A 63,536-nucleotide genomic window follows, 5' to 3' on the forward strand; every position below is an offset into this window, starting at 1 on the left:
CCTGTTGGTGTGTGGACGCTTTCCAGAACCAAGAGACAAGCAGATGATTGATGATGACATCTGGTCTGAGCCTGGCTTGTCAAACGGTAAGATGGCATTCATCACAACAAAGAAGATCAATTGTAATTTAAATCATACAAAACAAAGAAACGAGGAAAAAGTAACAACTGAGCCAAGTGGCATTACAAAAGATTGATAATGTGGATAATACAATCATTTTTCCTGATTTTCTAACCACACAGTAGCCTATAGAATGGTCGAATCTTACAGCTTAATACAAAGACAGCAGGGGTAAAGTTTAAGGTAATAATCTGACTCACTTCTATCGTTCTGCACAGAATGCTGCCTCCTGATTCGATCCCTCCTGAAGGATAGCCCAAGACAACGGATTTATTTGAGGAAAATCCTTCAACATGAATGGTTTAAGGTAATGAGCCAGCTATAAGATATATTCACTTTTCATTTTAAAGATTTGAAAAATGTTTCCTTCTAATTGTAATCTATGACTATAACCTTGTTTTTTTGTTTTGTTTGTTTATTTCAGGTCACAGACATTAAGAGGAACTAGTGCAAAGTGCCTGTGCAAAATCAGTTTCTGTGTGTTTTTAGTAATTGTTGGTTTGGTGTGTTTGAGTGCTCATTGTTACAATTAAACAGCAAAAGTTCAGTGACATTTTTATTTGTGCATGGTAGAAAGCAAATACTGATACTGACATAATGACATACAATAAATATGGAAAATTGAACTACACGATTGAGGGAGGAGCAGGCTACACAGTGAACTCCGAAAAAAAAACGCTACGCTTGAGCAAACAGTTAGTGAATAGACTACTACAAATGATGGCCGTGAATAAAATATAAAATTCAGAGTGTATATGTCAGATGTTTATTTTTAAACCACCACCTTCTAAGTGCTTCTTTTACTGATATATTTAACAATATCTTTTGCATTTCTAATCCAAACAACGTCAAACTTGGCACTGCACTTACTCGTGCCCGTAGCAAGACACCTGTGAAGTTTGAAATCCATCGGACTAACGGTTCGAGAGATATGCGAATAACAGACACACAGACAGACAGACGTTTCTGTAATTTATGTCAGAATTCCTCTCTTGTCCGCCCCAGATGTTCCTGTGAAAGCTGCTTCTGCCATGGCGCTCTCGAAAGGATCCTGCACTGGATGTCACAGAATTTCCAGTCTTTGACTGCTTCCTCCTTCTGTTTTGCATTGAAGGGGGTGGATTGGATCCACTGCTGCTTCAATGTATATGTAATGAGTGATTATAATCAAGGTATTAATCAATATTTTTCCTTCTAAATATCAAATGAGTTGAATGACTTCTCTGGAGATTTTACTTTGTTATAGAAGTTACCAGTGTGATTACTGAAATGTTCTTTTCATGTATTCATTAATGTCTGTATTTGATATCTAAATGCAGTAACAGGGCTTGCTTATTTAGCCCGGCTTCCAGAAATGAAATAGGGACATGTTTTGTGTTTGAGAAAGGTCTTCAACATGTTAAAACATATAGGGGTCATTGAAGCCAATAGTTTAAGGGACCATTTCTTTGTTAAAGCTTTACTTTCCAGTTAGACTAAAGTGTAGTTCTCCCTGAGAGAAAGAACGTATTATCTTGATGTTTTGAGAGGACTCTCCTGTTTATAGTTAGAGCCTGGCTAAATCCAACCTTGTGGAAGCTGTGTCAGTGTGTGTGTTAGTCTTCTTGGTTACAGGTTAAGGAACCACTGGCATTATTTGAGATGACTGAGTTGTTGTTTGGGACATGTTGGCGCCCAGAAACCCAAATCTGCGACCTGGAAGGCCACGACGTGCCTAACTTCAGGGTCCAAGTGTCAGCAGCATAATCGATGGAGATATGCTTCCGTCTATATTTATATGTGTGGAAAAATACTATGTTTATTTATTTCTTAGCCAATCAGAATCATTCAACCTGTAAGCAATGATGTAGCTTAGACCTTGGAAATGTTATAACTGCTGTGATCTTTGTAACTGTAAGAGGGGCGGCCTACAAACTCCTGTGTGAGTCTTGAAGCTGACTTCTGCTGATGAAACTGCAAACTATCTTCAGTAAAACTTTCCCTCAATTTATTATAATTCTGACTCCAGGTCTTCTTTCAAACATCTGGTCCTTGGGTCCTAAACTGTTACCCCCTAACAGCATCTAGCAGGCTGATATGAGTGGTCCCACAATGCTTTAGCTACTTTGTAGCCCTGGTAGCGTCTGGCTCCTTGTTTTGAGGAAGTAATATTTTAATCTTGCAGCATTTGGTGACCATACATGAAATGCAATGTAGATAGTGTAAATAATATTACAAATCTGTTATTTGTTTCTGATCAAATAGTTTTGACTGAGGGCAAAGTTAAGTTTTATAACTTTATATTTTTATTTAACCTTTGTACTTTGACTCAATTGTTGGCTTGTCTGTTTGCTATTCTACAAACTTTGTATTCTAGTATAATGGCTTATTGTTCATTAACTATTATTGTTAAATAAATAAACATTTTTATTAATATTTTTCCTGATCTTGAGAAATGGTCTGTGTGTTATTGGTGGAGATTTATCAGCAGCTTCGTTGCAGGTTACATTGAGGCATGGTTGAGCTTCCATTTACCATTACTAATGTGTGTGATGACTGTTTATATGTGAATAAAAGCCTAAATTCTGTCTGTTTGTCATATAAAGCGATCACATCTCTTCAGAAAATTTGGACTAAACTGCTCAATTCATATGGATTAGTTTTCAATCTCTTCACAAACTTTTTGAAGCATCAAAGTAGTTCTGTAGACCACCAATGGAGGGACCGAAATCTCTCAGATTTCATTCAAATTATCTTCATTTGTGTTCTAAAGATGAACGAAAGTCTTACGGGTTTGGAACGACATGAGGGTGAGTAAATGACAGAATAAAATCTTTTGGGTGAACTAACCCTTTAAGTTTTACTTTCGTTCTCAAGTAAATTTAAACTGCAAGTTACTTTAAATGTCAGACATAAATTGACATACTGAAATAATTGTCCTATAAAATAATTGTGAGATTTAGCCAGTCAGTTTAGGATTATGAAATTATAGTAAGAAGCCATATAGTTGTAGGAATAGGAGCAGTCCATTTAAGTGGCTTGCATGAGGTAGCAAAATGATTAAATCACTAATTTAAATATGAATTTAAATATGTCCTGCTTGACATACTCAATTTAGAACCATTTAAAGAGCAAGTTATTTTTATCCATACAATCTAACCTACATACAAGTTAACCATGTATAAAATCTTCTAATCTAAACTATTTAAACTTCTCAAAACCTTAAAAGAAAACAAAAATATGTTTTACAATCACAGAATTTATTGAACAAATGAAATGAACATTTGGAGTGCCTTCAGGTCAATCAATAACAATAGCCTTCAGACATATTCATGAAACGGTGGTTAAGCTTTTACAATAAAGACCTTTTCGTTTAAACAATTGTAAAGCTATATGGCTTATGACTTCTCTATTTAGAAAAAAAGTAGTTAAAAACATACCTGTATATACACAAACATACATATTTACATGTCTTTTTTTTTTTTTTTTTTTTATCTGTGAAGATCTGTGAAGTTTTCATTAAAATAGCAGTACAGGGAGAGTATGTTGTGCTGACAAACTTATCACAACATAAGTACACCTGAAGATGTTATCAACAACAAGGACTTGTAAGTAAAAAGCATAAAATATTCAGCAAGGAAAGTACAAAAGGGACTTTCAAACGCAACGTTCAAACCCATGCAAATTTAGAAAGAAACAAAAAGTGTGTCAGTTAACAGTCAAGATGAATGACATTCATGATGGGTTTTCAGATTCTGTAGACTTTGCCCTTGAGTTGTCAGATCTTTCTTTTCTTTCCTCTTTCTTTTCTCTGCTCCTGCTTCTGTCCCGTCTGTCTCTGTCTTTCTCCTTGCCTCTGTCTTTGTCCCGTTCTCTGTCCCGATCTCTTCTCTCACGGTCTTTTACACGTTCTCGATCCCGACTCCTTGAACGTTCTCTTCTCCTGTCTCTATCTCTGTCACGATCTCTATCTCTGTCTCTGTTCTTTGCTCGGTCTCGGTCATGGTCTTTTCGGTCTTGATCTCTCTCCCTTTCTCGGTCATGGTCTTTTCGGTCTTGATCTCTCTCCCGGTCTCGATCATGGTCTTTTCGGTCTTGATCTCTCTCCCTTTCTCGGTCATGGTCTTTTCGGGCTTGATCTCTCTCCCGGTCTCGGTCATGGTCTTTTCGGTCTTGATCTCTCTCCCTGTCTCGGTCATGGTCTTTTCGGTCTTCATCTCTCTCCCTGCCACGGTCTCTGTCTCGATCCCGGTCTCTCCTCTTGTCTCCATCTCCGTATCGGTCAGACTCTCTCCGATCCCTCTCCCTACTGTGTTCTCTTTCCCTTTCCCTACTGCGACCCCGCTCCCTTTCTCGTTCCCTGCTCCGGTCTCTTTCACGATCCCTTTCTCTGCCCCGTTCATGCTCATGTTCCCTGTTCCAGCCCCATGACCTTCCACCATGTCCACCTTCTCTGTCTCTGTCTCTCCTCCTATCCTCAGACAAGTCACGCTGCCTCTCTTCAGACATTCTTGAGGGGGCATCTCTGTCACGCGAACCACCATCAAATCTACTTGGACGGTTATGTGGCTCTGCACTGTCTCTGCTGGAACTGCTTCGCCTCCTCATTTCAGGTGAGTGACGTCTCCAGTGGTCATCGCGGTGGGTGTCTGGGCTGTGTCCACCTATACGACCCTGTATTGGGATGGGACCTTCAGGTGGTGTTGGAAGCAGAGGTCCACGAACAGGTCTAACATCTCTAACATCACTTGGGCTATCATCATTGTAGTTAAATCGTGCTGGCGGGCCAACAGCTTCCTTATCATAATGTCCTACTTGTGGACCTCTCGGGCCACCAAACTGCTGAACTGATGGTCCCCGGTGCCTTTCAAAGTCTTGAGATGAAGTTCCCCGTGGCTCCTCAAATGATCCCCTGTGTTGAGGTGAACCACGGAATTGGTTTTGAGGTGGAAATCGCTGTCCTGACATTTCACCTGCAGGACCAGGAGGTCCTCTTCGTCCATCAAAGTGGTTTGGAGGTGGTCCCCTAAAAGGAGGCCCATGTGAGGGTATCTGGGGCTTCTCTATTCCCTGATGATAAGAGTTGCCACCATCTTCAAAATGATCACCAGGTCCTCTTGACATGTTAGATGGAGGGCCATGATCCCCAATATTATGAAGCGGAGGTGGGCCTCTTGGCCCTGGGAAGTGGGATGGTGTTGGAGCTCTATTACCAAAAGGATTTGGAGGGGGACTGGGGAATGGTGGAGGTGGGCCCCTAGGTGCAGAGAAGCTAAAGGGGGGTGGAGGCCCATTAAACCTTTGTCCATCAAAGCTGGGAGGGGGTGGCCCGGGTAGTGGAGGCCCTGGATGTGGCCCTCTTGGTCCAATATGCTGAGGGGGCATTGAATTCATAGAATTATCAAAGATCTGAGGAGGAGGTCCTCTCTGACCAATTGGTTGGAATGGAGGTGGTCCTCTTGGGGTAAAATTTGGAGGTGGTGGACCTCTTGGAGCAGCATCAAACTGAGAACTGCTACCCCACTGATTCTGGAAAGGTGGATATGATGCAGGTAGTGGATACTGAGAATGATCATTATCCCCACGGGGAGGAGGTGGACCTTGCATTGAGGGGATCTGCATTGGCGGAGGGAGATGCATGGGTGGTGGAACAGGCATTGGTGGTGGGCCTTGCATTGGAGGTGGACCAAGAATAGGTGGAGGCCCAATTGGAGGAGGAAAAGACATAGGAGGTGGAATGTTAGCAGGGTTTGTTGTTGATATATGCTGTATATGGGAACTGTGAGAATCCATATAAGATGAGCTGTCATGGATGACATCTTGTGGCACTACTGAGTGTACAGATGTAGATAAAGTACTGATTGTTGAAATGTTATAATATGTGGTTGCAGTGGTCTCAATAGGCTGCCCAATGGATGAAACTTTGTCAGCTTTTAAAATAGACTGTCCAATGGATGAATCAGGTTTCAAAATACTGGCAGAATTAGGCCAAACCTCCTCAAAACTTTTAATCTCAGATTCAATAGGATCATCCTTCGTTTTGTGTTCCTCTTCAGGTTCGTTTTCCATGTAGCTTTCCACTAACTCTGGGTCAATCTTTTCTCCTAGTAACGGAATAGAAACTTCTGTGCTCTCTATATCAAGAAAAGGCACCACTTCACTCTTACTTGCTTCCTCCTTCTCAGTTTCTTCCTCAGACTTAGATGCTTCTGGGTGCAGGATGGCAGGCTGCACCGAATCCAAGGTGGCAGTAACTTGCAATAGGGGAATATCTGCGGTTGCATCCTCTACTGATGTATCTTCAGTAGAGTCCAGCTGTGCAGTTTGTGTGTCTGCAGCTGTGCAAGTTTGTGTTAGTGATGTCTCTATCACTGTAGCTTCTTGTGGAAATGTTTTATCTGTAGTAACAGGAGATTCCTCCTCTGTCTCTGTGGAATCAGAAGTCTGTCTTCTATTTGCAGCTGCCTGTCTAGGGTCTCTACTCTGCCTTGGGTCTCTTCTCTGGTTAATAACTGGAGCAGCTGAACTCTTTGCCACCAACTCTTCAACCTTTTTACCAAGCTGCAGCAATTGACTGTTAGCTAAAAGAGATGTAACAGGCTGAGAAATCAAAGTCTCTGGTATTTGCTGATGAGCTGCTTCCTCGTGCTTCTGTTCCTCAATTTGTTTGTCTTCAAGCACTTTGCTCTGATGCTCAGTTAATTTTTTAGCACCTGGATCAACCCCAGCATCATTAAAAAGAGAGTCATCCTCAGGGTCATAAGCGACATCATCTATCATAGAGGTGACCTCTGTTTTATTAATGACAGCAGATACTTTTGTTGTATTGTGGGTATTTTCTGCACCATAGCCAACAGCTGGGTCATATTCTTCTTCGGGATCATATGGTCTATCGTCCTGCACTTCTACTTCTCTACCCTTGGCTACTGCAAACTGTTGTACAATTGGATCCAGCATGGGCACAGAGACATCTACAGTACTTTGATCTGAAGGTGATAACGAGACATCAGAATCTTGCTTCTTCTTACCAAAAAGTGTTTTCAGGATAGTCTGAAGTGGAGTGGCTGTAGATGGTGCTGAGACATTGGAGGATGGAGAATTACTACCTGTGCTAGTGCTGACACCAGGTGCTTTCACAGAGGAGAGTATGGAAAACACAGAAGAGATAGAACTTAAAGACTCAGAGGCACTGAAGGGTGGAGGGGTGCCTGGGGGAGTTGTGCTTATGGCATCCAGACTAGATCGAAGAACTTTGTCCTGTTTTATTTCAGATTTAGCAATAATGGATGGTTTTGGAAGGCCTGTCTCATCATCTCTTAGAGTTTTAGAACGTTTCTCCTCATTCTCCAGAGGGGTCCCAGGACGCTTCTTGTCCTTCTGGCAAATCAACAACCCCAGGAGGAGATTGGGACGAGCTGGTTCCAGACCTGCAAAAAATGATGAAACATTATTTCATATAAATCTATGATTAAGGGATCTTTAGGATATAACACCTATATATATGTTAAAGAGGTAAGAAATGCACATTAAGAGAGCTTGTTCCACATACTACAAACTGGTAACATGAACTGTTAAAACTTACCTATTCCAAACTTATTCTTATGTTAGTTTTTTATTGTAACATCCAAATTATCCTTGTGATGCATTAAATTAGTAATTACCACACAAGCTTTGTTAATTTAGCATAAATATTTTCTTACACACCATAAAAGCTCTTAATTATATAAAATATATAGATAGAATAGCCTTTCATTATTAACAACACTGCTCATGTTTCTTCCTCTGGCAAACTTGTGCCAATAATGACAATTCTAATCAACAAAACTGTATGCAATTTGTCTCAGGATCATAATCACTCCTTGGGCAGGTTTATTTGTTTTCCTTATAAGACAGGATGATGTCCAGAATATAACTTACCATGGTTGCCATGATATTACAGCTAGTCCAACGGCAAACAGCATAAATGGCAGCACTTTCATTTTGAAGTGTAATTTTCAGTGAGATTGCATTAGTTATACGCCTTAAGTTATATATTACATTTATAGGTAGTCACTTTGAGCAACTCCATTATTAAACACTTGCTCTTAAAATGAAATATGAACCTGAAAAAATAAGGCTAAGACACAAATATCTAGGACATCGAACTTGGATTCATGATATATTTTATTAGAAAGTCATAAAATACATGACAACTTGCAGACAGAATTAAGAACACACCAAAATAAGCACACAAACAACTTTGTCTGGAAGAAACTCATTGTATGAGTTACATTTTGTAGCACGTTTGATATGGCCAAGAATTGTTTTCCATTTTGTAAATTGTGGAACAAGCTTCCCATTTACAGAATAAAGAGTTAAAATACAGACAGACTTTAATCATGCTTACCTTATGTTAACAAAAACAGTTTTTATTAAAAGTCTGGGGAAGACACTAAGATGATTCTTTAAAAAAAGAGATTTTATAGTATCCTTGTACATGCTTACCTGGTCCATCAAATGGCAGAAGCTTTGCAGGAAGTGGGTCTTTTGAGCTCAGAGGGATGAGGTAAAGGTCTTTAATGCGTTTGTTGCTGTTTGCCACTACTCCAAACCGCTTACGGCTACTGAAATAAGAAAACAGAGAAACATACGCCACCTCCTCCTCTTCAGTCGCTGGATGGAAACGAATGAGACTCAGTTCCTGAAAAAAGAAAACTCAGCATCACAAAACAGAAATCACAATGATGCACATGAATAAAGCTAAGTACCATATAAATTGGCTTGACTTTCTAAGTTCTGAATTTGATTCTAGTGCAACTGAAATTTGTTTTTTCTTTTCATACTTTTGACAGCGAAGTCTTCAACTTTCCCACATAATCCCAAACCGTATGTGGTGATATTCTACCGCCAATATGAATGGTGTCAGGCAAGTCCTGCAAATAAAATAAAAACAGTTGTTAAAATGAATCGATAACTCAACTTGAAACCAACAACCTACTATGAAGACCTTTAAGAAAATCTTTAGAAAACAAACCTCCTTAATATGCTCAAATGATCCTGAAACCATATAGGCTTTTGTGACAAACTTGGCAACAGAGTGCATGTTTATGAATCCTTTCCACATCATCTCTTGTCCAGACAAGAACAAAGCGGTTTCACCCTCAGGAGTGGGCTCTGACACACTGATGCAAATACAACAGATTTACAAATATTACTACTTACTAAAATGATAATGTAGAAAGAAAAGCATTTTACACTTAATGTCAAATATGCTGCACCTGGTAGTACTTGAGCCATAATTGCGCAGATCTTGTGAAGAGGCTGGTTTTGGCATCACAGTTCTGGCTAGAGATGCTGGGGCAGGAGGGGGCATAGGCAAAGGACCTTTTGCTTCTACAACCACAGGTTCAACAGAGATAGGAATATTTGCCGGCATAGCAGGAATATCAGGGACTATGTGAGGCACAGAAGACCGATGACCAGCAGTACGAGGATCCCTTCGAGTTATTGTAACGGAAGAGACTGCTGGTGCAGCAGCAGTGACTGGGGGCTGAACCACAGGAAATACGCCGCTTGAATCCTCCATCACAGATGTAGAATCAGGCAAAGGCATTTCAACACCAGAAAGAGAGGAAACTTGAGGGAGATCAGCAGGGGATTTGGATGGTCGTGGCTCTGGTTTAGACTTAAAAGATGGCTCTGGCTTTTTAGGCACAGACATCTTGTTTTTTTTAGATGGTGGTTCATCATCTGCAGACTTTTGGCCTGAAAAATTAGCAACATGTAATTTAATTATTAGCTGTTAGACAGATCATAGGTGTATATAATACAACCAGTAGTAGGCACTTTTCAAGAAATCTTAAGGGTATGTGACTTTTTATATTTGGTGATATAGTCCCACCTGTACAGATCTTGCAGTTCAGGTCAAAGAGATGAGCCCTGTGCTCTGCTGTAGTGTCTTTCAGCATAATACTGAAGATATCTGGCATTGAGCTGCCTTTACCAGCATTGACTGGTGCTTGCTGTGCAGAAGTAGGCCGTGTGTCCTCTTGGGAGTCCTGCACAAAACAAGGACAAACATAGAATGAAAGGGTCAATGAACAATTTTATACTTTAGGAAACTATTCTCATCCATGTGAAAGAAAAGACAAAATAAGATCAAGTTGACAGGTGTGAGAACAAATTATGCATTCAGGGAGTCACTTTAAGAAAATGAAATGAGAGCGGGATTCAGAGAGGTGTGTGGAAGAAAAGACAGAACAGGAAAGCAAGAAAGCCAGCACTTACAGCAGCAGAAGCCAAGTAGGGAGATTGGGAAGTGGCAGGCATACATACATCTCCATCAGACATAGGAGGAGGAGCTTCCTCCATGTCTACATCTGGGGCAGCACCCTCCTGTCTAGATCCACTTTTGGGCTGGGATCTCCCACTTAACTCCAGACTCTTTTGGAAAAAGAATTTAAGTTTAAGCAAAGAGCATGAAAATAGCATAATTCAATGGGAGTTCACCCAAACAAATTCTATCTTGTTTTACCTCAGAGATCTCAGATTTTCTCCAGTCTGACATCTCCTTGGAAAGAAGTTCTTCTGGACTCAGTCTCACCAGCCTAAAAGGACTGATCTCGCCACCAATCACACGATAGAACAGGCCCTGCCACACAGCCAAGTAAAAAAAAAAATACAACTCTCAGCATTGTTACATCTCACAAAGCTACTAAAAATGCATATTTACATTACAATTGATCATAATTGTCTCTAATAAACATACAAAAAAGTATCTCACCTTGTTTTTGGGGTCCTTTAGGTTAAACATAAGGGACCTGTACTTGTTCTTGTACTTGTTATCAGTGTTCAAATAAAGGTTAAACATCTCCTTCTCAATGCTGACGGCCAACTTTCCCACTTCGCTCTCAGACATGGAGAGATCATCACTGTCACTGACTCTGTGGCACAATAATGAATTTAAATATGCAAATTATTGGAATGACATTAAAAATCATTTTATATAAAATATTTAATCACTATTCAGGAGAACATTTAAAAGGCAAACATTTAAACCTACTAAAAAATGAGTGTAAATGTTCTTGTTGGAAAAGTACAATTTGTATAATGAGCGAATACATCATGAATACATTTTCCAAACTGTTTTTGTCTTATCCTGAATCACTATGGAATGCCTAAAATAAGTGTTTATATTCATACTATTTTAGGCAGAACAGGATGACAACCACACCAGAGTAACCCACACATAAACAGAGAGCATGCATTTTGTTAATTAACCACTAGGGCACTTAAGTTACATAGTGCACCTTTACTATTATTCAATTAGAAGTTCATCTAAATGATTTTACATTTTAATGTGTATTTATTTCTTATTTATGTTTACCATCAGGTTAGATATTAACAGATGCTACAATAGTTCATGAGATAAAAATGATGAGCACGAAGTAAACGTTCTACCTCTGAATCATCGCTCACCTTTTATACAGGATATCAGTCAGTGATCGTCTGATGTTGGATCTCATCTGGTTGTTGGGCGGTGGCTGTGGAGGAGCAGAAGTGGCAGCGGGCTGGGTTGGTTTAGGCAATGGGTGTTGGGTGGATGACACTGAGGAAGGTGGGGTTCTAGAGGTAGGAGAGGGACCAGGCTCTGCAGACTCCTTTGGCCCTGCCTGTGGCTGTTTTTTTGGGATAGTAAAGGTGCTTTTGCCAACACGAAGAGCTCCAGAGGCATGGTGGCGAGATCCGGGGGGGCCTGAAGGAGATAAAACCGGAATTGGTGGTGGGGGAGGTCCCGGCTTCTTCAATTTGCCCTGCGGTATTGGCTGTTTTCTTAACTCTCTGCCACTGCTCAAAGGTGCTGCATTTGTTTTGCCTTTGGGAAGAGGAGAGGTGGCAGCAGCAGCAGCCTTTGTCCCCTTGGAGCCAGGAGACTTCTTCCCACCTTTGGGAGCAACATTTGTAACAGGGGGTTTCTTGTCAGCGGATGCAGTCTCCTTCTCTGGTTTGACCTCTTCATTGCCCTCCTTTTCTTTGTCTTTTTGGGGAGCTGCAGGACAACAAAAAGAATAAAAGGATTCATGAATGCAGAAATGGCAAAATGACTCCAAATAGCTCTTCATTTGCGAAAAAAAAAAAAAAAAAAAAAAATTAGTGTGAAATGCACAATTGTAGTGCCTTGCCTTGAAACTGTAATAATTTTCTCAAGTTACTGAATATGAAGACCACCATTACCAGTTCAAGAATTGGATTAAAGACACAAACAACAAAATGTTGAACATGTAATCTTTATTTTAGAAAATATTTTACAATCATCTTTAAGCAAGTTTAAGGACTACCTGACCAGTCAGATGTATTTGTATATATTTAATTATATTCTTTAAACAATTTATTAATCATAATAATCAGCAAGTGACTGGGTAGCATAAATAATGTACCAACAAACTGGAGCACATAGCAGCTATTATTTGGTATGTAAATTTACATATTTTTTTAAATATGACAAATTTGAAGAAAAATACGAAGGGTTCATACCACATGAGCCAAATTAAGATTCACTGCTGCCTTGTTTTTAATAATTATCCATTATATCACTAACCAAAATAAATATTAAATCAATTATATGAATTAAAATGTTGAAAGCACTGTTAATGTGCAACAATACAGCACATTGAAGAATATAAATGGAAATCGTGATGTAATAATTCAAGGAAACATTACATAAGGACTTTATGGCCTGGTTTCACAGACAGGGTTTAGATTAAGCCAGGATTAGGCCTTAGTTAGGACACTTAAGTAGCTTTATAAACGTGCCATGGAAAAAATACATTACTGGTGTGCATCTTGAGAAAACAATAGCACTGACATTTTAAGAAATGTCAGTGCAAGACGCTTTCAGTTCAAACATGCATTTTAGTCTGAGACAAGGCTTAAGCCTTGTCTATAAAACCAGGGGTATAAAGGATTAATATTTTACCAGCTACATAACACAAGTCAATTTGATTAGAGATCTGAACATATAACCAGTGTTCAATAAACCACAGTGGACCTAAGCTCCCTTGTATTGCAGTAATGCATCCTTAAAAAGCACTTTCAAGTTAAGGTACACAATGTACTACAGAACATCAGAGTAATCCCATTCATGTGTTATTCTTATCAGACAAATTTCTCCATATCTTGATCAACACTAAAGACACAAACCATCCAAGGAAACCTTATGTAAACTAATTCATAATGTCATTCATCCATTTTAAAAAAGCTGCTGGGACAAAGACAAAAAAATGATTGGCATTATTTTTGATTTTCTAATTCATAATTTCAGGTATCAAGCAAACCTCACATTAAGCTTAAGGTGTCCTCCTTTGTTTTTGCATATGGAAAACTGAAAACTTGCCCTTTCCAGTAATCAATCATTCCTACTAGTGCAGAAAACAAAATTCAATCTGCATCAAATCAACTGCATTCAGCTTTCAACAAGTACACTAACCTCTCAATATGTAATTTGTTCATATTTAAATATGCAATTAAGACAAGAGTATCAGCATTGTTCTACATTCTGTGTATATGTATAAACAAAGCTAGACATATCCCTGTGTGCTGCAATAATGAGGCATGTGAATTCTGTCGTTGTCTGCTGTGGGGTGATAATGACGTCCTCAGCTGTTCTTCATTACGGTTCCTCATTACATCAGCTTACTCTCTGGGCTCTTGGACTTTTCTGAAACGCCACAGTTCTTCTCTCAGGCCGGCTCCAAGGACTGTAGGCTTCTTATTGCAAAACACACTGTGATATTTAGCGGAAGGCTGACAAAGGCCAAAAGCAGGCAGAGGCCATGACATCCCATGTTGTCATCCAATAAACAGACTTCTCTCACAATTGAAGCACAGGGGCAGCAGAGTATTATCCGCAATTTCACTTTATTTTGAATGCCACTTTGTCCACTCAAGATTTATAAATGCAGTGCATGCAAGTCAAAGGAAATATCAAACTAAAAGCTGTTAGTTAAAAAGTTACATGTCTTTGTTATTATGTAACAGGACTGTAGTCAAATGTCCATGTGATCAGAGACGTTCTATTCTTAGTCGGGGAGGAGGGCAGGAGAAAAAGACACCAAAACCTACCTGATCAGGTGTGCGGTCAGTACAGCGTTTCGGATGAAGTTATTGCCCCGATGACGGCAGAGATTGGAGATAAATGGCAATGGTATTCCACACATTGAGAAACTCAAATTCACATGCACATACATTGTAGATGTTTATCAGAAAGCTTTACAAAAGCATTTCACGGCAAGGCACTACAGTTTGGGCTCAGATCCATAGGATCTAAATTTTTAGATCACTTTTTTAGTGCCGGAGAAGGTTAGATAAAATAGATTAAGTAATTATAAATAGACTGTAAAATACAGTCTTTATGCGTTTTAGATCATAAATACTTACCATATTTATCTTATTTTAAACTTACCTGTTCTGGATCTCTGAATGACCTGATACAGGTATTTTTCAAATATTAGCATCTTGTAGTGTTACTTAAACACTGACAAAATATTTAAGATGTAGCAGAGTGTCCAGCTCAAAACCATAATTATAGCTGTGCTAAAATTCTGGCGCTAAAATCCTATAAAGGCACGTAATTTCAATTTCAGTCCAATTTACACCAGAAAAGAGCTGCTATTTTTAGATCTTTGAATCCCCTTAGGCTGCAACAATTTCAATCAGTTGTTCTTGACAGTTCAACACCCCCATCATTGGTAGAGACAGGTCAAAAAAATGTGGAAAACCCTCAGAGAGATACATACACGCTTTGTTTAACACAGATGCTGATATGGGTGTAGTCTTTTCTGGCGTTACTGCAATGTAATTATGGTCACTGGACCAGGATGACATGGCCGGAGGGGGCGGATGCTCCTCTGCATGCTTGTCTTCATCATCATCCTCTTCCTCAGTCCCAGATTCTGACTCCTCCTCCTCACCTTGGTTAGAGGACCTCCTTTCTGGTCCAGAACTCCTCTACAGACAAGAACAGAAAGCATTGTCAGCATTAAAAAACTATTAAAAAAATTAAATAAAAAAATAATATATATATACAGCACATTGAATATATAAAGCACAAAAATATATATTTTAAATATATATTTTTTATTAAATTGCTTTAAGACATTGAGGAAAAACATCAGCTATTTCACACTATTAAAAATGCAACAATAATTTTTACATTTAGAGCAAAATCTATTGAAAATAGAGAATTGAAGATTTAAATGACCTATAGCTTTATAGAAAAAGAGCAAATACAATACCTGTTTTCCTGATTTATCGTGCACCTGAATTAGCAACTACTGGATTAAAAACTTTTCAATTTACACCTAAACACTAATGTAAGTGTATCCTCACACAACAGTCATTCAGCCATAACTGGTGTAAAATAATTTCCTACCATTAAAGCCTTAATAAACTGAATATTGCATGATTATTATTAGGTGGCTATTAATAATACCTTCTGTGGTGATTTATTTGTGGTCTTTTTCTGCATTTTGGGTTTGCCCCTCTCTTTCTGTTTGGAGTCTTTTCCATCCGTGGTGATGATCTTCATGGCGGCAGCAGCATGTCTGAGTATGCAGTCGTTCCCACAGTAGACAGAGTCAGGGAGGGCATCTCTCTCACAGCCAGGGCCGATGCATTTTGGGAGGGAAGATTCCTCAACTGCAGTCACCTGCTAAAAACTCAGGGATGTCAAACCTCTGCGGCCACTACATTACAGCAGTAGATCTACACCGTTTGTAGCGTACTTTTTTTTTTTTTTAAGCAAGCTAAACAGTAGTATTTTTCCGCTATTAGTTTTAAAAATGGCACTTCATGTGGTCATGTGACAACAATACATTGCTATCTAGTTAAAAATGCTTACTTATAATTTTAAACTCAATTTTGTGTAAAAATGTCTGAACATTCTGTGTCCTGATCAAATGAGTCAAAGATGATTTTGGCTAATATTAACTCCAAGGTCATGCATGGCATTAGAAATAAAGTCAAGTCATTGCATTGCAGAATACAGTATCCAAAAGCAACAAGCTCAGTTGTATACTGCACATTTTGGCGACTCAAGTAGCTCATCTGGGTATTCAACAGATATTATATACCGCAGCAATACTAATAGTAGCATGCTAACCCACTTGTGAATATTTTGAATAATTTTTTTTGTTATACTTTTCAGCATTAAAAAAACCAAACAATTCAAACAAAAACCATAGAATTTTGCAACTGTTGTTAAAAGATATAGGAAATACATAAGATAGCAAAAAAGATGAGCAAATATTATGACATCAAATAATTTAGAATCAATTATTAGACTTTAATAGTATTTAGTCTTTGCATATTGTTGATTTCAAAATGTATTTAAGTGTGGCTCATTTAAAGACACCTTTTAGTTTTATTGTTAATGAGGCAATCTCTTTATTATTACATTCATAAAAAAAAGAAAACTTACCATATCTTGATATCATAATTAGATGCCTTTAGGAGGTGAAATTCAAGTGATTTGGTTGTTACAAACCCCCATTTATATTAGCAGGAAAGGTATTCAGTTGAGAAAACAACATGAAACCCAATAAAAACATTTTTCATGCTTTGCACTGGTGCTAAAAAGTGTGGTTCTCAAATGTTGTCGCTGCCATTTGATTTCCTTTTGATGTTTTCCCAACATTAGCTAAAAAATGTTGTGGTCAAACCTGGTAATCATGCTTATATTATACAATGAAACATTGAAAAAAATCACACAGATGATAGCTTTTAAATTAGCTAAACGCCAAATATTGACAAAGCAATTGTATGAATAATCTGAATCAGAAATTGATGTTGCAATTTTACATTAAATTAAAATTAAACTTTATCATTTAAAAAAATGTCACTGATAATTAACTGTTGAAATTCAAGCATGGAAGCACCAAGCATTGATAACTGTATCCAGAACCTGTATTCTTCAACACCATGAAATCAAATGTGTAAAAAAAAGAAACAACAGTGCAGTATTCAAACTCGTGTTTCATACGTAGACATACCGGCTGGAAAATCTTTATTTTCTTTTTCCCACTTGGATTGGTAGCCTTCTCGATCCTGCCCTTGATACCCAGGTCATCAGAAGCTTTCTCCTCTGTGGTGGCTGCAGAAGTGCTAGATGCTGTAGTGAGACCGGTCTCAGTTTTACGAAGGCCAGCTACTGGCCGTTTGCCATTCTCTGCAGCTGCTGTGGAGGAGCCGGACTTGGAAATCTGCCCCTTCTGTGTGTAGCAGTTTGGACAGACATAGTCCTCTCCATTTCTCTCCATCAGTCGGCCACGTGCCTCAGAGATCCCAACGCAGTCGCCATGAAACCACTCCTCGCAGCGATCGCAGCAGATCATGAACCTATGCAAACAATGATCAAACACCCTCAATAATCATTAAATCCACAAGAGACATAACCTCGGCTGACAAAAACAGAAAGGAAGCAAAGGACAATCTGCTTCAAACAAACACATGCCACTTTTTTTGCATCTTGCCTGATAAGGACAGTGTGTAACAATATTCAAGTGTTAAATGAACTACTAACAAAGAAATCGGATGGACCCATACAGAATTATGGAACCTGTATCAATCATTCTTGTCAGGATACTCATAATTTTGACCCTTTCAACTTGGGCTTAAAACACTTTCTGCAATCCGACAAACTCCTTACTGCTGATGATTTATGAAACACAATAATTATAGAAAACAGTAAAAACAACGCAACTTAAAAAGTATAGGTCATATATCATTGGAAATTAGGGTTGCGCTACATATGTTGCTTTTCCTTGCTAAAACTCAGTTATAACTAAATACACTGGGTGGCGCTGTGGAGCTGGTTATCAAGTTGATTGTATTGATCACAGAAAGTCGCCGTCTTCGATCAAAATAATTTTACTAAATGGCCTTACAAAATAGAATTACTTTTGATCAAATGGATCAACACGTCGTGTAGAAACATTGTCGTGTGGAAACATTGTGGGGTGAAACAGATTTATCATATCACCACCATGAAATCACATGAAATCCAAACACCAGTCGAACGAGGAAAGACATTCACAACTGCAGGTAAGCGCAGTTGTACCCAACGAGCCGTGAAGATAACTTATCTGATAGCAAAATGATCGAGACACATGCTTCCTTTAAGTTACGTCGAGGGAGACAGGTTTAAGAACAGAAAACACAAAGTGCTGTAAGAAACTTTGCTTAGCACTTTATCTGTGTCCCTGCAGAGTCTTTCGGCGGACCGCATTTTCTCTGCATCCAGCCTTATTGTTATCAGACTGAGGAGACAAGATCAGACTTTCACCTGAGCATGTGGATATTCGTTTTCCTCAACATGAACATGTAAAATAATTTAAACACAATAACCATGTGCTGACTCGATAACTGGCAGATAAATCTGCTTCGATCTATATATTCTTTTGTTTACACCCATCGTTTAATATTTTCAACTAAAAGAATACCTCAAGATGTAATGAAAGCTTGTTGTGTATTTGCTAATCATGAGCTTGTTCAGAAAAAAATCTGTACTGGAATGCAACACACGCACAGTGTGTCCCCCACATCAAACTATATCTGCTGTGTGAAAACACCCTCAGATGCACAAGTCAATCAAATACAGATATCATTTGTGTCAAACTCATACTTACTATGGGCAATGCCAATACAGTTTAGTTTTAAGATGTACATGACACCAATAACTTGCACAAGACCTAATAGTTTTAGCACACAAAACACTTACTAGCACTCATATTGATTCCTCCTTGGCCTGACTGCTTAGGCTTTCTGTGAAACTCATGATTTAGTTTTAAATACACTGGGCAATACATGTGCACAAACTTACAAGGTATAAAAACACTTGAGTTCTGTTCCTTTGTACTCTCAATCTTCTGCTGATCACACTCACATAAGAGCTCTTTTTACATTTAGTACGTACTTCACAGTGTTAACTTCCGTAAAATCTCTTTAATTTTATGCAAGTGATAAATACATTAACACAAAAGTGCATAATATTAAACAAACTACATATACTGTATATAATTAATATGTATACCAATATTATTAAAATAATTAAAACTAATTATTTCATTAATATTCTTAGTCATTTTATAATAACTTGGACATATAAAAATATATATCCATTTTATATACAAATATTATTACAATTATTTACATCTCAAAAACATTGTTTCTTAGTCTTTTTCTCCGCTAAATCTACATGCATCAGTTCAAATTTAATTCACCCAGAATCCAGCATATCAGCTAAAAAGTATCTCATGCACCTTTAACAAAGACACGTACCTTTTGTTGTGTTTCTGCCTGCAGATGCAGTAAAGTGCATTAGGGTCATAACCATCACTGTCGCAATCACTGGACGACGACTCATCATCATCATCGTCATCATCATCCTCCTCCTCCTCCTCATTCTCTTTCTTCTCTTTGCGGAGCTTCACTCCTACTTTGGGTTTAGTGTCTCTTTTAGAATCTTTACTGACTGCTCTGGTAGGACGTCTATTTATGGACTCATTTGAGGACTTCTCTTTGCTCTTATTACCCTCCTCCGCATCTTCCTCTTCTTTCATCTCAACATCCATCGCTTGTTCCTTTTTTGCTTCCACATCCTTTCCATCTTCAGCACTGGCCTCAGTCTCAACGTGTTCTTGAGTCTCTTTCGTTACTTCACTTTCAGCCTCATCTTCGTTTTCAGAGCTGCCATCATCACTCACCGAGTCTCCGGCTGCTTTAGGCGTCACTGCCCTCCTCCCCCTTCCCCGGCCCCTTTTCTCTGGTGAGGCCACTTTCTGTTCCTCTGATTTGGCTTCTGCATTTCCGTCAAAGCTGGCCTCGGAAGCAGTTTCAGCATCGGTTGGGGTCTGGGATGGAGGATCCCCTCCCTCAAGTCGTGAGGGACAACTTCTCCTGCCCGTTCCTCTTCCTCGCTTCACAGTGACCAGAAACTCTTCCAGTTTGTCCGTGCGCTTTGCCTGCCTGCCGCTACGACGCACTGGGGCGCCCTTGCCCTCTGGAGTCTCCGCTGCCATTTCTCCAGGGATTTCCCTCTTAGCAATGGTAGTCCGACGAAAGCCCCAAGTCTTCTTAAACTCGCGTAAGGGCTTTGTGGATTTGTCAGGGTCCTCTAATTTGTCTTCACTAACATCACCTTGGTCTTTTTGATCTTTGACTTGGTCTGAGACTGATGTTGGTTCTGTGTGTGAAATGTGCAAAATTAGTTCACAATAAATGTTTAAATGCTAGAGATATGCAATTTGATTAACAAAACTCTGATATATACATCCAAGCTGATAAATCAATCAAAATGCAGGTGGAATATCAGTAAAAACATGTTAATTGATATGGTGTGACGTCACACCACACATTGAAAAGAAGCTTTAAAAAAAGCTTTTATCCATTTAATGTTTTCCAGCGCATGCACAGAATAGATAGGAACTCTTAAATCTCAATGATTACATCCTTTCAATAATTTCCCAATTTGAAATCCTGATTGGAGTCAATGGTGGAGTGGGCCGTGGGTACCTTGTGAACTGGTATCCACAGGATCCTGGCTGGGCTCAGGCTCATGGGCTTGAGCCAGCTCAGGGCTCACACTCTCCTCCATAGCAGAGAGACACTATTTTTCAAACAGAATATCTATAATTAAGAAAGAACAAAGATTTAATGGAGATCACAACTCCCAAAGAGTATTACAAATTCCTAAGCGAATAGTCTTCTCAGCTGAAGCCTTGTGGAATCCTAGTAGAAGGTGCCAATGAGCCTTTCCTTTGGATGTGCCATGCATGCATTTAGTAAATTGTATTGAGGCCTATAAAAAGGATTTAACATGCTTGAGATGTCTAAAAGTGCTCCATCCTTGATCTATTGCATTCAGGGTGTAGTCAAATTAAAATACACTATATAGAAATTTAAGGATGTGTAAAAAATTCTCTAAACCATTTAGACAACAAGAACAAAACCATGACACTGATAGAAACTTTTTCTCTTCTTGTTCATACAGAGCACACTGGGCTTCTCTCAACTAAATCACATTAAATAAATATTTCTAAATATCTTAATATAATTAATATCTAGAACATGTTCAAACTGTATAATTCAGAGAATGACGCCCCCTGAATGCACAACTTTGCATATACAAATAATACTAATATTAACCATTTCCCACAAGTAAATTCCAAATTTTACTCACAGCATTGTCAATTATACAGTAAAACTAAATAGTTTATGAATTGTGTAAATGTTGCGTAAAATAGGTACACTGAACTGAACATATAAACACACACTAAAGTTCAAAAGTTTTTTTTTTATAAGATTTAAAAAAAGAAAATACTTTTATTCAGCAAGGAAACATTGAATTTATTAAAAAAAGAAAGAGGTTTTGCCATGGCAAGAATAAAAAAAACACATTATAATTTACATTAAAATAGAAACAATTATTTTAAATGTAATATTTCATAATATTACACTTTTAGCTATATTTTATTTTAACTACAATTGCAGCCTTGGTGAACAAGACTTCTTTCAAGTCTACACACACACACACCACAAGAATTAGAATCAAATAGAATATCACATCAGTGGAATAGTAGTCAAATATTCCATAAAATTATTTTATTCTTAAAAAATAAGCGCAGGATCAGTTGAAAACATACCTACTTAATTTATAGACAAAGGTTTCATCATAAAAAGTTTGTGCATTTTGAGTTTGAATATATTTTTCCTGAAACTTCTGAAAAGGACTAAAGACTAATCAATACACTCTTTCAAGTAGACATAAATAGACATGCATATATCAAGTTTGTATTACTACTGAAAACCTTAACCATTGAATTGTGTATTTTAAGTTTCATACAACAGTGTAATACATTTATTACATTGGGTATTATTCTAGTAGTCTAATTATAATGCACTTTTGAATTACACAGTCAATGCATTGAATTTTCATCATTCAGTTTAATTCATTTGACATGTTTACACACTAGGAATTAATTTCATAATACTATGCAAAAACTACTTTTGATTATTTTGAGTTTCATACAATTGCAATTGATGGACTTTTTTGTATGATGTGATAGTTATATCAAATATATCTGGCTTAAGGCTAACAGAACTCAGCATGATGCAGCATATCACAATGAAGATCATTTTATTTGACAAGAGCTGCATTAATAACGATTAGGCCTAGGCTAATAAAGGCTGTATACATCTTTAACACTGCAATCTAGCGAAAACCAGACCTGCTTTAAGAAGACACCTGCATTCTCTAACATGCCTTTGGGAATGGAGGTAAAGTCATATTTATAAGTTTCCAGGACACAATTACTGTCAACCATTCTCACTACGATAAACAGTAACAGTAGGACTTCAGTTGTCAAAAAACATGCAGTCTCTCATATTAACAGTAGTGAAATGCTGTACCTGTTTGCTATGATGACTGGAACTCTTCTATTTAAGATACTGATCTATAAACAGCGAAAAGAATAGTTAAAAATTAGCAATGAAAACTTGACCTCTCATTTTAAGGTGGTCAACTCAATGTGCTAGGTTGTCCTTTGAGCACAACATAACTCTTTTTCTGTATGTAATCTATGTTCCTATTCAGCCAGTTTAGACCAAGTTATACAAGAAAAATAAAAAATAAGCTCTCCAATTATGTACCAAACTGCTACACAAGATCAACTAAACAAAAATACGCAAGTTTATGTCACATAATGTTGCACACTGTTGGTAAAAAACATTGGATAGATGTCTAAGAGTGACATAAATTGCTAATTATTATGTCTATAAATCAATAAAATAAAATATAATTTTTTGCAAAAATAACCAGTTTACCTGAATAGAATAAACAAATGGACATTCTATTACAGAATTAAATATGCCATATACTTGAATCCTTACTAGCTCAAACACCAAAAATATTCATAAACTAGGCTACTGCAATAGACCCAACCGACTTAAGGTACTGAAAACACGTAATGCATTAACCACAAATATTGAGATATTACAAAACACAACAAATAAGAATGAAAAGAAAATTTACGTTTCAAATGTGCTTAAGGCCTAGTTATTAAAATTGTCCTGAGATCCATAAAATTACCCTTGTCTAGACAAGTGTAGACCTAATTTAAGGAAAGATGATGCATTTTCAGAAAGAGTGGTAAGTAATATTTATGAATACAGCATTCCTGCACACAACATTAGTGGTAATAAATAAGAAATGCAACTGTGTGCGCTGCAATGGCCGCCCATAGTAACAAGTAGCTACACGCCAACAAAACTGACACGAGCAACTCAGCAAAACTATAAGCCCTAACGTTACTTGCTGTAAAATACACATAAGCGTAGTAAAGAAAAGGCGGCAAAATGAGATAAAACAAAAGCTTCCAGGATTAAATAGAGATTTGTTACTTGCCCGTTAGCTTTAGCTAATAGCTAGCGCACGACCTCCATTTCACTGTCTCTTACATAAGAAATCATTTCACTCCTGCTATTTTGTTCCTTAGACTTATACATAAGAGTCTGTGTGTATATAGCGTTGAATATTACTAATATAGTTCTGACTGGACTGCATGCAGTACTGGAGCTAAATCTAACATTTCTGCGAATCGGTTCTTTCGAACAGCTCTTACTGCCGTTTTTCGTCATCGAGCAATGACGCCATCACGTGGTTCCAACGTCCCGGCGTTCCAATAAAACATTATTTACGTATATGTTGCTGATTATGATGTTATTGATAAGTATGCTTTTTATAGATGTATATTATTTAGTGTGCCACAGTGTCGCGAGGGAATCACTTTCGTGAACCGACTCGCCTGCATGTAGTAAGAGCACTGGTAGGTTTCGGTCACGGAGAGCTGCCACGTGAGAAGCGGTTATAGTCTACGCGTAATTTTTTTTTATCATTTAAATGACAAAATAATTGAGAGAGATTTCATAATCATGCATTACATGCTAAGGGTTTTAAATATTTAAACAAGTTTTCAAAAGTATGTCACACACATATAACTTATATATCCGTATCTGCAAGTGCTAGCTTTCCAATCCTTCCATTCATGCAGAAAAATACAAAAACAAACTTAACATTACGATAAATTAGACTTAAAAGCACAAAAACATTGTGCACCACATTAAACGTTACTGCAGAGAACCGCACACACCCACTTTGTCGACACAGTACAAATCAAAACTTCACTGCATAAAAATTCAATCACAGTTTTAAAAGACGTAAATAATGCAATCGGGTAACGTTAACGTTAACTGTTACATAGCAATATGTAAATGCTTAAGAAAATAACGTACAGTCAAATTGTAATAAAATAAGATTAACATACATAAAACAGGCATCACATTGCAACAGCTATTAACCAAAATACAGCTGTTTATTCTTCTATCCCAGGTCGGTTTTCTCCATCTGGAATAATCTTTTCTTATCGTATCAAAATAAATACGGAGGCTCGTGGCGCCATTACTGGAGCGCGAGTTTCACTGATGTAAATATGACAAACTGTGTCTGCATCTCTGCCTTTTATTAAGCACAAATGAACAGCGAAATAGCATGCACTAGTGCTCATTACAACTGGAAATGCATACTTACTTGTTATCATTAATGTCGTTTGGCGTACGGTCAATGCAACGGTATGACCTCCATTTTCTTTTCTTGTTGATGATGGCGGCGGATTTTTGCCCGTAGAGCTCCAGTCCAGATAGCGTGAGACGAAGCACATTCGAAGTTGAAGTTACAATGTAGGACAGCGACGTTGTGTCGTGGGGGTGAAATTGCATCATCCTCAGATATCTGACATGCAGAAGTGCGCCCTCTAGTTTTCAGAATCAGAATAGGCCTATATTGTCAATATGCTTACACTCATAATTTGTCTCGGTGACAGAAGCGCACATTCTGAATGACAACAATTAAGACAAGAGTAATAAGAATAAAATAAATGAATAAAAGAAAAATAAATATATAAACAGACAAAAAAGGCAATTGACAATGTAGGCCCTACCGATAAATAGGCTACAATTTTATAAGGGAATGTGATTAAGAGGTATGATATCCTAAACTGATAAAAGTATAAATAGAATTGGGTATTGCACGTGTTCTTATTGGAAACTGGGAGCATTCATGAGGTAGATGGCCTGAGGAAAGAAACTTTTCTTTTGTCTGGCTGTTCAGGTGCTCAGTGCTCTGTAGCGCCGCCCAGACGGCAGAGAGGAAGGGGCCGGGTTGTGAGGGGTCCAGAGGGTTTTTTCCAGCCCTTTTCCTCACTCTGGATGAGTACAGTTCTTGGAGTGTAAGAAGGGGTGTACCGATGATTCTCTCTGCAGTAGTCTTCTGAGGTCTGAATTGGTAGCTGAGCCAAACCAAAGTCCCTTTCAGGCAAATCATTTCACTCGGCAGCCATCTTTGAAACTCCTCTCTGGCAGCTGTTTCAGACAAGCAAGTACAGATCCTATTTCTTTCAATGGGGAAACATCAAATTCTCCAAAGCTGTTCACCAAGCTTATAAGATTACTTTTCGTATTTGAAATCACCATTGAAATCTGACAACAGCTGTATCATAAATTCTTATGCTTAAATAGCATTACATTTTCAGGCTGGAGCAGTCAATGCGCAGGAGCTAAAGCAGTCGATTGGCTCTTTCATTTAGAAAGTGGACTTATTCCACCATATTGTGCATTGCACTTTCTCCCATTCATAGTAATACCAGTGCACAATCTTTCTTCTTTCTATATATAAAGTCTTTGGACAAACCAGACAAGAAGTGCAGAGGACAGACCCTATGACTGGCAGGTTGAACTTTGTCTACTCAAGTCACCATGAAATCAAAATGGATCATTCTAATATTTTATGGAGTATTGGCAATTTTATTATAAATAATTTTTCCGTGCACATCCTTATTATTTTAACATTTTAATCTTTAATCAAAATAACATTAAGTGAGGTATTGCACTATGGGAGATGTCTCAGGCGTGACCAATCCTGGAATTACCAATTACACCACATCTGACCAATCACGACCGTGATGCAGGATTCCCGCCTCCCTAATATATATTGCTGCTAGCGGACTCCACTTCATTTCTCAGCATATCTCTGTGCAGCTGCAAGGAGGAATTCTTGAATAAAACAAAAACTAAAAAACACCTCATGATGAATGAGTGTTTTTTACACACGTATAGGATGGAATGAGCCAGTTATGGTTCTGTGACATCCAGTCTATAAAATTGGACAAAAGTGTGAGGTGAAGCCTAGCTTGTTGCTGCACATATGTCCTGAAAAGAAATGCCCTTAAATAGTGCCCATGAGGTAGCCATACATCTGGTAGACTGAGCCCTCGGCCATGAAACAAATAACTTAATTTGTTTCAATGTGTGCACCATCGCTCAAACACATTCCATTTCCGATCATATGCAGAGCACGTTGAAGCCGCTCTCGCATTCTGAATAGTCTTAATCACCCTTGAAGGCAAACCCGTAACACTCAAGTTTAACCTCTCACAAGCCAGACCCAAAGAGTCACTTTGTCCAGGGCTGGGTGAAAAAAAATCCCAGTGTAAGAGAGAGGAGGTGCAGCAGGAGAGGCCAGGGCTGGTCACACAGGAGCTGGATTATCTCCGTCAGCCACAATTTCCCGGGCCAGTTTGGGGCGATCAGTATGACTTAGTGACCGCATTCTCTTTCTTATTTTAGTGTTGGTACGATCAGACTGTTGGTACGTGGAGGAAACACATAAAGCAATGCGTTTGGCTGTAGTTACGCTAAACCCTCCACATCCATAGGTGCACCGTCTCTCGCCAGAGAGAAAAATAGAGGGCAATGAGTGTTTTTGTGAGAGGTAAAGGGATCTAAAGTAGCTTGGCAAAATCTTTTCCACAACTGGCTCACTACCTGAGGATGGAGAGTCCAGCGCCACTATCCAGTGCTGAAACTCTCTCACTCGTAACAGTCCCAGTGGAATAAATGAGAAGGTTCAGGCCATCAGTCTCAGAAGACGTAAACAGTCTGAATAGGACCTTCTTCCCCTTCTGAAAAAGGGATAAACAGCTGTGAATTGAGCTGATGCACTCAAACAGAAATGCTTGATCTAAGGTCTGACCTTATAGGTGTGAGTTTAATCTGAGACCTAGGTAGATTATATCTTGTATGAGCACCAAGCAGCTTTTAGTCTTGTAACTTTTGAAACCTAAGTTCTCTAAATGAGACATTAGTACTTTTTTATCTATCTCTGCCTGCTGCTGTGATGGAGCACAGAGGAGCAGATCGTCTAAATAACCTGACACTCTGAGACCCACTCTTCTCAGCGGTGTCAGAGTTGCTGGTGTCCGAGTTGCTTCAAAAAAATTCTGAATACTCTAGGGACTAATGAGAGACCGAAAGGAAAATTCATAGGCTGTGCCTAGATAGGAAATTTTCTGTGTGCCGGGTAGATGCTTCTGTGAAACTAAGCAAAATAAAGTGAGATAACACCCTTAATGTCAGCGTTTTGAACTTGTACTTGTACTGGCAACACTTCAACAAGAGAACCTCCTTCCTTTGAACATTTTGCTTGAATCACACTCCAACGCTTATTTACTATAGGGTGGGGTTGAGACTCCCAAGCTGTGACGAGTATGGTGAGTATGGTGGTCTTAGCACTTCCGAGTCTGGTGGTCCCAAGTCCGGTGGTCCTGGAGATTTTTCCACTGTCTGCCGCACTTCCTGTGATGGCAACCGCCATCTTGTGTGTTTGGGCCTCACACTCTTCCTCAGCTCCTCCAGAGGTGACGGCACCACTCTTGAACCCTCTTTCTGCCTAGTCACGGCCAAGGAGACTGTCTCTGAACCCTCTGCCTGTCCCGCCACGGCTAAGGAGGCCACCTCTGAACCCTCTGTGCTTCCAGTTATAACCGCGTAGGCCGCCATTGCTCCCTGTCGTCTCTAGACTCTCTGTGCTTTCTGTCACTGTTACGGAGGCCGTTTCTGAACTCTCTGTACCCACTGTCAGCTCTGTTGCTACCTCAGAGGCCACCATTGAACTCTTCCTGTCATGGCCACGGAGGCCGATTCTAAACTGTCTATGCTCCCTGCTTGCGTCAATAAACTTTCGGTGCTCTTTGTTGCAGTTTCAGCATGGTCTCCAGCTCCGCCTGCACCACTGTGGTTCCATACCCCGCCGTGGCCTCCAGCTCTGCCTTGGTGGTCTTCAGCTCCATCTGCTCTGCCTCAGTCTCCAGGCCCTTTACCAATCCACGGGCCTGGTCCTCCATCCTTCCCTTGGAATCCTTGGAGTCTAGAATCTGCTTGGTTATGATTCCTGTCTTGTTTCCCCTGCTTTTGTGTTTAGTTTATTCCTTATTCCCATAGTTCCAGTGTTTCACTTCCTGTGTTTAGTATTTGTTTGCTTTTGTTTCTATAGTTACCCTCATTAGTTTCTTAGAGATTCATTGTTTACACCTGTCCCTTGTCATGTTGTGTATCTAAACCCCCTTGTTTCCTGTGTTTTTTTGTCAAGTCTATCTGTTGGAGTGCTCAGTCTTGTTCCGTTTATCTGTTCCTTGAGCCTGTTACTTTGTTTATTTTGGTTCCTTTTACATTTGTTTCCTTTAATAAACCTTATTTGCATTTGGATCCAACCCTCCTTCTATTCTGAGTTCACCCCACATTACATTACATTCAGACTTGCCTTATCACCTTCCTTTAGATCCAGTCTTCAGATTGATACAAGATTTGACAGCAATAATAACAGAGTTCACAAAATATTATGCAACAAGTCACCACAAACATACTGCGGCACAACTTTTCACAGATTTTTTGTAATACTGTCATATTAAAACACATTTGATGGTTCAAATAAGGTGTATAGGTGTGAAGTCCACTTTTTTCTATTGCTAATGTCAATCACTCAAAGTATGACTCCAATGTGAAACATTTACATAGTTGTTCTCTTTAATTCACTTGCACCATACAAAAACTATTAATTACAATTTAGACCACCAGATCTTTATTTATATACAATATGTAAACATTTATCTGTTCTTCTTGACCGCTCTCCTTTTCTGTACATGTTTTGGAATAACATATTTATGCACTATTAATAGCATAACAGAGGAATGTTTGTGGTTCATTGACACAGTATCTTATGGGTTCATAAGAATTTGTTCTTAAAACATTGAGAATACAGCATCAAAATGAATGCTATATGCAAAATTATAACTAACAAAAAAAAGCATTAATCAAGTACTTTCTTAATCAACTGTGTTGGTGTGAAGTTACAGTCCAGTAAACAAGGATATTAAAAGTTAATTTAAACAAAACCAATAATAAAAGTTCTCCAATGTTTAAATACAAAGTAATCAGGTATTTTTGAAAGATCAAGAAGGAAGCATAAATTACTTGTCTAAAAGTATCTTAAAGGCAAATCCATTTTAAAGGCAAGTAATTTTTTGACACCAACAATATAGGCATGACAAAATCTGTCAATCATCACTGGCCTAACACTATCTTGCAACTGTTTAACGTAAACATACGTTTCAACTGTTAAAGGTTAACGTAAATAAAAAGAGAGCCAATGAGATCCTACAGAAACAAAATAACATCAACAGGATCAGGTGAATGGACTAAACAAAAAACTGAAGGCATTTAAGATATATTACAGGAAACCAAATGAACAGAACCTCACATGTATAATGCTCACTCGTGTCTATTGATAATACAGTTTTACCACATGTTTCAACCTTCTCCTTTTCATGGACACACAAAATCGAACAAAGATAAAGTAGTAATAATTTGTGAAACAGTGTTTAAACTCATCTTAGCGATGTATGGACAATATATAATGTAGTCTCTTAGGTTTTATATAACCAAATGTTCTTTTGATAAATTAGCATAAATAAGATATTCCAATAAATACAGCACAGACTTTTCTTAAAAATACAAAAAATAAAAAATAACCACATTTTGTACTATTTTTTGGACTTGGAAATAAAAAAAAAAAAACATGTCGCTGTAACCATTTTTTAAATGAATGATGTTACTCATTCTTTTAAGATTATACCTGCAAATCAGGTGTTCTGAAATATTATAAATATAATTTTGGCAACATTAAAAATATGAACTCAAGTTATCAGACCCCACATACCCACAAGATTTGAAAGAAAAAGAAATAAACTGGTCATTCTGTTACAATCAAACTCAACAGAGCAATCGGACAACCCTCTCAATCCTACAGCAGGAAATGCTTGGATGGTCTTTGTGTCTTAGTTTTGGAACATTCAGACATAGTCATAACAGAAAAAAAAACCCCACATAAGCACAATCAGGAAAGACAAACGTTAGTTGAAAGTTTTTGTAGTGAAGAATTTGACAACATCTATGTACAGTTGTACAAACGTAAGTGCTGTTGTAGTGTATGTTTTTTTTTTACATGTGAGCTAGGACATAGTGATAGTGACATTGTCCTTAGCTTTATCTGCTTCAATGTCTTTGTCTGCAGGTGTAGCAGATACAGTCTCTCTAGGTGAGTTGGGTCCATTGTTTGGCTGCCCAGGAGCTTTGGGAGTAACATCTGTGCTGCCTTCTGACTCTTGTTCTTGCTGTGATGATGTTGCTGGAATTCACATATTGACAAGTCATTGCAAATACTTATTAATAAGTCAAGTCATGTACACACATACATACACATACACACATACAGTGAGGAAAATAAGTATTTGAACACCCTGCTATTTTGCAAGTTCTCCCACTTGGAAATCATGGAGGGGTCTGAAATTGTCATCGTAGGTGCATGACCACTGTGAGAGACATAATCTAAAAAAAAAATCCAGAAATCACAATATATGATTTTTTAACTATTTATTTGTATGATACAGCTGCAAATAAGTATTTGAACACCTGTCTATCAGCTAGAATTCTGACCCTCAAAGACCTGTTAGTCTGCCTTTAAAATGTCCACCTCCTCTCCATTTATTATCCTAAATTAGATGCACCTGTTTGAGGTCGTTAGCTGCATAGACACCTGTCCACCCGATACAATCAGTAAGAATCCAACTACTAACATGGTCAAGACCAAAGAGCTGTCCAAAGACACTAGAGACAAAATTGTACACCTCCACAAGGCTGGAAAGGGCTACGGGGAAATTGCCAAGCAGCTTGGTGAAAAAAGGTCCACTGTTGGAGCAATCATTAGAAAATGGAAGAAGCTAAACATGACTGTCAATCTCCCTCGGACTGGGGCTCCATGCAAGATCTCACCTCGTGGGGTCTCAATAATCCTAAGAAAGGTGAGAAATCAGCCCAGAACTACACGGGAGGAGCTGGTCAATGACCTGAAAAGAGCTGGGACCACCGTTTCCAAGGTTACTGTTGGTAATACACTAAGACGTCATGGTTTGAAATCATGCATGGCACGGAAGGTTCCCCTGCTTAAACCAGCACATGTCAAGGCCCGTCTTAAGTTTGCCAATGACCATTTGGATGATCCAGAGGAGTCATGGGAGAAAGTCATGTGGTCAGATGAGACCAAAATAGAACTTTTTGGTCATAATTCCACTAAACGTGTTTGGAGGAAGAAGAATGATGAGTACCATCCCAAGAACACCATCCCTACTGTGAAGCATGGGGGTGGTAGCATCATGCTTTGGGGGTGTTTTTCTGCACATGGGACAGGGTGACTGCACTGTATTAAGGAGAGGATGACCGGGGCCATGAATTGCGAGATTTTGGGGAACAACCTCCTTCCCTCAGTTAGAGCATTGAAGATGGGTCGAGGCTGGGTCTTCCAACATGACAATGACCCGAAGCACACAGCCAGGATAACCAAGGAGTGGCTCTGTAAGAAGCATATCAAGGTTCTGGCGTGGCCTAGCCAGTCTCCAGACCTAAACCCAATAGAGAATCTTTGGAGGGAGCTCAAACTCCGTGTTTCTCAGCGACAGCCCAGAAACCTGACTGATCTAGAGAAGATCTGTGTGGAGGAGTGGGCCAAAATCCCTCCTGCAGTGTGTGCAAACCTGGTGAAAAACTACAGGAAACGTTTGACCTCTGTAATTGCAAACAAAGGCTACTGTACCAAATATTAACATTGATTTTCTCAGGTGTTCAAATACTTATTTGCAGCTGTATCATACAAATAAATAGTTAAAAAAAATCACAGTGGACATGCACCTACGATGACAATTTCAGACCCCTCCATGATTTCTAAGTGGGAGAACTTGCAAAATAGCAGGGTGTTCAAATGCTTATTTTCCTCACTGTATGTATATACACACACACACACACACACACACACACACACACACACACACACACACACACACACACACACAAACGTGTGTTTTGAATGCTTTAAATTGATCAAAAGTAACAGTAAAGACATTGTCACAATACATTTCTTTTTCAAATATATGCTACTATTTCACAAAAATACTGAGCAGCACATCTGTTTTCAACATTGATATTAAGTAATATTTCTTGAGCATATTAGAATGATTTCTGAAGGATCATGTGACACTGATCATGTTCCCATGCGACACTTGTTATATATTCCAAGTGTTCTGGGGGTATATGATAAGGTTTAGTAAAAAACAAAACGAAATTGAATGTATTTTTAATAAAAATTCTTGAACTTGGTTGGCAGTTGGTCTTCAGTTCACAGCTAGCCGACATTTGCAAGTTGTGCAGCTGTGTGTTGAATAATACATTAAAATTGTTACACTAAACCCTATCGTATACCCCAGAACACTTGGAATATATGGCACATCTCGCATGGGACCATTCTGTGATACTTTTGCGTCTTTTTTTAAAAAGGTTGATGCTGGTTGCTATTCACTGCCATTATATGGACAAGAGTGAGAGGGACTTTTTTTTTTTTAAATCTCCTTTTGTGGTCCATAAAAGAAAGAAGGGCATACGCATTAAAACAACACCAGGGTTAGTAAATGATGACTTAATTTTCATTTAAAGGTGACCTATCCCTTTAATGAGAGTTTATTAGGCTGCTGTCACTTTAAGAACTGACGCACATGAAGCGGATCTGACATGCTTCCGATATTCTCACAACTATTTACGTTTAATTTAAGACTTTTTAACTCATTGTGCTTACAATGTTGCCCGCCAATAATGGGCATTTTGACATAATTTTGTGTTTCTGTCCGTTCAAGTGTGAAAGACAACTCCATGCGGTACTGGTGCGCTGTCTGGAGCAGCTTTCTGTGTGCAGAACATCGTGTTTCACAGACATTGTGCCAGTACGGTGACCGGGAGGGGACATGTTCGGTTCACATAGTTTTGCCATGGCCACGACATGTTAACTTGTGGGAACGTGATAATATGTTGTGGCCACAAGATCATTTTGTCAAGGTAACGAGATAATTTTCTTGTGCCCACAACTTCTTATGTTGAGGGAACAACGTTTAATGCATAAACAAACCTACATGACCATATCAATCTGGGATTATCAGAAATTAAAGTATTAATAAATTAATGTTTTATTTTGAATTAAGGATGACAAAAAAGTGCAGACTTAAGAAATGATTAAATTAACTATACTACTATATTATATTATATTGTGCGTGATGTTGCCTATAGACAAAGATAATACGTTTATTTTCAATGAATGCTAAAAGATTATGTAAGAACATTAATTAATATAGGCCTACAAGAATTTTTTTATCCATCCTATCCCACAGCCTTTTAAATCCATTCACTGATCATGTCTTTTTTATTGAATATTTTTCGATTAATATTATTCTAGACACCTATAGTGAAATGAAATGAAATACCATATGATAAATTCCCGTAAAGTGGACTTCTTGTAAAATTCCCATATGTGCACCCACATAAATTAAGCATATGGAATTAAAGCTTTATTTACAGTATTTACAAAACATAAGCTATGTAAATAGGCCTATTAGATTAGCCTATGCAGAGCATTAACTGGGTAAAGAGATAATGAGATCAATCGGAAAATAAAATAAAGAGCCTATTTACAATTATTTAACAAAAGTGAGATAACCTACATATCAGTGAATGGATTTAAAATATGAATGAAAATTAATATTTGTTCTCCTTTTTTAATATCTTAAATATTCTTTTAACATCATTCGAATGCTGTCACGGGCACAAGCCTATACTACATTTGTAAATAAAAACAGGCGTATCACAAGCCTAAAAAATACAGTCATAAAGTCAAACCTTTATTGGCATGATTGGGTATTTACATTATTTACAAAACATAAGTAACATAATATACAGAATGTTAATTAGGTAAAGAGATACATGGAATTAAGGGGGGAAATAAAGCAAATACATAAAAAAAAAACAATAATAATAATATACAAATATTAAATAAAAAAGAAACGATCTGTGAATAGATTTAAAATGTTTTCTTGTAGGCCTATATTATTTTAAGTTCATATTTTTTTTTACATTTATTGATTATAACAAACTTCATTCAAATGCTGTCTATAGTCAACACTGCGCAAAATACCTATAATAGCCTGTAATAGTAGGTTAATATAATAATTTCTCATTTCTGCACTTTTCAATTTAAAATAAAACATAAATTTTAATAATAATATACATTTCTGATAATCCCAGGTTGCTATGGTCACGCAGGTTTGTTTACGCATAACTCGTGGCCACAAGAACATACATATTAGGACATTTATAATATATGAGCCGACAGACATAAACATATTTACACTAGTAAATTATGATATTTTGTAGTGTTTGTATAGTGTTTTAAACGCATTGTATTTATTTATTACCGTACCAATGAAAGTTCTGTTGGAGTTCTGAGCCTCATACTATGTCTTACCAGACTGTGTGCATGACTTCATGTGCTCAGGCCAGTGTGCTTGTTGGCAGGGATAGTCGCAGTAGCTGGTGTTCCAGCAACAGTAGAAAATGGCCTCCTTTCTGCAGTTTGCACACCACTGCTTCTTTTTTGTTTCATCCACAGCCTGCTGTTTCTCCACCTCCATCTGCTTCTTGACCTCCGTCACGATTCGCTCTCGCTCCTGCTCAAGACTCTGCCTCATCTCTGCCATGGTTAGCTCTGAGTACATTGGTACAATATTAATATTATTCATTTTCAATTTATCGCTAGGAAGACATTGAAAAATTATGTGAATACATAAACAAAATGCAAATCAGAAAATGAATATCTATTTGTCATACTGTAGGCTATAATGTAATGGCTAAATTCAATTTTGAATTCAGGTATCACAAATAATTGGCTTTAGATTTTGTTGTTTTATTTTTAAGTTATATATATATATAAACAGAATTTTATCAACCATTTACAGGTTTGAGACGATGACATAAAATGAATTATCAGCTTATCATTATAGGTCAGAATTTTATCATTGGTGCATCCCTAAGATAAATGAACTATTATTATAATTACATTTTTAAAAATAAAGGTTCTAAACTGGTTTTCGCAGCAATGCCATAGAAGAACAATTTTTGTTTCCTTAAAGAACATTTCAGTGAACAGTCATCTAAATAACATTTTTCCACTATAAATAACCCTTTGTTGAATAGAAAAGGTTCCATGGGTGGTAGAAGTTCTTCAGGAAACCATAGATGCCAATAAAGAACCATTATTTTTAAGAGTGTATGAGAAAATGACATACCTAAATTGTGTTTCATCTCTGATAACTCTTGTTGATGTAGCCACTGCAGTTTTTCAATTTCAATTCGCAACCGTCTAATCTGTAACAGGGTAGAAAGGTTGTTTCATTCATATCCTCAAGTTGTTAAATAATTCACCAATAGTGTTTTGCTCTTCTCCAGATTTACTTAACAAATACAAACCTCAGCTATTGTGTTTCCCGACGTACTCTTGGAAAGGTCATTATATATCTCAGTCATCGTACCTTTAATTGCATCCATGATCTATTAATAGTTCAAAAACATAAATAATATGTTATGCACATAAATAATTACATTATTAAAATGGTTTTTATCTAATGGTGTTGTTATCAACCCCCATTTCTATCAGCAATCTCACTTTGTTAGTGTACTTGGCTATGTCTGCCGCTACATCTGCAGATGTGGTGGGGATCTGGAAGTCTCCGGTTGTGGAAGTTGATGATGAAGAGGAAGAGCTGACAGTGGCTCCTGCCATCATGGTGGCCGATACCGGTGTGCTGGTCACCAGGGTGACTGCAGAGGTGGAGGTGGTGTTTGGGGTGTCTTTCTGCTGCACAGCTGGATTTAAACACACCAACAAATATAACACTTTTCATAATAATGCATTAACATTACGTGTGAACAGCGCAATAGCCAATCGAGACACTGCCTCCACTCAAATGACTTTTTCCCCATTCATTTTTCATTAATCCCCACCAAACCCACGGCATGCTTTAGGGGGTCTGTTAAAACTCAGTTGGCCCATGGGAGGCAAGAGAGATGCTGCTGGTGTTGCAGGTGGACAGTGTAACTTTATAAAAATGAGCAAATTGTACATGTTTAATGTCATATGTGGTGCAGATCACACCAAAAGCTGCTGCCGGCCAAAAGTTTGGAATAATACATTTTTTAACAAAATGTTTTTGAAAGAAGTCTCTTATGCTCACCTAGGCTGAATTTTATGGATCAAAAATAAAGTAAAAACATGCAAGATAGAGAGTTAAATGAACAGCAATTATTTGAAACTGAAACATTTTATTATTATTATTATTATTATTATTATCAATGTTGAAAATATTTGTGTACAATTTTTTTCAGGATTCTTTGATGAATAGGAAGTTCAAAAGAACAGCATTTATTTGAAATAGAAAGCTTTTGCAACATTATAAATGTCTTTACTGTCACTTTTGATCAATTTAATGCATCCTTGCTGAATAATAGAATTAAAGCTCCAGTATGCGACTTTTGTATTTGACCACAAGAGGGCGCAGTTTCAACAATAACAAAGGCGAAGCTTGATGACGCTATGAAGGAGGTGACGATGGGAGATGTCGTTTTTTTTAATGCGTTTTCACCATCTAGCGATATATCTACATGGAATTAATGAATCATGATCACGGATGAGGTAATTTATTCGTTTTTGTATTACCTGTATGTCTGATCGTATTATTTTATTTCATCATAATTAATGAACTGCAAGGAACGTGAAATGTTATGCTATATTATCCCGTTACAACATACAGCTATTTGTCAAATGATTTGTTTGGTTAATGTTGTGCAGTTTTACGTTTTTATGGTTAATGCCGTGTTGTGTAACGTGTTCAAACCAATATCTAAAAGTAAATTTGAACGAACATTTGCAAGTAATGACTAAATATATTTTTTTAACATCATATCCGATTGTATTTAATTGTACTGCCATAAGCTCGGTCACCACACGTGATAAAAAGCCTTACCAAAGTACAAAGAGCAATATAACTTTGTTTATAAGTGCTATTATTGACAGTTGCATGTCTTACCTGTCTATCAATACACTCGCGAGAGAGTCTCGGTCAAGTCCAAGATTGACGCGCAGCTCTCTCCATCTCGAAAACGCCTGGCCGATATTTATCTGGGTTTTATTCCTCCATTTGTCACACAGTCTGAATGTATCCGAATATGGACGCTTTCGTTTTGTTGGCACTTCCATACTCGCCAAAGAGTTCGTGATCCATAACAGCTATAACCATACAGTCTATGGCTATAACGCTTTAACCACCACTTCCGCATTTGACCATGCGATATTCCGGTGTGGTGGGTCATATTTTTTATTTTATTCTTTTTTTATTCTTTGTCAGATGTCTTTATTGTTTATTGTGATAAGAAAAAAAACCTCAATAAAGTTGTTGTAAAAAAAAAAAAAAAATCCGGTGTGGTGTAATATCCTATCACATGGTCCACACCGGAAAAAAGGGATATTGCGTCACTGAGGCGCGACATTTCTTTTCCGGGACGGCCAGTTATTTAAAATCGGAATTTCTCTGAAATAAAAAATCTTTGGAGACTTTTGAGATATTGTAAGTACACAACTGGAGGAAATATATCACACTGTGCAAGTTATTTTTGGAAATTTTATTACAAAATTCCTACATATTGGAGCTTTAACTTCTTTCCCAAAAAATAAAATTCGCACTGATCCCAAACTTTTGAACGGTAATTTATAATGTTAAAAACGTTTTCTGTTTGAGATACATGCTGTTCTTTTTAGCTTTCTATTCATCAAATCCTGAAAATAAAATGTGTACAAATATGTTTTCAGCATTTCAGCACAGATAATAATAATAATAATAATAAATGTTTCTTGAGCAGCAAATCAGCATATAAGAATGATTTCTGAAGGATCATGTGACACTGAAGACTGGAGTAATGATGCTGAAAATTCCCAAGAATAAATTGCATTTTAAAAAATATAATTAAATAGAAAAATCATTGTTAATTGTACAAATATTTCACAAAATTACTGTTTTTGCTGTATTTTGAATCAAATAAATGCATCCTTGGCGATCAGAATAGACTTTAAAAAAAAAGAATATATATATATATATATATATATATATATATATATATATATATATATATGACATTTATAGTATGTTAATTCTTTATTTAATCGTGTTGAACTGAATACCTTTCACAGCCTGTCGTGTTTGGTATCTGGTGCTGGATGAAGGCTGTTGTCCCGACGAGGATGAGGAGACCTGCGCTTGCTGCTGCGGCTGTTGGCTGTGTTGCACCTGTGTTAACACCTGAGCCTGCGTGGCCGGTTGCGCTTGGCCCTGCTGCTGCCTATGCACCTTCTGCATGTGCCACTTTTGAGAGGACGTCTGAAACTTGGTAGTGGGGTTCCAGACGACGGCCCGCTGAACCACAGGTACGGTCTCTCTGGGAAGTAAGGGCCGCTGTTTCTTTACTGTGCTGGCGGAGATGGGTGAGGAACTGTTGGCGGTGGAGGGAGTGGTGATGGGGAGGGTGGAGGAGGTCAGAGCAGTGCTGGTCGGAGCTGCTGTGAGGGGTATTATGTTAAGTGGAACTGACATAGGGGACTGAGATGGGTCTTTAATAGTTGGGGAGGAGGAAAGGACCGCTGAGTTCTGAGGCTGGGTGAGAGTACTTGAAATTGGAGTGGTTTTACCTGCAGTCAAAGAAAAACATGAGAGCATGAGACAGGGTTATTATAGTAAACTAAAACATTACCACTCATTAGGCTACTTAAAAATAAAAAAAAAATGTAAAAAAAAATGAAAAAATTAACATTAGTTATTTTCAGACAGTTTAGTTTCCAATGCAATATTTCTCATGGGAGAAATATATTTTGATGTCATAAAATAACTAAAAACACACAACAAAATTACTAAAACTAAAATAAAAATAAAATATAAAACTTGAAAATGGAAAATATAAAAACAAAATTATTAATATTAATAAAAACTATAACAGTATCTCAATCATTCTAAAAAAAAACCACTATAAACACGAATAAAACACTATTAAACTGTCAAGCAATATCACTTAATTTCTACTTTGTTAACAAGACATTTGCTGGTTTATTAATAGTTAATGTTTTTGTCCAGTTACAGTGGTTCAAATAGTTATCAATTACTTATTACACGGCTACTCAGTAAACATAAATACATGGACATGAAATATTGATTTGAGCTTAATTTTTTTTACAGTCGTGCCTGATAAATATCTTTAACGTCAGCAACGAAAACGTTTACTATAACGTACAACACAATCGGCTTAGCAAACAAACGAACACTACAACAATATTACAATAACATTAAAACTTAACCTCTCTGAGAGATTTTTTTTCTATCGGTATATTAATCTGTGACGCAAGATGGCGTCGCGCATCTGACTTCGTCGGCCTAATGGCGTGTTCACACCATAGACTGTAAAAAATAGGTTCACACCAAACGCGAATTTAATTATTTGCGCGAGTAGATTACATACAAAGTCAATGCAAAAACGCGAATGACGCGAATTGGGCGACGGGTTTGCGCGAAAGCGCGATAATCCCCTCAAACGCGTCTTCCGCGCAAGTTGAACATTTTCAACTCGAGCTGAAAATTCGCGTGAAGACGGTGAAATTCACCGAGTTGAGTGCGTCTCTGGATGGTGCTGTGAACCCAGACACGTCGGCGTCTGGCTTTCCTCCGTATTTGGGACTTCCACAACAAGTACAGAGCAGCAATATAATGTATTTCAGACATGACGGAAAAATGATGGCAGAAAGAAATTGTGTTGTTGTTGATGATGACGACAGTCCTTTTCGCGGGATTTTTTTATACGCGAGTGACGCGAAAAATAAGAAAAACATTCAGCGAGTAAACGAGCGAGTAAACACTTGCAATTGCATATTCGAATATACACTTCGCGTTTGGTGTGAACACACCATAACAAATATATGACTGACAGCGAAATGGCGCGATTGACCATCAAAATCAATTAAAAAAAAAGTTTTCGCTTACCGATGAGATTTTAATTTATTTTGTGAGAGAAAGTGTCTGATAATATTGTTACTGAGCAAAAACAAGTAGTGTTCGGCAGGTTGTGTGATCTCGATCACCACGAAGCAATGAACTGATTCAGTGTGAAAAGAAAAATTACTTGACGCCCGGAAACTTGGCAAATGGTAAGGTGTAATCATAGACTGTAAAAAATAGGTGTAATATAAGTTTCTAGAAGTTTCTAGAAGTCTAAATAAGCTGGGTTAATAGTAGGCTATTATTAACTGCTCTATTGGGTTGCTCTATCCAACAATCTTAGTTCTTTTCTTTATATGAAAATAAGTATAGACTTAAAGGGACACTTAAAGTACTCTACACAGTGTCATTTCAGTGTCTGCAGTTATATAAAATGAATGAAGTATAGCAAAAATGAATCTCAGACATGAACACATTTTTTTTGCTTCTAAGAAGATTAATATGTATATATAAATTATATATAATATATAAATCTTTTTAGAAGCAAAACAAATGTGTTCATGTCAACAACCGAATGTCTTTGAGACATCTGTCAATAAAGCATTTTTTAAACAATGGCATTTAAAAATTAGAACTAAAATGTTGCAACCATGTATGAATAAAAATGTCAGAGAACTTATTAGTAGGCCTATGGGCTGCCTATGAGACTTTTTTTGTGTGTGTATGGTAATTTTGTGTTTCTGTGAAACATTAATGAGGGCCAAGTTCAAAGTCACCATGAAATCAGAATTGACAATTATTTTATATATAGAATATATCAGTATTTATTATGAATGATTTATCCATGTACATCGAAATAAAAAATAAAAAATCATGTGTCCTCATAATCTTTAGCCTAATCATAATAAATTTGCCTCCCTCTTGAAGTGACATTTCTTCTTTGATGACGTGTTTATCGTCGCGAGGGAAGGACAACCTGTCACTCACATGACATCACAGCAATAGCAAACCACAGCGATCCAATGATCCATTCATTTCCCACTGGACAAAATCAAGACCTGCCCTACATTCCTTGCTGAAAAATCAAGCATAAACCAGCATGAATTCCATATTGGTCCAGGCTGGTTTATTCTGGCTATGGCTGGTATAGTGCTGATCTTGCTGGTTCACCAGTATACTCCCACATCCATTGGTTGGAACCAGCAGGTTTTTTTCTTGTTCGAGTCATGTCACTCCGATATACGTCACAATAGCGAAGAACAGACTATTACAATTTTCATGCTGACCTTAAAGCCTTCCATGAATGGACATTGATATACGTATGGTCTCTCATATTCAGGTTGGGCATTGGCAAAATCTCTTTTAAACTAGATGGTTATGCGGCCAATGCTTGCGTATACTCTAGCCTAGACCAAAGGTCTTCAACCCTGCTCCTCGGGATCCACTGGACCCACCGCAAAACAAGCTTTTCAGGATCGCTTGAAAATACACAGGCTGGTGAGCTGAAACAGGTTTGAAATAAACTTGGCAGGACAATGGGTCCCCAGGAGCAGGGGTGAAGACTTATGCCATAGGCTACACTACTACCTCTACCTATACCCCTGCCTCTTAAATACAAAACGATTCCGTATTAAATGGAACGGTTGGCAGTCCTATGCTTTATTGACACTGATTCATAAAAGGGAATCTGACCTTCAGTTTTGGAGGCTGTGGGCTCTTTGAGTGTGGTGACAGCAGCTGAATCTTTCCTGTTCCTCTTCCTCTCCTTCCCTGCCTGCTCTTCCCCCAAATCAATGACCAGCTCCCTCTCAGAATCTGAGTCCATGTCTACATCCACAGATGGCGGTTGCCCGGCCTCCTCAGAGCTGTTCTTGGGTTTCTCTCTGGAATCTGAGGATACTTGAGCTCCTTTCTGTTTCTCAGGAGGTTCTTCCTCTGAGTCCAAACCTGGTTTGTCTTTAGCTATAGGGTTCGAGGTGCTTTTTTGGCTGATTTCTCCTTTGGTTGCTGTACTGGCCGTAGCAGCAGACTCTGTGCTGCTGTCTTTGTCCTTACCAGCAGCTGCCGATGGTTTTGACTTTTTCTTGGGTGGCTCTTTCTCATTTTTATCATCAGCTGAGTTTTTGCAGTCTTGGCCACTCTTGGATTTTTGTTCATCGTCGCTGCCGTATTCACTGTCGCTAGAGTCAGACTTGTCGGATTCCTCTGAATCGCTGTGTTCTACATCCTCAGATATTTCATCTATACCTGTGAGACAGCAAATGTTTAACCTTCAGAATAGTAATAACACATTCACTATCAATTTCTTCATAAATAAAAAGGCATTGTAAAATTCCAAGAATCTTTGTGCCAATTTTTTTCGAAAACAGATTCATTATAAATGTATTTAAATATGTGACCCTGGATCACAAAACCAGTTTTAAGTCGCACGGGTATATTTGTGGCAATAGCCAACAAAACATTGTATAGGTCAAAATTATCGATTTTTCTTTTATGCCAAAAATCATCAGGGTATTAAGTAAAGATCATGATCCATGAAGATATTTTGTAAATTTCCCACCTTAAATATATAAAAAATTTATTTTTGTGAGTGGATGCAGCACTATCGCTAATAGAAATGGGCAACTTTAAAGGCGATTTTCTCAATATTTCGATTTTTCTGCACCCTCAGATTTTCAAATAGTTGTATCTAGGCCAAATATTGTCATATCCTAACAAACCATACATCAACGGAAAGATTATGTATTCAGCTTTCAGATGATGTATAAATGTCAATTTGAAAAAAATTACACATAAGACTGATTTTGTGGTCCAGGGTCACATATTATCTTGAGAAATCTAGTTCTATTGTAAAAACTATTCGATATTCCCAAAGGTGTATTGAGTTAATCAAAACCATATTCTAATTAACAGGGAATAAATAGACATAATTAGTCAATTTAATTTTTTCTAAATTTCTAATAAATTAACAGGGAATAAATAGACATAATTAGTCAATTTAATTTTTTCTAAATTTCTAATAAAATGTTTAACGGAATTTTGGTAACGGTGTGTGAATGGCACAAATGTGAATAAAACACTGAAAGCCGTTGCCACTGCAATTTTACATCAATTGAAAGTGTGAAAATGGCTTTTGTGTTTCTGAACTGACCCAGCTGTGCTTTGCAGCTCTCAATGGTCTTGTCCAGGTTGAGTTGGAAACGGCTTCTGATTTGTCTCTTTGGAGAGGTGAGGGAGGGCTGAGCCCCCTGCTGCTGTTGTTGCTGGACACTTTCACTCAGCTCCTTCAGGTCCATCTCTGCCTTACTACGATCTGAAAGAGATCACAAGGCATTATGAGCATATAAAAGCATATGGGCTGAATTAAAGAGTTTACCAACTCTTAATTCACAGTCTTTCTTGAGGTACGGAATATTTTGTATAAATAAGATCTAGGATGATTTAGAAAGACTATGGGCCAGATTTACTAACAGCTTGTACCAGCGCAAACCCTCTTTTGGAATGAAAAAACTACTGTCAGGATTTACTAAAGACACGGCATGAAAGATTAGCACTGAAAAGGCATGGACACAGTTATTTTTGCGGCTAATCTTATTGTATATGCATTTGTAGGAGTTTCTATTTCAGACTCAGAATTTATGGGAGGAGAGTATTTAAATGAATCATGAAAGGTGATTTACTAAGGTTTGCGCTAGTGAATTTACTGGTATTTGCGCCATTATTTACCACCCAAAATAAGCATGTGTTAAACCAGACACTATTTTGTGCTGCTCTTAGAAGGTAGCGTTTGCAGAACATGCCACTCCCATTGGTGCTTTTTTGGAATTGCGCTCTCACGTTAATTTGCCCTGTTTAGTAAATATGTTTTCCTTGGAATAACACTGAAGACTGGAGTTATGATGCTGAAACTTCAGTGTTACCATCACAGTGCATCTTGGTGAGCATAAGAAACTTAAAACTTAAACCCCACACTTTTAAATGGTGGTGTATATTCAGAAAATAAACTTGCGTATTTTTTTAAAAGAAAATAAATAAATCAACTGACGGAGGTTTACCAAGGTTGAGGTTGAGGATGCTGCCAGTGGTGGGGGTCTTCTCCTGTTTAACCAGGGTGCTGGGAGCTGGTGAGTGGAAGGGTTTAGGGCTTTCTAAGGTGTTGCCTGTGAGCCCTGTTTTAGGAGGGGTAGACGATCCTGCAAGAGTAGATCTGAGCTTTAATAAAACACACCGCTATGTTTAAATACTATTATAACACAATTAAATTAAAAAACTAATAGCTATAGCTATTATCTAATCTAATCTAAAACTATAGCATTACATATTTTTGGCAGGTTGCTTCTGATCTCTTCTATATCTTCAAAAGCCCTTTTCAATATATTTCACAAGTAGACCATACATATGCAAAGCAGCAGTATGCATGTTTTAAACTTATATATACCAGTGCAATCCAGTGACTCCTCTCCAGTGCTATAATGGGGCAGGGCCGCTCTAGCATGACCTTTCTCTGGAGTCTCCTGTTCTCCATCAGATCCCGTATGGGCAGAGGAGTTAGTGCTCATTGGTGAACGAGGCATATCCGTCAATGAGATTCGTCTTCCTGTCCCGCCCCCTACGCTCCCAGTGGACACCATGCTTTTGCCCACGAGCAACTTAGGAGATGCCGTCACATCAAAGCTGAACTTGATCTTCTCAAGTTTTTCAGGTTTGATGGAGCCAGCGCCAGGATTTCCCGGGTCCAGGAGCATCTGGAACTGGTTGTCTGGTGTGTATGGTGTGCGGAATGGGGCGTAATTAAAAACTCCAAATTTTTTGCGGATGTTTTCAACATACACTTCCATCTCCTGCATGGCACTGTTGAAGATGCTCTTGGTCTTTTTCACAGAGAAGGGAATCTCTTTGGACATGAGGTAGCAGTTGTTAATAGGAACCCAGGCCCTGTATATTAAAACAAATAAGTTAGAATAAATGTCTTCGCCTAAATTGAAATGCAGCACGATATCAACCATAGCCAATCAAAACATACGTATTTGTTTAATAAATAGATTTTCAGATTTTCTCAGAAGTGGATTTTTGGAGAAATGTAGGGGTGCAACAACTAATCTATAAAATTGCAACAAAAATCCACATTGAAAATTGAAAAGAAGCTTAGTGACATCTATTTCTATGGAAAAATTCATTTTTATGGAAAAAAAAAACATTTGGATGAGCTGTCAATGTGCAATTATGCAACACTGTTGACGCTCACTTCTGATTGGGACTAAAAACTCAGATTAAGATGAAGCAAATTAAGTTTTTTGATTGACATTTTGCAGCATAGTGGATGGTTAATATGTGGTTCAAAGGTTCCTCACCTGTCGTGCTGCCCAAAAAAACGCGCATCCACCTGTCCATCTTTGTCTCGAAGAGCTTTGGCAGGCCAAAATGGGAATCCCTTCAGCTTGGCCCAGACCAGAGGGTGGGGGTTGCTCTGATGCACACACATATTTCATGAACAGATGGGTAACTCACACTGGTTACTATGTGAAGAAGGAATTTCTTTTTTTTTTTTTTTAGTGTAAGACACTCACACATGGTTCACAAAACCAGTTGTCCCTTTTCTGGCATGCAGAGAGATAGCACTCTGGACAGACTTCGATCTCATTCATCTGAAAGATAATTGGTGTTTAAAAAACTGGGACTGAACAAATGATATGCTTGTTTTTGCTTAGAATTCTTATCATTTACAATACATACTTCATGCTCGCAGATTTTTACAATAACTTTAGCTGTTGCTGTAAGTTTATGGTTGCCTAAGAAAAAAACAGATGGAAACGGTTAGTTTTAACATAAACCCTCAGCAGAAACAAATGTGACAATACTGTGAAACTGTTAGCAACCAACCTCCATTATAAATTATACAATTGTGCAAAATCCACTTCACATCAGCAAGGAAAGCCTCAGTGGAGCCATACATTTTCTTTTTGATATTCTGAATAGGAGCAAAAAGAGAACACACTAATGAAAGCCTTTCATAACATGCCAGATATTATACATTCCTAAGATTTGACAATGTTGATTTTTCAGGATCAAATGCTTCACTTTCACCTTTTCTAAAGTGCAGAGATCCATGGGATGAAATATATACTCTGCATAATCAGGATGCTGTTCCAATGACACCGGCTTCTGAAATGGCTCCGTCTGGGGAAAAGAAGAGATACATTTTAGTATTTAAGTATAGTTCACCCCAAAATTTAAATAATTTATTCATCTTCAAATGTTTTGATAACTGAATGACTTTCTTTCTTCCATGTTCTTTATACAATGAAAGTCAATGGTGACCATGGATATCAGACATGTTTTTGTTTTTTAAAGATAAAAAATTTGGTCTATTTCTCACAAAAACCTATCATATGGTTTCAAAAGATGTAGTGTACGAATTCTTCGGACAACGTTTGCTTGATGCTTCTATGGTGCTTTTTTGGAGCTTAACAGCCTCTGGTCCCCATTCACTTTCACAGTACAGATATCTGTAGAGATAGAAGATCAGCATAAACATCTAATTTTGTGTTTCAGAAAGTAAGTCTGTTTTGAACAACATCAGGGTGAGTAAATGAACTGCCCCTTTAAGAAACATTTTGTCTAAAATGCAATAATGCCCACAGTGTCTTTGCATGACTGGTATTAAGCAGATCATCTTTCACTATACCACCTCCACCAACTTTGCCATTTAGACTACAGGCCAAGGTAGTGATACAATATGACTGATACTACATGAAGACTCCAAACATATTGGAGAAGTAGGGGACAAAAAAAGGTGGGGAATATAGCTAGGTGATTTCTGCAGGACATTTGTTTTCCCAATTAAAAGTCTTTCTCAGTTGAGAAGCTTGGAGAAGGGGAGAAGATAAATGAGCTTTGTTCTGTTTTGAAAGAAAATTGCTCCATGATCTGGGATGGCACTTTAAGGGTGTTTCACTGTTTTTTGTACACTGTAAAAATTATTGAAATAATAAATAAATAAATAAATAAATAACACGCAAAATGGTGCAGTTAAAATCTCTAAATTAGTTAACTAAGTTAACAATTGTAATTGGTTTAATATCGCAGTAATTTTACTTGAAAATACAGCAAAATGTATGGTTTTTGAAAGTAAAAACAGTACAGGGACATTCCCAGCAGTCCTTGCATGACATGATAGTTTGCATAAATCATTTTTGGGTTTCTTATTTTTGCTATTAGTAATCTACATTGGGGTGTTCTGTTACATTTTCTGTTATTTAGTGCATTTTTAAGTCATGTGTGTTATCCTGTTGGTGATTTGTCTTTGTGTGTATGACCCAGTTCACTGTCTATAGTGTATTGGCCATTTATGATGAACTCTGATTCATTTTATGGCTTTCTATTGTGTCACCTATGGTGGTTATCTGTACATTTTAAGGTAAAAAGCATATTGAGATTTTGATAGTTCAAGTAGCATGGTATATTAACATTATATCACTTAATGATGTAATGGATAGCCATTAAAGTTGTTCAGATCCAACATGTCTGACTGTTACCATTTTGTTTATGTAAATAGGAAATTATCTAATTTAACACCAGTAAAGTATGGACTGGAGTGCTGCAAGGGTCTGTTTTAGGCCCTCCGCTATTTTAAAACATGGGATTAGTTTTCATTGTTATGCTGATGATACTCAGTTATATATTTAACCAAGAGCAGATGAAATTTCTGAATTATCCAAGTTGACAGAGTGTGTTGAAGATAGAAAAGTTCGGATGACCAGTCATTTTCTATTATTAAATTTAGATAAGACAGATTTTACTTATTGGACCCAAAAACCTATACACAGAAGCCCTTAAAATACAATTTGCATCTAGAAGTATCTAGTGTTGCTTCATCCTAAAGATCTGGGTTTTATATTAGACAGCAACTTGTCTTTTGAAAATCATATTTTGCATGTTACAAAAACAGCCTTCTTCCATCCTCCATCAAAACATCGCCAAGCTACGGAACATGTTGTCTGTTTCTGATGCAGAAAAGCTAATTCATGCATTCCTGACCTTTAGACTGGATTACTGTAATGCATTCCTAGGTGACTGTCCTGCATCCTCAATAAACAAACTCCACTAAGTCCAAAATGCACTCGAGTTGTTACCAGATCGAGAAAATTTTATCATCTCTACACTGGTTACCTATTAAGTTTCATATTGATTACAACATATTGCTACAGACTTATAAGGCCCAATATGGTTTAGTTCCTGTGTATTTCACCAATCTTCTATCACCCTACAATCCATCCCACTCTTTAAGGACACAAAACTTTTAGTAGTATGTCACTAGTATGTATAGGATATCTAAGTCTACCAAAGGAGGGAGAGCATTTTCACATTTAGCTCCTATACTCTGGAATTGCCATCCTGATAATGTTCAGGGCTTAGACACACTCTCCTAATTTAAATCTAGATTAAAGACACATCTCTATAGCCAAGCATTCACATAATACATCGCATAACCTTGTATATATCTGATCAAAAGCATTATCTTTTGCTTGAAATGTTATAAACTGTAGCTGCGCAAATTTTTCTCCAGATTACACCAGATCCAGTTTGGATCCAGGTTCTTACGAAGATTTCAGAAGACCTAACACCTGTGAAGAGATGACGCCAACCATTGTGAGGACTTCAGAAGATGCCCATTCTGAATCAACATACAAAATTGCCAAATGTTCCATATATTGTAATCATTATCACAACATGTAACCATGCTTTACCGTACTCATTGTTTTTGCTTAAATTAATACATGATGTTAGCTAACTGCATGATCTGTATTGTCTTAGAACTGTAAACTTCTGCAATATGGACATTAGTTTGACACAGTCACCTGATAACAGATTGCTATTAATTGTAAAGTAGAAAATATGTATTGTGAAAAGCGCTATACAAATAAATGTGACTTAATGAAATATATGTTATAAATTATATGCCATTATACCAATATGTCATCCTGTAATAATGGAAACATTATCATTCATTTTTTTACAATGAATTTCACAGCTTCCATTTTTTTCCATAAATTTAACAAGATCTTTTTCAAAATCAAAACTATAGCATTTGTGTTGGCCTGCAGTGTAGAACAACTATTTTAACCCAAACAAACAAACCAAATTGTGATGTGAAAGCAACACTAAAGAGCACCATTGAGACGCTCATGAAGTGTTTCAGGTGTGCTAAATGCTCTATGCCTGTTCTATGTGGAAGGGGGCTTTCATTTGAGACTCTCATTTCATATGGCAGTATACAATGTTAAAAAAGTTGTTACTATTTTGCACCATTGCTTTGTTTTTGCACTAGATCTAGGCACAACACTCTAATGTTAACTAAATACTGGATTTGCTGAAGGAGGACCATCAAAAGTCATGAAACTTACACCTGGCTGCTTCATCTTTTGGAGAGCAAACTTCAGCAGGAAAGACAGCTGGTCCAATGTGAGCATCGTCATAGCTTTACTCTGGGTCTCTATGCACTCTGCAACTGTTATTTTCTGTAATGAAAAGAGAGAAATGCTTAAAGTCAACATGAAATCAAAATGGAGAATTCTAATTTTTTATGGAATATTGCAGGATTATTATAATAAATTATTTATCCGTGCACATTATAATATTTTAAAAATTCATGTGTCCTCATTGTAATCTTTAATCAAAATAACTTCCCCTCCCTCTTGCAGCACATCACTTTTCTCTCATGATGTGTCTTCTCTTTCATTCACATGAGATCACAACAATAGCAAACCACAACCATCCAATGATCCAATCAATTCCCGATGGACAAACTCAAATCTCAAACCCCGCCCTACATTTTTTCTTGTTCGAGAAGCCGTTTCACTTGGATATACGTCACAATAGAGAAGAAAATAGAGAAAAATTGCATCTTCAGTTTCATGCTTACTTTAAAGGTCCCATATAATGCCCCTTTTCACAAGATTAACAAAAATAAGTCTCTGATGTCCCCAGAGTGTGTATGTGAAGTTAAAGCTCAAAATACTCAACAGATCATTTTTTACAGCATGTTTAAATTGTCATTTTTGGGGGCTCAGAAAAACGCACTGTTTTAGTGTGTGCCCTTTAAATGCAAATTAACTGCTGCTGGACGACCCAGGGGGCGGAGCTTCATGAGCTCGCGCTCAGTCTGTCAGGACAATCTCATCTCACGGAATGATGACAATATCAGAAACTCTCAGTAACGGTGTTCATTTCGAGTCGGACAATAATGCCTACAGAGTCAGAGTGCTGTATAGAGATGGAACAGGTATAGTTTAGTAGTTTAATTACGGTTATTATAACGTATTTGTCATCTGCTTGTATGTATCCATTATTTATTAATAGCCTACAAGTCTGCTGTTTCGGACCAGGTCCGAATGATGATCAAACATATACTGATGAGTTTAATAAAGTTTATTGTACATCACACAAAAGATGAAGCGTCAGTTTTACTTCAGAAAATCACCGTAAGAGCTGAGTAAACACAATAAGTTATAAGAAGTGCGCAAGTACATAAACGAATTTCGGTAGAGTTGAGGGAGCATTCCTGTGGGCGGAGGTTAGTCAAAAAACTGTTCTACTGACGTCATTAAAGAAGGAAGTAGAGGGATGTAGTCCAAACGGGCCGTTCGATGTAGGCGACTTCTGTTAAATAAAATATCTCGCTTGGCATTGAACTTTGAGCTTTATAATTTTACAGATATTATTTATGCTCTAACAGCAACATTACACACTAACTAAAGTTTGAAACATGGGATCACGAAGAACGGGACCTTTAAAGCTTTCTTTAAAGTCCCCCCGTAGTCAATCATTTTATCCCTTTGATCACCAAAATTACATATTTAAATGTTTTTTCCTTTAATTTTTTTTCTGCCATGCTTTAAAATAGCTTGAATGTAACTCTACACCCTTGCCTCATTTAGTGTACGCGGTTCTATGAATATGCAAATTGGCCCCGCCTCCACTCACTCACACCAGCTCAGAGATCCACTCGTTGATGATCACACATTGACCTGATTGGTTACAAGGTAGTTTGTGTGACGTCAGAAACACCAGTGATTTCAAACCGTGTTTTTGAGACTGCCTTTGGTTCACTGCAGTTTTAAGAAAAAAACTCAGCAATGGTGTTGACATGAATTTGCACATAGTTTGTATTAAAGCATATTAAAAACACCACGTAGACATATAAGCAACATCAAAAGCTTGATTTTCACCACAGGGGGACTTTAAATGCCAATATTAAAGAGATGTTTCTATATCACGAAAAACAAAAAAATTCTATTTCTTTTGAATCCGTTTTAAAAAATGTACTGAAACTACGCAACAAAAATGGGTCATTCAGAAACCATCATCATGGTACTGTATATGACTGCCCCCATTTACGCTTCAGAAACATTTCACATGCAAAAAGGTTAGCCAATCAAAAAGAGGTCATTTATATACACTACAGATGTCTTAAAGTTACAGTAGCAAAATCATGTTTACTTCAAAAGGGTGGAAAATTGCCAGGCAATTACAAATTGTGACTTTTTATATTATAATTGGCCTTTGGAAAAAATTAAAAAAAATATTTATAAATGACAAAAAATTTGCATTGTTAAGTTGATTTGTTTTAGACAAAGTGAAGCCACGTGAGCCAGTACCTCACATTCAGGGCAGAACCAGTCTCCTTCAGGCTCTGCAGCCAGTTTGAGGCACTTAGCGTGGTAGACGCGCGGGCAGAGCTCACAGCAGAGCACCTGACCCTCGCGGTGGCACACCCAGCAGTAGAAGTCATTCCGCCCGTCCTGCGGTACAACATCAACAGGGTCTGTGGTGAGTGCGGGCTGCTTCACATAGTAAAAGGGACCATGTCTTAGTTCTGACTGGAATGCGGGCGAGAGAAACAGAGGGTCGGGGTTTCAAAACACGGGTATTAAAAGTAACAAGACAAAACCAACAGGCACAAAGGTTATCAATCAGGGTGTGGCATGGAAGGACAGAGGAGAGCAAATGTAGATAAATGGGCACTGAATTAATGGCATTTCAATCTGTAACATGAAGGTAAATGCATCCTTGTCAGAGGCAGAAGCAAGCTTAGGTCTAATAATTCATTGCAGCTGCATCAACATGAATCATAGTCTGTCCCTGGATACACATTTCTGCTTAGCTTGCATGAAAGCCACCTGCCTTGCATTTGTTTGGCTGAGCTCATTATCTGTCTCATAAAACTAAAGACGAGGACCTTAGGTTGTTTGTGAAAATGAATGTCACTGTCGCAAGATAGCACGTGTTGGGATACCCTGCAAAAACGCAGGTAGCGGTCGAATCAAGAGGGTTTATCAATTGCAGAGACCAGGGCTTGACTTGTTTGCATACATTTGCTGTTGAGCAAAGCGCTCATGGTGTGAGACGCTGAAAAACAGTGATGCAATGGCCACATCATTAAAAAAAGCTAATGTTCAACATATACCAACAGTTTACAAATAAAACAAGAACACAGTCAGGAATATATTAATATATTGATACACTATAACAGCCATATTAAACTGGCCTTCTGAATTATTAATTTAATTATTTCATTTTGAGGACATCAGTCATTCATGCCCTTCAGACGTGGCTTTGCCTTTGTATAAATATGTAAATATATTAGTAGTAGTTTATGAATTATAATGGCTATGTATAAATATATTATTATTATTATTCAAATTATAAATCTTTATAAGTTATTTTTTTTTAAATAAGATTTCTCTTCTAAATCTTAATGTAAAATATAATGTACTCTGCATCTGACACTTAATTAGAAAATTGCTAGTTATTGCTAAAAAAGGGAAAATTACTTATTAAATATAATTACTATTTGATTTTATGTTTTCAATGCGCTTGTTAGATGCGCTTTTTTGGGCTTCAAAATCCAAGTTACCTTTCACTCCCATTACAAAGCTTGGAAGGGCCAGGATATTTTTTAACATAACTCCAATAGTGTTTGGCTGAAAGATAAAAGTCATATACACCTTGAGGGTGAGTAAATTATGGGATCATTTTCATTTTGGGATGAACTAACCCTTTAAATAGAGGCCTAGATATTTTTTTATTGAGTGATATGATTTGACATTAATTGATTTGATATGAAAATGACTCAAATCAATTAAATATTTATTTAACAAAATATTTGCAAACAGAAAAAAGCATTATTAATTGACAAGGCTGTTAGTAGATTTTGTAACAGACACATTTCTATTATTTGACCAAGTGGGCACAAATCTTAAAGTGGCCAAAAATCACCCAGGTAATCCGTCTTGCTAATATATTCTATTAGATTCAGTCTGGTAGTGTTCTGATTTTATTATTTGTGAGCGGTAGACTTGTTTACAGGGGTCCTAAAACACAGTTTGACAATCAGATTTAAATTCTTTTCAGCTAAAACAGCAGAAAAACAAGTGGCCCTATAATGACAATATCGTAAAAAGTACAGGATGATGGTAATGATGAATACCATAAAATCTTGCAGTGCATCACCACAAAGAAGCCACCCAAAATACAATAAATAAATAAAACAGATGGACACTGAAATTAGTGAATGACTGACATGCAGGACTGAACAAGGGCTTGTATGGGGAGCGAAAGTTGCACCTGATCTTTACTGCTATTGACGGCTCCTGGTTTTTTCTTCTTTTTCACAGGACTGGAGGAGGATTCGGAAGGGGAGTGTCCGTTTGAGGAGTGAGGGGGGCTGGAAACCTTGCGCTTAGGAACGGTCCTTTCCCCTGGACCTTGATCAGAGACTGCACAGCAATGGGACAAATTACTGATGTAAACGTAGAGTAAAAAATGTACAAAACTAAACCATACTGAAAGACATCAAAACATCAACAAATATGGAAGCTGACACTTTTGCACTGTTTTCACACTTGAATGTGGAAATAAATGAGGCACACTCATCACATCAAGGACAATTCTCACCCTTGGATCGTGTTGCAATTTCCATCCCTTCAATTGCATCTGACTCCTTCTCTTCTCCTTCAGCCAAACTGCCACAATGAAAATAAATTAATGATATTAAATCTCCATTTTACACCTACACCTGCTGGTTTGTCATAGTGGCACCTGTATTTCTGATATCATTCATTTCTGTTCAAAAACAATCAAACAAAAAAACTTTTTTACACAAATTGTTAATTTTTCACCTTCAGGCGGAATTTTTTTTAGCAATCATGAAGCTAAAAAAACATGATAAAATCTAACCCAACTTCACCATTTTACCAAACACCAAGCAAGCAAATGCCTTCATAAAGTATTTCACTGAATTCAGGCTTTATTTCCACAGCTTGAAGAGAAGAGAAGAGCAGAAGAGAAGGAAGTTCACAGTGAAAGAGCCCTTTGACGTCAGATTCACAGCAGGGCCTCCTTCAGAGTCAACACAATATGCTTATTCTCCACTCCAAGGGCCCGCTAGCTACGGACAAATGCTAATCTGACTCCAAAATGCGAAACTTACAGGTATCTGTAACGTATTATTATATAATTCGTATTGTTGAAGAAACTAAACATTAAGAATAAGCATGAAACATCATGAGGCAGGTGTAAGTCCAAATATACAAATGAACATTTGATACTAGCAAAAGAAAAAATCAGCTGTGGCCTATCCTGATGGTTTCGATAACAAGTGGCATGGCATAAAACATCACATTTCATGTAAACATATACAAAAAGGCAAAGCAGTTTCCACTCTGGATAATAATAATGTGCTTTTCTCCAATCAAAGGCAACACAGTTTAGTTACAACGCTGGCAAAGGTAGCGCCAAGATGGCTGCCTCTCACTGCCAAGAGAGAATTTTCTATTCGAAATTCCAATAAACACACAAACACCATCTGAATGTGATGTGCACATCAGAACAATGGTCCATAACTCATAAGATATAGCGTCGGTTGATGCCAACGCTAAACCTCAATTTCAATTTTGGATGCAGCACGCAGACTTGAGACTTTCCATGCGACATAACGCTTTCCATCTCAGTCATTTTGCAGCCTGAACGGTTTTAAAAAGGCCCCTTTTCTCTCCTGATGCCCGGGTCATTATCACACACGCCCACCATATTTCGTTCATGAACAGAAGAACAGAGCACATCCTCCTAGAACAAACCTCAGGATGTTCAAAAACAAAAATCACACTGTTATTGACAGTCACAAGGTCTGTCCTCATGCGTTTGCACTGATGTGGCAGCGATATCTTGCTATGTCCTGCACCCCCATCCTTCAGAGATGCAGATGGGGAGGGGGTGTGTGTTGACAGCATGCACAAGGCAAACATCTGTAGAGCATGAGCTCTTGCCATCTTGGCCTCCTCACGTCCAACCTGCATGCACCATCCACTCCCCACCCACAGCAGAATCCAGTTCCTCTTACACAAGCAAAAACCCGAACACATGAGTTAAAAATGGCAAAATACAATCACAGAAACATGTATACACTTAAAATACAAGCTTCCTCCCCCCCAAAAACACGCAATCCCACTAGCATTGTATGATTCTCCATCTAAAAACTGACATATAATAACAGCATACCTTTTTCTTTACAGGCACAGTACACAGATTCTTCAGGCTGAGCCTTTTAAATGGGCTTTTTTCAGATTTAAAGGCAATGAGGGATGAGACAAAGATGGGTGCAGAATTTTCCAGAAGGGCCTTGCTCTCCCTGCTGCTCTCAGAGCGATTGTCAATCTTTAACCTCAGCTGTGTGCTGCCGATTGGTTTGAGAGCCACACGGAGGCGCGTGATTGGGCGGCTGGCGTTGTGTGTGCCACACAGGCTCTCCCTGCTCCCCTCTCTCTGCTCTGATACACTGCTGCAATGCAGGGAGGGCTGCTGCTGCTGCTGCCATTTACCAGGAAAATACTCATCTTCTACTCTGAAATCTACCGGTGTGAATGAACACGGGACGTAGATGTTTCGGACAAACATGTCAGATGGTTTTATCCTCCTCCCCCTCCTGAAGTCACTACTAAGGGCGACCATTTTGATCACATTCTCTCTCCTTGCCGTGTTAAGTAAGAGCCGGATGGAGATTTGACAAATGAGCGACTCACAGGAATGCAGTAAGGGCCTTTTTTAACACCATGAGACAAAGAAAAGGCTGGAAAATGTAATCGGAGTCGTGTTAAATTGCAGGTCTTGGGAATACTCCTTATGATCTCCCATTTAGCTGCTGGAGATTACTTACAGTCAGCCGCCTGCCAAAATGAGCTCATGAACCATCTAAAAATATTTTCAATTTGTACAGTAATGTTGTAATAGGATCAATGACATGATGATGCTCATTTTTCTGTCTGGATCTATTGTTTTGGGGGTGTTTTCCCCTCACAAATACACATTAAAAATACCCTTTATACATATAATAACTTGAATAAACCTATAATGAGCATGGTTTTAATTTCTGTATTAAAAATCATTTAGATATTTTTGAGGGGGCATAAGTAAAAAATGTCAGGGTGGCACTGTCTTAATATCATAATGGGAAAAAAGCCTTTTTTTTAAAAGAAAACCGTATTAATTAGTTGCATATTTTATTCTTATCATCATCGTCACCATCATCACTTGTTGTTTTAGAAAAAAATATATATTAATAAAACTTTTATTTCTTCATCTATTTTTGATGGTCAGACAACATGACTTGTTGGACAAAGTTTTTCAAATGTTAATTTTAGCAGTTTTATTAATATAGAGTTTTTTCTTAAACAACAACAGTGATTATGATGATGATGATAAAAACAGGAAATGATGTCATAGAGAGGACTCCTGTAGACCCTTTATGACTGTGTGTCAAGGTCAACAAGTCTCTTAAACATCAGACCTTAGTTAGTTCAGGTTGTAAAATGTCATGTGGTACAACTCATATTTATGAATGAATAATTCCTGATGATATATGTAATTATACAGTATTTGTCTTATTTGTCTACAGCTAATAATAGTAATAAATTCATTTTAAATTTAAATTTGTCTACAGCTAATATAATAATAATAAATTAATTTTAAATTGTTGATAGCCATGATTCAAATAATTAGTTTTCTTATTTTCCTGTAGTAATAATCATCTGCTCTTTTATTTTTAACACATAAAACTCATCCATCCCCCAAAATCTCAGCAACAAAAGATAAAATCACATTTCTAGAAGTATAAGCTAAAACATATTTTAGGAAATCACAAGTGCACATATGCACTGTCAATCAGACAGGTGAACCTGACAGACAATCAGGTTTAATCACTTTAACATACAAACTGTGAAACGCACAGGTTTTTACTTGCAGACAATGACTGCTACAGCAGATTAAAAACTAAAATCACCTCACTTTGATAATATGGTTGTGGAAAAACACCACTAGTCCAGAGTCCTTTGCTATGACCTTCTGATCAGGCCCTTGCTATACTAAATACAGTCTCCAAATACATGCCATCCAAAAGAAATATTTAAAATGCTGAATTCAAACGTAATATTAATGAAGCCACATTAAGTAAAACGCTTATATTCACACACAGACGCAAATACAGTCTTTGTGGTTGCGCAGCTGAAAAAGGAAGTCTGTCTGAAATGGCTGCCAACTCATACCACAACTAAGTTTTGATAAAATGCCTGGCCTGTACTGACTCTTTACACCCCGAGTAAACAGACAGAAGCCTGTATTTAACTTAGAAAGTCAAACACAAGCCTAATTCACCATCTATGTGCATCTATTTATAGAAAAGAGAGTTTCTTCTATTTCAGATCCGATAACTCTGTCAGCGAAATCAATCTGCTGTATGCTTTTGCAAATTAGGCCTATATCCTGAGCAAAATGCACATTCAGCATTATGTCAGCCATTGAAAAGTGTTGCTTTAACTTGCAACCTGAGCCAAAACTCAGCCATTCTACATGTGCGTTTCCTCTCACAGCCAGCACTGTCTGCTCCTCAGGGCCTTCCATTTTGAGAGGCCTGGCCTGTGACACAACCTGACACGACTGTGCTCCTCTCCTACTCTTGAGAAACATTACTAGGACAGAGAACAGAAGAGGCCATTTTGGTCACAGAGTTAGCACAGGTCAGTCATGCGATCCTGGAGACTAAAACACAGTGTGAGTGTGATTTCTGAGTTGCCTCTGCCTGCCAGGATCCAGCTCTTTGGAGTTGGGACAGGTTTTTGTCCCCTGTCTCTCAGAAAATCCAGTATTTCTGCATAACATAATTCAACCATTAGCATTAACAGGTAGTGTAAAAAGCATATAAGCAATGAAAAATCTCTTACCTCTGTGGATGCATGGCTTAAAACAGTAGGTAATGTCAATGCTTATTAAAACATGGAGGACAGCCCTCCCTCTCTCTCTCTCTACACAGCAGTCTCGGCTCTCCAAGCCAGCCAAGCCAACATTCTGATAACAGCTATGAAAGCAGTTCCCTGATTGGCTGGTTTTCAGAGGCAGGATAAAAGGCAGCAGCTGATTGGCTGACACGTTTCCTGAGTAAATGTCTTTTGTTCAGTACAGACAGGCTGTGGCAGGATTGTGGACTAAAAGAGGAGCTAGGCCTTGATCTGTATAGCTAAAACTGAGCTAAATTACTCAAACTTACACAGTCAATCTCTTGTTAAAGATGTTTTACACTTAATTAAAACAAATAATTATTAAAGTGAAATCAGTGTAACTATATACAAGCACAAGGCCTTGAGTCCTGAAATTAAACTTTCCACTGAGAGAAAAAATCGACCTTAAACGATGAATATCAAGTTCATCCATTTTTTTTTGCCTTAATACATATATTTAGATACATTTATGCAGTTAGAGAAGTTCACTCGATTTGTTAATCATTCACTACATTACCTCTAAATCATTCACTAATTCTTACCACATTGATTCTACAAAATCATAACACGGGTTGTTTACAACCTACTTGTTTCCTGAAGTACATTGCTGTTAAGTGTGATTTTACTCTAACAAAAGTATTTTGTATGTCATACAATAATCTAATGTTGCAAATTATTTATTTATTTTGTTAAAATTTAGCCAAAAAAAAAAAAAATGATTTAAGTAAAACTAAATTGTTAAGTTTTAGTTATTTCATGATGTTATAGTTGATCGGTAATCAAACTATAATGAGAGAGACTTAAAGTAAGCATGAAATGGAAGTTGCTATATTCTTTTTTTCTCTATTGTGATGCATATCTGAGTAAAACAGCTTCTCGAACAAGACAAAAAGTAGGGAGGGACTTGATTTTGTCCATTGGCTATTGATTAATATGGATGTTTGTAGTTTGCTTTTGCCGTGATGTCATGTGAGTGACAGGTTGTCCCGCCCTCGCGCCGTAAAAACACAGGAAGTGTCATGTCGTTGCAAGGGGGAGAGGAAGTTATTTTTTATTAAAGATTACAAAGACGCATGAATTAGAAAAAAAAGGTGCACAGGTAAATAATTTATAATAAATACAACAATATTCCATAAAAAATAGGTAGGTTTTGATTTCATGGTGACTTTAAGGCTGGAATACATAAAACAAAATTGCCCAAATTTTTGCCAATTTATAGTCTGGAAAAGTTGATGCTAGTTGGCGAAAGTCAGAGCCATTCTGCAGTTTTGAGTTGACAGATTTAACAGAAAATAGCATATTATGGACACACTGATTAATTATTTATTTGTATTTTTTATATATATATCCTGGATTCCATCCAGTCACAGGATATCAAACTTGTTTGATATTTTGAGCCAGCATAGATCACCTTTTGTCTTCATTTGTCATTCGTCTCCTAGCAGCAAGGCGCATGTTTCCACGCAAGTTTGTTGTGTTTGGAAAGACTTCCAAAAGTAGTGTGTGATCATCAGATCTAAAATAGTGTATGATGCCCAGTTTTAACAATCATAACTTGGCAAGAAAATGATGCCTAAATCTGTTCAGATATGAAAAGTTGTGTATTGTTTTTCAGCTTTAACTCATCACCAAGGTGTCATAAGCATATGTTTGTTTCTGACAGACCTGAGAGGGTGTGGTCAGCTTATCTACAACTAGACTCTAGTTAGACAGGTTCTGAAGCACCTTTGCTTTGAGTGAGTCATCTGCCAGAACACACCCCACCCACGCCTGTTGTCTCCTTGCAAAACCAAACTTCTTGTCTTAGTATCTAAAAAGAAACAACAAAACACACATTAGTTTTAGAATCTATAAGCGATAAACATCACTAGATGCTCCATTGTAGGGTTAGGGTTTGGAAACTTGTGAATGATACTGAAAATAATGAATAACAAGATTTTTATTTATTTATTATTACATTTTCTTGTAAAGTAATTTTAGTGCATTATCCTCTTGCTAGGGTGTTCTGGGTGGCCCTTACTAGCCCAGTTGCTTAGACAAAGCTGTAAGGAAATGAGAGGGTCACTTTCGGCCTAATATTCAAATTAATGGTAAATCAACATGGTTTGTTCAGTGACTAACTCTTAAAGGGACAGTCCCATTCTGTAATTATTTACTCACCCTTATGTCATTCCAAACCTGTATGAATTTCTTTTTTTCTGTGGAACATAACATAAGATATGTTTTGTCCATACAATGGAAGTCAATGGTCACCAAAACTGTTTCACTTTCAGCATTCATCAAAATATCTCACTTTATGTTCCACAGAAGGTTTGGAACAACTTGGGTAAACTATCCCTGTAAGTTTTTACATTTATCCTCTCCAAACTTGAATATTTGGTAACATCTTTGTTTCTAGATATACCTTGGGTCCTTCCTTCAACGTAAGTCTATGAAACAGACAGTCAAGTCTGTCAATTAACAATAATAGCTCAGTATTTTTTGACACATATGTGTTACTTATTCATCACATACAAAGCTAACTCATTAGCAGTGATCATGAATTCAATCTGGCAAGGTCACATATCTCTGGTGGAAAGATATATACACCACTCCCAAAAATGGAACCAATGTCTATTTACATTTCATTCAACCCATGACTGTCAAATATCTGTCAAATTTTGAGTTTTTAAAATTCAAACACAGTCAAATGACTTGTGTGAGAACATATTACCAGTCTAGATATGTCACAAATAGTTCCATTGCAAATCACAGACCAGATGTTAATACCTACATTAACAGAATCCAAAGCCATTTGTAATAATATTGACAAACAAATATACTTTTAAATAGGCCTACTTACACGATTCTTCAACTAAAAACGTTCATTGAGGTCAGAGGCCTGTAACTTAAGGTCATATCACAGGCTGTCCACTAGAGGAGGCTATTCAGCTTTCTGCTCCGCATGTTGTCATCTACGCTGAGGACAGCTGTCTGAGACTCCCTGCTGCATTAATAAATCAAAACACATACTGACACAGACACACACTCACACAGCATGGAAGATCTCAAGCCAAAGAAATATTGATGATATGGAGAGTTTTTCCATAGGCACACTGATTTCATTCAGCTCCATATCTACAGTATCTTACGATTTTCAGATGAGTCACAGCTTTAAAATGCAGTTTAATTATTAAAAACACTGTATATAAAAATATGCTGTATATATATTTTAAAAATACTGACAGCCTGGAAGGTCTCCAGAGAGATCTGTAAGTAACATAGCATTTAATTGATCTCTTTTATCAAACGCTTGATTGCCTCAAGGAGCCTCAACCCCACTGATACAATTTCCTAACCTAGTATTAAACAGATGTAATTATTGCACTTTCAATTTCATACTCAATGCTCATTTGTACACTCCTAAAGAGGCGATTTAACCTAATAAATCTTTAAAGCACTTCATCTGGAGAGGGGATGGGTGAAAGAAAGAGAGGTTCATGACTGCATGTTTGCAGGTAGAGAATCTATAGATGCAGATGATTGGGGGCTCATCTCCTGTCCTTTTAAAATGCTATCTCCTGTCCTTTCAAAGGGGACGGACAGAGTGAGGGGGTTGGGGGGTAAACCATCTCACACTCTCGGAAGGGGGAAGTCAGATTGTGCTGTGAATTGGGGGAGGGAACAACAACAGGTCTATGGGCCTCTTTCTGGGCTTCTCAAGAATGTTATTGGGGCTCTCTCAGTCTTGTGGTCAAATGCGAATAAGCTCATAACCGACATTTTTCATCCCGTATAGTGTTATAATTCATCAATATTTAAAATTAAAATTAAAAAAAGATACCAATCCGCTTTAACCTGCTGCATTTCCTTGGCGTCAAATAACCAGTCAACAGATATAATTGGACTTTTTTTTTTTTCAGCTAAATTGCTTGATGCTTCAGTTTCACGTGTAAGTTTTTCTTGGCCAAATGAGAGCAGAGGTTGTATAGCAGGGAACTGTCATGACAGGAAACAGCAAGCAATGAGCTAATTACTACTCTCTCTCTCTCTCTCTCTCTCTCTCTCTCTCTCTCTCTCTCTCTCTCTCTCTCTCTCAGTCTGACTCTCTCTCATTCTCCCCTCCCCCTCCCTCCCACCGTTCCTACCTCCCCTCTCTTTTTCCTTCCCTCCCTCTTTAGCGCTGTCTCCTCCAACAGTTGAAATTCTACACTGGTATGCCTCACAGATCACCATGGAGACGAGTTCGTTGCTATCTTCCATGTCTGGTCTTCAGAGGGCAGAGCACTTACAGCCTCTGCAGACCACAAGAGTACGAGTGCATCCTAAAATGCCTTTTTGACCATTCAGTTCTCTCTACATGAAGATATATATATATACACACACAGAGAGTGTGAGATTATTATGTATATCACAGATCTACATGCTTAGTTTACAGCAAAGCTTTCAATGTTTGTTTACAGTAAAGCTTTCAATGTTCGCTTTGTCATTTATACAGTTTTGTAGCCTTTTCTCGTGCACACGCAAAAGCGTCAGAAATGAACTTTTTTTAATTATTTGGCAGTGTTTGCACACTTAAAATTGATTTTCAGTGGCATACCTTTACAAAAACATTTATTTTTTAACCATATAAAAACATACTGTAGGCTATGCCACCTGGATCAAGCATCATCAATTATGAAAAATGGCTTATGTCAGTGCATAAATAATCTATGCATAATATCATGTCTAGAATATGAATTACTTTATGTTT

At 37.6% G+C, this 63,536-nt stretch overlaps 2 protein-coding genes across 15 annotated transcripts; both read right to left on the reverse strand.

The window, feature by feature from the left end:
• Window positions 1-3,346: 3,346 nt before the first annotated feature.
• On the reverse strand, window positions 3,347-24,890 carry dido1 (death inducer-obliterator 1). Of its 11 annotated transcripts, none has more exons than XM_081357749.1 (17): window positions 24,719-24,890; window positions 22,543-22,586; window positions 20,647-20,760; window positions 19,414-20,317; window positions 17,127-17,472; window positions 15,569-15,784; window positions 14,874-15,084; window positions 11,557-12,127; window positions 10,862-11,021; window positions 10,613-10,729; window positions 10,414-10,521; window positions 9,980-10,136; window positions 9,357-9,843; window positions 9,113-9,260; window positions 8,922-9,011; window positions 8,584-8,779; window positions 3,347-7,526 (listed from the first exon to the last, which is right to left on the reverse strand). In XM_081357749.1, the coding sequence occupies exons 3-17, from the start codon at window positions 20,726-20,728 to the stop codon at window positions 3,835-3,837; spliced, it is 7,485 nt and encodes a 2,494-aa protein (XP_081213875.1). In that variant the 5' UTR covers window positions 20,729-20,760; window positions 22,543-22,586; window positions 24,719-24,890; the 3' UTR covers window positions 3,347-3,834. The 11 variants fall into 11 exon arrangements, with proteins under 11 accessions (XP_081213875.1, XP_081213881.1, XP_081213877.1 ...); XM_081357755.1 differs by having other exon boundaries at window positions 10,366-10,521; XM_081357751.1 differs by having other exon boundaries at window positions 10,366-10,521; window positions 15,569-15,787.
• Window positions 24,891-29,024: 4,134 nt separating this feature from the next.
• Window positions 29,025-58,888, reverse strand: zmynd8 (zinc finger, MYND-type containing 8). 4 transcript variants are annotated; one of them, XM_081358322.1, is made up of 20 exons: window positions 58,751-58,888; window positions 54,435-54,502; window positions 54,105-54,256; window positions 52,136-52,357; window positions 49,883-49,996; window positions 46,563-46,655; window positions 46,359-46,446; window positions 46,212-46,267; window positions 46,046-46,123; window positions 45,830-45,945; window positions 44,917-45,413; window positions 44,534-44,671; window positions 43,630-43,791; window positions 42,171-42,725; window positions 38,681-39,184; window positions 36,113-36,312; window positions 35,917-35,997; window positions 35,736-35,814; window positions 34,916-35,155; window positions 29,025-30,706 (listed from the first exon to the last, which is right to left on the reverse strand). In XM_081358322.1, exons 1-20 carry the CDS (start codon window positions 58,762-58,764, stop codon window positions 30,531-30,533), a joined length of 3,633 nt encoding a protein of 1,210 aa, XP_081214448.1. In that variant the 5' UTR covers window positions 58,765-58,888; the 3' UTR covers window positions 29,025-30,530. The 4 variants fall into 4 exon arrangements, with proteins under 4 accessions (XP_081214448.1, XP_081214449.1, XP_081214450.1 ...); XM_081358323.1 differs by lacking the exon at window positions 58,751-58,888 and adding an exon at window positions 56,037-56,141; XM_081358324.1 differs by lacking the exons at window positions 52,136-52,357; window positions 54,105-54,256; window positions 54,435-54,502 and having other exon boundaries at window positions 58,751-58,846.
• Window positions 58,889-63,536: the final 4,648 nt, after the last annotated feature.

Source organism: Scardinius erythrophthalmus, assembly GCF_964197995.2.
Source record: "Scardinius erythrophthalmus genome assembly, chromosome: 25".
In the NCBI taxonomy this organism is placed as follows: Eukaryota; Metazoa; Chordata; class Actinopteri; order Cypriniformes; family Leuciscidae; genus Scardinius; species Scardinius erythrophthalmus.

Coding starts and splice junctions, on each gene's coding strand:
- dido1 (XM_081357747.1), bottom strand. CDS start 24,848: ATGTGCTTCGTCTCACGCTATCTGGACTGGAGCTCTACGGGCAAAAAT. Junction 15,788..17,126: donor AAATAAAGATTTTCCAGCCG/GTATGTCTACGT, acceptor CTGAGTTTTTAG/CAGGTGACTGCAGTTGAGGA. Junction 11,022..11,556: donor ACTGATATCCTGTATAAAAG/GTGAGCGATGAT, acceptor ATTGTGCCACAG/AGTCAGTGACAGTGATGATC.
- zmynd8 (XM_081358322.1), bottom strand. Junction 36,313..38,680: donor AACACGACAGGCTGTGAAAG/GTATTCAGTTCA, acceptor GTTTAAATCCAG/CTGTGCAGCAGAAAGACACC. Junction 35,815..35,916: donor CGGGAAACACAATAGCTGAG/GTTTGTATTTGT, acceptor ACCCTGTTACAG/ATTAGACGGTTGCGAATTGA.